The following is a 72,089-nucleotide window of genomic DNA, read 5'->3' as shown; positions in this document are numbered from 1 at the left end:
TGGGTTGCTCACTCAAGTATTTCTTTTTGTGTTTGCATGTGGTCCTCCTTTAACATTCGCAGATAGATAAATGTGAAAGGCACTATATAATAAATAGATGATAGACAGATGTGAAAGGTGCTATATGATAGATAGATAGAAATGAAAGGCACTATATAATAGATGATAGATAAATGTGAAAGGCACTATATAATAGAGGTGAAGGGCACTATATAATAGATGATAGATAAATGTGAAAGGCACTATATAATAGATAGATAGATAAATATGAAAGGCGCTATAGATAGATAAAGGTGAAAGGCACTATATAATAGATAGATAAATGTGAAAGGCGCTATAGATAGATAGATAGATATGAAAGGCACTATATAATAGATAGATGATAGATAGATGTGAAAGGTGCTATATGATAGATAGATAGATAGATAGATAGATAGATAGATAGAAATGAAAGGCACTATATAATAAATGATAGATAAATGTGAAAGGCACTATATAATAGATAGATGATAGACAGATGTGAAAGGCGCTATATGATAGATAGATAGAAATGAAAGGCACTATATAATAAATGATAGATAAATGTGAAAGGCACTATATAATAGATAGATGATAGACAGATGTGAAAGGCGCTATATGATAGATAGATAGATGTGAAAGTTGCTATATGATAGATTAATAGATAGATAGAAATGAAAGGCACTATATAATAGATAGATAGATAGATAAATGTGAAAGGCACTATATGATAGATAGATAAATGTGAAAGGCACTATATAGTAGATAGATAGATATGAAAGGCACTATATAACAGGTAGACTGACAGACAGATATGAAAGGCACTATATAATAGATAGAATGAAAGGATTGATAGATGTGAAAGGTGCTATATGATAGATAGATAGATAGATAGATAGATAAATGTGAAAGGCACTATATAATAGATAGATGATAGATAGATGTGAAAGTTGCTATATGATAGATTAATAGATAGATAGAAATGAAAGGCACTATATAATAGATAGATAGATAAATGTGAAAGGCACTATATGATAGATAGATAAATGTGAAAGGCACTATATAGTAGATAGATATGAAAGGCACTATATAACAGGTAGACTGACAGACAGATATGAAAGGCACTATATAATAGATAGAATGAAAGGATTGATAGATGTGAAAGGTGCTATATGATAGATAGATAGATAGATAGATAGATAGATAGATAGATAGATGTGAAAGGCACTATATGATAGATATAAAAGGTGCTATATGATAGATAGATAGATAGATAGATAGATAGATAGATAGATAGATAGATAGATAGATGTGAAAGGCACTATATGATAGACATAAAAGGTGCTATATGATAGATAGAGGTGAAAGGCAATATATAATAGATGGATATTTTATTTATTTGTTCAGGGTGAAATCTGGCTTTTTACTAAAGCTCTTTAAATAAACACATAAATAGACAGATTAATAACTATACATAAATTAACACACCAAAATGACTAAAAATGAAGGAACATTTTAAAAGAAATGTCATTGCCCGCCGCAGTGAGGCGCTATGCAGGTGTATCGCTGTTAGTATAACGGAGCCCCCCGTCGCGTTTCTGTTGATGACTCGCTGGCTGAAGGTCCTCGGTGTTTTGTCACGGAGAGGATGTGCAGTGTCGTTCTAAATGGCACTCAGTTTTGTCTTCATTCTCTCCTTTGCTACGACCTCCAGGGGTCCAGAGTGTGTCCCCTAACTGAGCCTGCTCTTTTAATTAGCCTGTTGAGTTGGTGGGCCTCTCCTGAAGTTGATGCTTGCAGCCCAGCACACCACACACTGGCCATCACAGAGTTGTAGAAGATGTGAAGGATGTCACTGGTCACATTAAAGGAGTTCTTTCTTCTTTTGCTCCTCTGTGTTTCAAGACCATTCCCACCTGTCATTAATGTGGACCCCCAAGTGACAGTGCACCACCTCCGTGTCCACCCTCAGAATTGTGCGGTGAAATTCAATAAGCAGTTCCTCGGCTTTGCTGATGTTGAGTCAGTTCAAACCCCACCGACTCCTCTCCTTTGGCTCACCCCCCTTATCAATGTGCCCCAGAAGTGCAGAATCAACAGAGAATTTCTGCAGGTGACCTGGCCTGCTGTTTTCTTTCTAATCAGTGGTGTGCAGAACGAAGAAAACGAGACGTCCTGATGATATCTAAAGAATTCAGAAGGGCAGGGCAGACGGGGCTCCCGTCGACGCCGAGGTGTGTTTGTTGCAGCACAGCCGCTCGCTCCTGCTGGGCCCGTTAAGTTAAACTTGTGCCGTCAGTCCCTGCTTGTTTTGGATCAGAGGACACCACTTCTCCTCCGTCTCTCCTGTTCAGTACGCTCATTGGCACCGGCGCTGCTTTATGACGGACTCGTTGGCCATTGTGCTTCTCTGTTTTTCTTCCTGTCCACCTCTTCTTCAGCCGTCCATCCACCATGTTGGATGGTATTGCCGTTTGCACGTCCCGTCAGCATTTTATCAATACTTTTCGACACATCAAACCACACAGCTCCGCTAATTTTCTTTTTTCTAGAACGCCACCAAATTTCAATCAAATCAGTCAAAGCATTTTTGAGACTTTGGGGTATTTAGGTTTCTGTTATTGTGGACGGGTTTAACGCTACAGATATAACTGACTGCCCCGTCTTGGCCAATACCTTCTGCCCGGCACGTGCCAGCCTGCCAAAGTTCAGCTTTTTGCCTGAACAGGAAATTATGTTTTTGTTGATGAGCAAGTCAACTTTATATTTGTTTATATGTATGGTATATATAAACACACACACGCACACCTGGGGGGTATTTTTCGTACGTCGCTTAAATCATCCGAGATCAGGGCGGTGAAACTCATCCAGGATAGGTCAGTTTTTCAAACGCAGTCGAGCTGGATCTAATCATCGAGATGACTGCGCGCGCCCGCGCTGAGTGAAAAGCCCATATATATCGAGTCTAGAAAACATGATCAGCAAGTCTTTGATAGGCTGCAACAAAATGACGAAAGAACGGGCGCATTTTTTTTTTCACACAAGCGGAGCAAGACCTTTTATTCGAAGGACATGAAGAATTTCAAGATTTAATATACACAAGGGGTAACACTGCAAAAGCAGCCCAGACCAGAAAAGACGGCTGGCAAAAAGTGGCCGACGAATTAAACGCTAAGTAGTGTGCATTGTACTTACTGAATGCAGCGTTTCATTTCCTATGTGTCAGATTAATTATTATTTAATATGTCATAATTCCAGGTCAAACGTGAGCACAAGGAGAACACGGGAACAGGTTAAAGTGAAGTACAAGAATATACTTCAAACTGGTAAATATTGGTATATAACTATATAAAGAATTGTTGACAAAGAAGCATATATAATATAAAAAAACATTAATTTTAAAGCTAATAAGAAGGCAGACAAGCAAAAAACAGGTGGAGGTCCACGCGGTGGACCCCTGCAGAAGAGTTGGCTCTCCAGCAAGATGCCCATCGCCCTGTTTCTGAGAGCATTCCAGGGGGGAGCTCCTCCTCAGAACCAGTGGCAGGATGCAGTGGTCACTTCATTTCAGGTAAAGGATGGTCATTGAATATATTTGTCCTCCATGTGTGCCATAGCCCTCTTTTTTTTGGGTCAGTTGCAGGGAATGTCATATCCCTTGAACCTGTGTCTGACCAACGAGATATTGACGAAGGTCAAATATTTGATGAAGACACTGTGTCTGATTATTCATCAGGAGGAGAGGTACATTTTCCAAATAATGTTTGATCAAACTCCACTCTGATCAGTCCCATGTGCCCCAATCACATTTGGAAACCCTGGGTAATGAGAATGTTAGGCTGATTGAGATTCTTTATGGAACTGTGGGTGTTTTAGCCTGTGTGTTACCTACCAGCAATGGCATGAAACGCCTCTTTTATTGTCTGCACACGCAGGTGTCCAGGAAACACTATGAAAACCTGAAGGAAATATTTCAGAGCCAAACAGACTTTACGAATTGCCTGGCAAACTGCACTTTTAGATAGATGTTCCGCATCGCCTACAGTATATAAAAAAGTGCCGCTTGCAAAAAACCTCAAAGCAATGAATACGGTCTGTGTGGTCGTGAGAGCCCGACTTCGAATATAAGGTGCTAATAAATCTTTGAGGTACAATATCCCCCCTCGGCTAAAGTGGTATCTTCCATCCATCCATTGGGGGCAGCAGCTTGAGCAGAGATGCCCAGACGTCCCTCTCCCCGGCCACTTCTTCTAGCTCTTCCGGGAGAATCCCAAGGCGTTCCCAGGCCAGTCGAGAGACATAGTCCCTCCAGCGTGTCCTGGGTTCTCCCCGGGGCCTCCTCCCGGTTGGACGTGCCTGGAACACCTCACCAGGGAGGCGTCCAGGAGGCATCCTGATCAGATGCCCGAGCCACCTCATCTGACTCCTCTCGATGCGGAGGAGCAGCGGCTCTACTCTGAGCCCCTCCCTGATGACTGAGCTTCTCACCCTATCTTTAAGGGAGAGCCCAGACACCCTGCGGAGGAAACTCATTTCAGCCTGCGGAGGAAACTCATTTCAGCCGCTTGTATTCGCGATCTCGTTCTTTCGGTCACTACCCATAGTTCATGACCATAGGTGAGGGTAGGAACATACATCGACTGGTAAATTGAGAGCTTCGCCTTGCGGCTCAGCTCTTTTTTCACCACGACAGACTGATGCAGAGCCCGCATTACTGCAGACGCCGCACCGATCCGCCTGTCGATCTCACGCTCCATTCTTCCCTCACTCGTGAACAAGACCCCGAGATACTTGAACTCCTCCACTTGAGGCAGGATCTCGCTACCAACCCTGAGAGGGCACTCCACCCTTTTCCGGCTGAGGACCATGGTCTCGGATTTGGAGGTGCTGATTCTCATCCCAGCCGCTTCACACTCGGCTGCGAACCGATCCAGAGAGCTGAAGATCACGGCCTGATGAAGCAAACAGGACAACATCATCTGCAAAAAGCAGTGACCCAATCCTGAGCCCACCAAACCGGACCCCCTCAACACCCTGGCTGCGCCTAGAAATTCTGTCCATAAAAGTTATGAACAGAATCGGTGACAAAGGGCAGCCCTGGCGGAGTCCAACTCTCACTGGAAACGGGTTCGACTTACTGCCGGCAATGCGGACCAAGCTCTGGCACCGATCGTACAGGGACTGAACAGCCCTTATCAGGGGGGCCAGTACCCCATACTCTCGGAGTACCCCCCACAGGATTCCCCGAGGGACACGGTCGAATGCCTTTTCCAAGTCCACAAAACACATGTAGACTGGTTGGGCAAACTCCCATGCACCCTCCAGGACCCTGCTAAGGGTATAGAGCTGGTCCACTGTTCCGCGACCAGGACGAAAACCACACTGTTCCTCCTGAATCCGAGGCTCGACTATCCGACGGACCCTCCTCTCCAGGACCCCTGAATAAACTTTTCCAGGGAGGCTGAGGAGTGTGATCCCTCTGTAGTTGGAACACACCCTCCGGTCCCCCTTCTTAAAGAGGGGGACCACCACCCCAGTCTGCCAATCCAGAGGCACTGTCCCTGATGTCCATGCGATGTTGCAGAGGCGTGTCAACCAAGACAGTCCTACAACATCCAGAGCCTTGAGGAACTCCGGGCGTATCTCATCCACCCCCGGGGCCCTGCCACCAAGGAGTTTTTTGACCACCTCGGTGACCTCAGTCCCAGAGATGGGGGAGCCCACCTCTGAGTCCCCAGGCTCTGCTTCCTCATTGGAAGGCATGTTAATGGGATTGAGGAGGTCTTCGAAGTACTCCCCCCACCGACCCACAACGTCCCGAGTCGAGGTCAGCAGCGCACCATCCCCACCATATACAGTGTTGACACTGCACTGCTTCCGCTTCCTGAGACGCCGGATGGTGGACCAGAATCTCCTCGAAGCCGTCCGAAAGTCGTTCTCCATGGCCTCCCCAAACTTCTCCCACGCCCGAGTTTTTGCCTCAGCAACCACCAAAGCCGCATTCCGCTTGGCCTGCCGGTACCTATCAGCTGCCTCCGGGGTCCCACAGGACAAAAGGGTAGGACTCCTTCTTCAGCTTGACGGCATCCTTCACCACCGGTGTCCACCAACGGGTTCGGGGATTGCCGCCACGACAGGCACCGACCACCTTACGGCCACAGCTAAAGTGGTATCTTTCGAAAAGAATTTCCTCCGGGAGCAATGAAGGATCTTGCCGATCGCGTAAACCCTCTCTATATGAAATTCTCTTCTTATAATTTGCGCACCGATATCAATTGGTCGCTCATTCATGAACGGCAAAGCCATGACTGGATGACTTCCACGCACCGTCACTGATCACGTGTGTAAACTAATCCTTGTTTACATAGCACGCAGGTTTGAGGATTAGGATGTGTTGCTATGACAACACATCAACACATCCAGCAAGAGTTTCGAAAAACCGACAGATCGAGGATCAAGGCCAAATCGGCAACAATTACATGCGGCTAAACGACTAATCCACGTCCAAAAAATACCCCCCAGTATTGTGGTATCCGTCAATAAGGGCGCGCACATAAAGGCGACCTTCAAAAGGGCGACCTCAATTGAGCGCCGAATAAATGCGCGCGCAAATAAAGGAGCGCTTCAAAAGGGTGACGTCAATTGAGCGCCGAATAAATGCGCACGCAAATAAAGGAGCGCTTCAAAAGGGTGACGTCAATTGGGCGCAGCGAATAAAGGCAAACGCAACAAATTACAGAAAATTTATTAGATAAAGGCAATGATTGAACGTATAAAAAGGTGAAAGCAAGAATATTAAAACATCCAATTAATTAATGCATGAACTTCTAACGAACTATTTCTAAAGCTCTCTATATTTCGTTGTTTTCAAAATTACAGAAAATTAGATTAAGGCAATGACTGAATGTATAAAAAGGTGAAAGCAAGTTACATTTGAAGCTGTAGATTATGTGCAATGCCACGTAGATATTTGAGATGCGGTCTATTAGCATAATCAAGGACAATTAATTTAATTTATTCGGCGCTCAATTGAGGTCCCCTTTTTGTGCGCGCCCTTATTGAACAGAACCCAGTATCGTGAATGTGATAAATGTGTTGGTCCCCTTCCAGCTCACTGAAAGTGCTGACATAAAATCCCAATGTCCCTGTGTAGCCGCATGCCTTTGGGTGTTGCTAATTCTACAAAGATCACGTTTGTTGGGGCTCCCTTAGAAAAGATCCCAAGTGATTGGTTTTGAGGGGTTTCTCAAGCGTGCGGTTTTCCTGAATTCTTATCACACAGGTCTCCAACCGTGCAGTCATTCATTCAGCGGAATTAAATGGAGAAAAGTCAACGTGTGTACCACACTGAACACGGACCAGAGAAGGAACAGGAGAGCGTTGTCTGAGGAGGTCAGAAAGGAAATGATAGACAAGCATGTTAAATAAAGGCAGAGAGGGGTGGACGATCATCTCAAAGCAGTCTTGATGTTCCTGTGACAACAGTTGCAAACATTATCAATAAGTTTAAGGTCCCATGCGACTGTAGCCAACCTCCCTGGACATGGCCACAAAAGGAAAACTGACCCCAGAATGGCCAGAAGAACACCGAGAATGGAAGACACAAGGCCAACAACAACTTCCAAAGAAAACCAAGCTAAACTCCAAGGTCCATCAGTGTGTGATTGCACCATCCATGGCTTTTTGAGTGACGGTGGGCTCAATGAAAGACCACCAAGGAGGACCCCACTGTTAGAAGAAAAACAAAAAGGTAGACTGGAATTTGCTAAAATGCACACATACTGACAAACCACAGTGCTTCAGCCAGAATGTCCTTTGGACAGATGAGACAAAACTGGAACTTTTTTGGCAAATCACATCAGCTCAATGTGCACAGATGAACAATAAAGCTCTCGAAGAAATGGCCACCATAGCTACCGTGAAACATGGAGGAGACACTTTGCTGCGTCTGCCTTGAGTCTGTGCAGGGAACATGAAATCTCAAGACCATCAAGATATTCTGGAGTGAAACGTCCTGCCCAGAGTCAAAATGGTCCATCTCAGTCACAGGTCATGGAGCCTCCAACAGGATAACGAGCCAAAACACACGGCGAAAAGCACCCAAGAATGGTGAAGAAGAAAACACTGGACTACTGTACTGTGAAGTGGCCTTCTCTGAGCTCCGATTTGAATCCCATCTATGGAATGAACTGAAACATGCAGCCTGGAGAAGACCCCTTCAAACCTGACACGCCTGGAGCAGATGTTTCATGGACAGCTCCAGGAATCGCCTGTTGGCAGTGATAACCTCTGAAGGTTGTGCAGCAAAATATTAGGTTTACAGATCTCTGACCATTTTCATGTTTTATTATTTGAAATATTCTGTGGAATCAAAACTCCTGCTAAACTTGGAACAAATAATGATGGCGGTCAAGGACTTCTGTCAGTTTCAAATTATTTCAGAGACAACTTTATGTGGAAGGGGTGACAACAAATTTGCCCAAATCTGTAAATAAATGTTTCATTAAATCTTTTTTGTTGCTCGTTTATTTATTTCAGTGACCCCCACCTGCAACGTGAAATATGTCTTGAAATGAAAACTCGTTTTCTGTCATCGCGAATCCGCAGTGGAGGGGACGCTCCCAGCTACAGCTGTGCAGACACTTCTGGGCCACGCAAAGCACAAGGAGATCAGTGTTGTGACTGCACATTTGGGGCAGAACCGCTGCACTGAGCCGGCGACTTGGATGGCAGACGCCCAGAACTCCTCATCAGAGTCCGACATCTAAAAGTGCCACTTGAGATCCGAGTTACCAATCCAAAAAAAGTACACACGAGAGCAGTGGCCGCAGGTTTTCATTCTAACCCTTTTCTTAAGTAGTGACCTGTTCTTGCTAATTTAACTTCTTGTGAATTCATTTTAATTGACTTGTTTTTTAAGATTTGTTCCCCTGATTTGCTTCATTTCTTTCCTTAATGGCACCCAAACAGGAATGAAATGTGAAGTGAGGGAGCCGACAAGAAGACCACCCGAGTCAGGGCCTCAAACTCCAACCAGTTGCTTAATGAGATGCTGATTCTTGCTGTTAATTAAACTTCTTTCATTCCTGGGCTTGTTGCTGTTCTCATTGTACAACAGCAGACATTTCTGAAATTGTTGATTTTCTAAAAGCACACTGTTAAAATGTCTTGGTGACCTGAGCAGATCAGCATTCCCGAGACCCTCATCTTTCTTTATTTTCAGATCTTGTAGGATGGACACAGTCTGCTGGTCACGTTTTGGTTCATTTTATACCTCAGTATTGTTTGGCAGCTAATTAAGGAAAAACAATGAAGGGGTCTGAGTCTTCAAGAGCAAGTCAATTAAAATTAATTCAAAAGACGTTAATTAGCAGCAAAAACAGGGCACTGATTAGGAGTTAGAATGAAAACCTGCGGCCCTCCAGGACTGGAGTTTGAGACCACTGCACTAGAGCAGACCATTGCAACTTTGATGGCGGATAAAGTTTGTGTGTGTGATTGCATGTTCACCAAAATAAAGAAATGTGCAACAAAAACATTTAACAACATAATTATACTCGCGTATCATGGGGTTTTTGTGACATTTCAAAATAAATGAGCATATTCTTCACTAGGTGCCTACTCCACGCGTGTTGTCCCCAGCATGAAAACAATCCAAGCCAGTGAGTGCTTCAGTCTACTGCAGCCACTCATACAGGGCCAGTTTAGTCGCCAATGAGATAAACCTACAGAGCTTTGGGGTAAGGGGGATTATGTGGAAAAATGACAAAACTCCCTCAGAGAAGGCGGGAGCACGTAACCTCCACCCAGGCAATGCACACAGAGTGGGGTTTAAACAGAGGACCACCACAGCTACGCAGCTGCTATGTTACCCATTACACCAGAGTGGTGCCCCGGCTGCTCTTTTAAATCTGAAGGATTTGGATAAAAGTCAACCCCACAAAATTAAAAAAATGGTTGGAGTTCAGCCATACAAAGCGACTTTGAATCTCGAATGAGAAAAAAAAAGGGCAAACCCTGCGGTTTAAAGTCCACTCTAACAGCTTCTTACATTTTTAGGTGGACACTAAGCCCCTTGAACTTTAGCAGGAACCTTTAGAAAGTGCTGGAAAGGACGAGAGCAAAACACAAAACACGGGGTATGGTCAACATCAGCCTCAGGTTTAAAAGACTAGTCAGGGGGAGAGATGAGGCACAGTGGGAGAGTCCACACGAGAAAACAAACAGTTCTTGTTTGAGGCTAAAGAATCACTGGGTTATCCAAAACCTCCCAAGGGTTTTACTTAAGATACACAATTGAAATGGAAAATTGAATTTTAGGATTTACAACGAGATGGATAAGTGAGGCTATTAAGAAAAAAAAAGTCAAGGAATGACGGATTAACGGACTGACTGTTGCACAAATGTAAATTCCACATACATACTGAAGCATTCCTTTAGCAAAGAATCACGTTGCCATGCAGCATAAAGTAACAAAAAAAAAAAAATCAACCTTTTAAATGTCTTGTTGGGGAAAACATCCAGTTAATAATGCTACAGTTGTGCTTGAAGGTTTGTGAACCCTTTAGAATTTTCTAGATTTCTGAATAAATATGACCTAAAACATCATCAGATTTTCACTCAAGTCCTAAAAGTAGATAGAGAAACCAGTTAAACCAATGAGACAAAAATATTATACTTGGTCATTTATGTATTAAGGAAAATGATCGAATACTACATATTTGTGAGTGGCACAAAAATATTATACTTGGTCATTTATGTATTAAGGAAAATGATCGAATACTACATATTTGTGAGTGGCAAAAGTATGTGAACCTTTGCTTTCAGTATCTGGTGTGACCCCCCTTTGCAGCAATAACTGGAACTAAAATATTTCCAGTAACTGTTGATCAGTCCTGCACACCGGCTTGGAGGAATTGGAGCCCATTCCTCCGTCCAGAACAGCTTCAACTCTGGGATGTTGATGGATTTCCTCACATTAACTGCTCGCTTCAGGTCCTTCCACAACATTTCGATTGGATTAAGGTCAGGACTTTGACTTGGCCATTCCAAAACATTAACTTTATTCTTCTTTAATCATTCTTTGTATAGAACGACTTCTGGTCATTGTCTTGCTGCATGACCCACCTTCTCTTGAGATTCAGTTCATGGACAGATGTCCTGACATTTTCCTTTAGAATTCTCTGATATATTTCGGAATTCATTGTTCCATCAACGAAGGCAAGCCGTCCTGGCCCAGAGGCAGCAAAACAGGCCCAAACCATGATACTACCACCACCACCACGTTTCACAGATGAGATAAGGTTCTTATGCTGGAATGCAGTGTTTTCCTTTCTCCAAACAGAACGCTTTTCATTTAAACCAAAAAAGTTCTATTTTGGTCTCATCCGTCCACAAAACATTCTTCCAATAGCCTTCTGGTTTGTCCACGTGATCTTTAGAAAACTGCAGACAAGCAGCGATGTTTTTTTTTTGGAGAGCAGTGGCTTTCTCCTTGCAACCCTGCCATGCACACCATTGTTGTTCAGTGTTCTCCTGATGGTGGACTCATGAACATGAACATTAGCCAATGTGAGAGAGGCCTTCAGTTGCTTAAAAGTTACCCTGGGGTCCTTTGTGACCTCGCCGACTATTACACGCCTTTGTTGGTCGACCACTCCTGGGGAGGGCAACGATGGTCTTGAATTTCCTCCATTTGCACACAATCTGTCTGACTGTGGATTGGTGGAGTCCAAACTCTTTAGAGATGGTTTTGTAACCTTTTCCAGCCTGATGAGCATCAACAACTCTTTTTCTGAGGTCCTCAGAAATCTCCTTTGTTTGTGCCATGATACACTTCCACAAACATGTGTTGTGAAGAGCAGACTTTGATAGATCCCGGTTCTTTAAATAACACAGGGTGCCCACTCACACCTGATTGTCATCCCATTGATTGAACACACCGGACTAATTTCACCTTCAAACGAACTGCTAATCCTAGAGGTTCACATACTTTTGCCACTCACAAATATGTAATATTCGATTATTTTCCTCAATAAATAAATGACCAAGTATAATATTTTTGTCTCATTTGTTTAACTGGTTTCTCTATCTACTTTTAGGACTTGAGTGAAAATCTGATCATGTTTTAGGTCATATTTATGCAGAAATATAGAAAATTCTAAAGGGTTCACAAACTTTCAAGCACAACTGTACATATTTTTACTTTTTGTTAAAATAGGCTGACGTTGTTTTCAATGTTATCCCTGGATGCGACTTAGTTAACATGTCTGTAAAAGAAACAAATCTGTTAATGCCCGTTGCTAAGAATTCTGGGAACATTCAGGATTAGGGGGGGGAGAAAGCAAGCTGCAGCATAGCATTTTCAGACATGAGAATATCCCCACCCCCCAAACTCTAAACATAAAAACGTCAGAATGACACAAAGTCAATAATGCGGGAGAGTGGGAGTCACTTTCATTATCCTAACAATGTGATCGATCTGCCAAGGTTAAGATTACACAGAAGGCAAAGCTTCAGGAGGCCGGAAACCAACTACATCCCCAGGCCTCTATGACTTATGAAGCAGCTCCAACTCCATTAAAAATTTAACATCACTGAATAATGACGCATCAAACTAAATAAAACAGACCTCAGTCTCAAAGCAGACTGCGCAAACATTAAAAACAAACACTCGAGACACGATAGAATCAAAAGTTAACTTTACAAAAAAAGAAATCCAACAGTATGAAGCAGGACATTTCAACCCTTACAAAGATCTTCACGTTATAATGACGTATGCAAAGAACGGATTGCAGCTGCTCAAAAGGGGAGACCCCTTGTACCATCTCATTCATTCAATTATATCAATCTAGACCCAATTTATTAAAAAAAAAAAAAAAAAAATAAAGCACAGCAATAGAAGTGGGATGCAAGCATTCACACAAAGGTCTGAGGAATACAGAAAAATTAAAAACACACAAAACCAGCTTTTAGAGTAGGTAGCGTCCACTCAAGCCACATTACTTCCATCAGCTTAAAATATTTACACTGTAACCTTGTAGAAAGATTAAGACGACAAATGTAGAAGATGATACCTATATCAAGACCATGTTCAGCAGACAGGGATCCTTTTATTTTAAATAAAGTCCTTTTAAAGGTGTTTTTTTTTTTTTTTTTGCTCCTTTCTTGGGAAGTAAACAAATGAGGTACAATTGGGATTGGAGCCTGGGTGAAGTGGCTAACCACCAATGCCTCTGTACCAACACCTCAGCTTAGAACAGCAGGTGTAAAAACATCTTTTAAAACAAGTACATAGTGTAGTTAGATCAGCGGTGCCCTTTCTTGTTCTTGAGCTTCTTTTCTCTTAACAGTTATAATTAAGTCATTGTAAAAAAAAAAAAAAACAGGGAACGTGTCCCAAGTAAATATGGTGCAAACCAGGTCCTCTAGCACCTGCGTGTACAACGCTTGTAAGCCACAGGAAAGCTGGTGTCCTGGTCAGTCTTCTGTGGGATCGGGAAATCCACGTTCCACAAGGCCCTGGAGAAAATGAAAAATGCAAGTCATAATGGTTCCCAATCTGTTCTCTCCCAGCTTATAGGAACACAAGAAATTTGACAAAACAATTGTTTTTAGGCCATTTAGCTTATTTGTTTAGCAACTAGTGAAGCTGTGCCAGTCCCTCTTCTAGATACTTCTTACAGGTTTGTCAATGTTTCTGCCTCAACTTCATATCTCAGTAGTTTATTCCAGATCCCTACAAACTTTATGTAAAGAGGTGCTTCCTGGCTTCAGTCTTAATTAAATGCACCTTAAACTGAAAGAACTCTGCTTACCTTGGTTATACTTCCTCCATATCTTCTGTCTCATCTCCATCCTCCTTTGCAATGTCCCCATCACAGGATGCCTCCTCCACGTGAGCCAGCATATCTGCCATGAGAGCTTCTTCCAGTTTTTTCCGTACATTATAAACAAGCTCCTCCTGTTTCCTGGGGAGGGCAGATAGTCATAAGCATTACTTGACTGTAATGAACAGAGAGTACTGAAGGTATAAAGATGGGTGACAGTAGTCCAGATCTGCTCAACTACCACAACCATCCACCCTCCCCCTAGTCACATCTGAAGTTTTTGTTGCATAACTCAGTAATCTCTACACAAAATAACCAAGTAAAATTAGGGGCAACATGTCAGCAATACAGCCTAAATATGATCTAACGGATTTAGACCACTGCAACATATGAATGCTGCTATGGTGGCAAGTGAGGCAGGCACAAGTCCAAGAATGAAGCTTGGAATGCTGGGAGTATGACAGAGACAAGGACAAAATGTGATGGAAATGCTGCACTAATGGTGTACACAGTTCATCACCACGTTCAGTTAAGCTTCGGCTTTAATCCTCAACTGTTTCCAAGTCAGATGATGTTGCTACCTACCACAGTGCATGCTAGGCCATGCTAAATCTTTTCATTAGACTCGGGTAGAAGCTTAAGCATACAGTGCCAACAGAACACAAATACTGGGATGCTATGAAAACGCTTTCACAACTTAAGGTTGCAAACAAAGCACCACCACAGTATTTTGTGTTGAAGATATGCTGCAATAAACCAGAACATTACTTATTATATAAATTTTTTATCTAGAGCAGGGGTCTTCAAATCCAGTTGATATCTTGGCTGTGTGCTTAGGGTCGTTGTCCTGCTGAAAGATGAACCGTTGCCCCAGTCTGAGGTCAAGAGCGCTCTGGAGCAGGTTTTCATCCAGGATGTCTCTGTACATTGCTGCAGTCATCTTTCCCTTTATCCTGACTAGTCTCCCAGTCCTGGAGAGCTACTGTGGCTGCAGGTTTTCATTCGAACTCTTAGTGACCAGTTTTTGCTGCTAATTAACTCTTTGCCTTTAATTGATGCACAATTTAAGACTCAGGTCTCTTAAATTTTGTTTTACTTAATTAGCAACCAAACATTATTAAGACACAAAATGTACCAACACATAAACAGCAGCCTGTGTCCATCACACAATAACTGAAAATAAAGAAAGTTGAAGGCCTCCTCAGTAATGTTGATCTGCTCAGGTCCACAAAACATTTTGACAGCCAGCACTCGTAAAAAAGAAAATCAACAGATTTGGAAATGTCTGCCATGGCAGAATGAGAGCCATGGAATTAAATAATGGGTTTAATTAGCAACGTGAACAGGCTTCAAATTAACTCTTTTAGGGCGGATGTCGACTTTTGTCGACAGGAGGGGTTGAGGGCGAATGTCAACAAAAGTCGACATCCAGGGATAGAGGGCGACAATCAGCTGTTAATGGCGACAAAACTCAGTCACGTCGCAGGCATTCCCTCTGTGCTTGGAGGAATGATAGACTCGTTGACTCGGCAACTAATCCCTGCGTGTGCGTGAGTTGCGAAATGTAAACAATGGCAAGATGGCATCGACATGTCACAAGGGAGCGAAGCGAGTGCAGAAAAGAAAACACTCGGCAGACAATGTTTTGCGCATTATTGCGGAGTCGGACTCTGATTATTCAGAATCGGATTTTATTGACAGTGATCAGGAGATCGAACAAGAGAGTGAGAAGCCGGCATCAGCTGATTGGACACCAGTCGATGCAGCGCCAGATGATCTGCTGCCAGATGAGTGCATTCGCGCAGCTGATGCATCTACGGCAAGGTTCGCATAGAAGGAATACACAGACATTGATCCGTAGGAGCCGAACTGGCTACCGTACTTCACAAGACGGCATGGCTTGCTGTTGGACATGACAGATCACCAACTGCTGAACTACTTCAGGCTGCTCTCTCCTAATGCTGCTTTTCAGCTACTGTCAGACGAGACAAACAGGTAGGCAGAGAAATTTTTTGAATCGCAGGCTGCGCTTGCATCGCATTCTCGTTTTTCAAAGTGGAAACCCACAACAAGAGACGAGATGAAGCGCGCTGTGGCATTACAAATAGAGATGGGACAGAACTGGTGATATAACTTCAGGGAGCATTGGTCCAAACATGCTTTGTCCCCTGGTGGCTTTGGACAGGTTATTCAGTGTGATGATAGGTACGTGATGCTGCAAAGTTTTATTCACTTCTGTAATAAACAGAGGCAAATCCCATGGGGTGAGCCAGGCTATAACGCCATGCATAAAGTTCAGCCCCTGCTTGACATTGTGGAACCAACATAGAAACAATTTTATCAGCCTGGCTGTGATTTGTCTATGCATGAATCTATGATAAAATAAAAGGGACACCTTTCTTTTCTGCAAATATATGCCAGACAAGCCCACAAAGTATGGCATAAAGGATTTTGTACTGGCAGAAGCAAACACTGGGTTCTGCCTGAAAGTAATCACATATACAGGAAAGTACTTCTTTCAAAGACAGAACTGTCCCTTGACAAGTCAGGTTGTGCTGGAGCTGCTTCAGGGCTTTGAACATTTGGGTCATGTTGTGTACATTTGGACAATTTTTATAGATGCCTAGAATTGTTCATGGAGCTACAGAGCAGAGGAATTTGAGCTTGTGGCACAGTGAGGGTGAACAGGATACACATGGCTTCACAGTTGAAGCCAGACAAGATGAAGATTGAAAGAGGTGACAATACGGTTTTCATGCGGGCAGAAAACTTGGTCGAAGTGGCATGGCACGATGGCAAACGGGTGACTTGTCTCTCTACAGTACACACTAACAATATATGTGAGAAAGTGCAGCAACAGACAATTGAAAAGTAGGCACCAAAGCAACACATATTGTAAGCAGTGCAATGTGGCAATGACTGAAATTGGCTGCTTTGAGCGAGATCAGACTTTGTAGGACTTCGCTGTGTAAAATGTAGGTGATATGTATGTGAAATCATAGAATATGCAGGCTCGTACAACATGCAAGACAGTAACATTTGTCAAAAGTAAATATCTTTTGTTGATTTCAATTGCTTTGTGTTCTTTTTTTAAAAAAAGTTAGTTTTTGGAAAAATATTCAGCCCTGGGAGAAAAGAAACAAACAAAAAAAAAATTAGCCCTAAAAGAGTTAAGAAACTGAATGAAGTGAAGTTGGAGTTTGAGGCCCCAACTTAGTTGGTCATCTGTTGGCTCACTTCACATCAAATTTATGTTTAGGTTCCATTTAAGGGAAAAATAATCAATTCAGCGGTCAGAGTCTCAAGAAAAAAGTCAATTAAAATAAAGGCAAAGTTAATTAGCAGCAAAAACTGGTCACTAATTAAGAAAAGAGTAAAAATGAAAACTTGCAGCCACAGTAGCTCTCCAGGGGCCTCATGTATAAAGCGTGTGTACGCACAGAAATGTTGCATAAGAACGTTTTCACGTTCACATCACTATGTATAAAACCTAAATTTGGTGTAAAGCCACGCACATTTCCACGGTACCTCATACCCCGTCATACACAAGTTCTCCGCTCGGTTTTGCAGACTGGTGGCACCCAGTGTCAAAGCAGTGCCACTGTTCCGGTGTGGTTTATCATTCTTTTTCAGATCCAAGTCCCAGACGCGGCTTTATACAGTGCATCCAGAAAGTATTCACAGCGCATCACTTTTTCCACATTTTGTTATGTTACAGCCTTATTCCAAAAACGGATTAAATTCATTTTTTTCCTCAGAATTCTACACACAACACCCCATAATGACAATGTGAAAAAAAGTTTACTTGAGGTTTTTGCAAATTTATTAAAAAATAAAAAAAACTGAGAAATCACATATACACAAGTATTCACAGCCTTTGCTCAATACTTTGGCAGCAATTACAGCCTCAAGTCTTTTTGAATATGATGTGTGGCAACTGGCTCGGACACAGACAGGCAGACACGCTCATGTCACCCAACACACGTTTATTTACAGTCCTTATTGTGCTCACAAACCCCAAAGACCCCAAAGTCCTGGCCTCTCAACAATGCCTTCTCTCTCTTCAGGCCGCCTCCTTGCCGTCCTCATCTTTCTTCCTCCCAACTCTTGTCCAGGTGCTCCCCAGCAATCTTCCACCGACACTCCCCAGTGTGGCGGAAGTGTCGGCTGTGTACCCGGAAGCACTCCGGGTGTCCCTTCTTCTCTTCCCCCCAGCACTTCCGGGTGTGGCGGAAGCGCTGGGGTGCAGGGTCCCCAAGGCATCAGGGCACCCCCTGGCGGTGGCCACGGGCCCCTACAGGGTAGAGCTTCCAAGCCCTGCACCCGTGGCCCCCAAAGGAACCAGGGCGGTCGCCCCCTCGCGTTCTGGAGGAGGAATGAGCCCTCCTCTTGTCCTCCTGGGCGTCCCAGCCGGGCGTGAGCCCCGTCTGGGTGCCACAGATGCCACAAGCTTGGCACACCTATCCTTGGCCAGTTTCGCCCATTCCTCTTTGCAGAACCTCTCAAGCGCCATCAGGTTGGATGGGAAGCGTCGGTGCACAGCCATTTTAAGATCTCTCCAGAGATGTTCAATCAGATTCAAGTCTGGGCCATTCAAGGACATTCAGAGTTGTCCTGAAGCCACTCCTTTGATATCTTGGCTGTGTGCTTAGGGTCGTTGTCCTGCTGAAAGATGAACCGTCGCCCCAGTCTGAGGTCAAGAGCGCTCTGGAGCAGGTTTTCATCCAGGATGTCTCTGTACATTGCTGCAGTCATCTTTCCCTTTATCCTGACTAGTCTCCCAGTCCCTGCTGCTGAAAAACATCCCCACAGCATGATGCTGCCACCACCATGCTTCACTGTAGGGATGGTATTGGCCTGGTGATGGGCGGTGCCTGGTTTCCTCCAAATGTGACGCCTGGCATTCACACCAAAGAGTTCAATCTTTGTCTCATCAGACCAGAGAATTTTCTTTCTCATGGTCTGAGAGTCCTTCAGGTGCCTTTTGGCAAACTCCAGGCAGGCTGCCATGTGCCTTTTACTAAGGAGTGGCTTCCGTCTGGCCACTCTACCATACAGGCCTGATTGGTAGATTGCTGCAGAGATGGTTGTCCTTCTGGAAGGTTCTCCTCTCTCCACAGAGGACCTCTGACAGAGTTCTTGGTCACCTCCCTGACTAATGCCCTTCTCCCTTGATCGCTCAGTTTAGATGGCCCGCCAGCTCTAGGAAGAGTCCTGGTGGTTTCGAACTTCTTCCACTTACGGATGATGGAGGCCACTGCGCTCATTGGGACCTTCAAAGGCAGCACAAAATTTTCTGTAGCCTTCCCCAGATTTGTGCCTCGAGACAATCCTGTCGGAGGTCTACAGACAATTCCTTTAACTTCATGCTTGGTTTGTGCTCTGACATGAACTGTCAACTGTGGGAACTTATATAGACAGGTGTGTGCCTTTCCAAATCATGTCCAACCAACTGAATTTACCACAGGTGGACTCCAATTAAGCTGCAGAAACATCTCAAGGATGATCAGGGGAAACAGGATGCACCTGAGCTCAATTTTGAGAATTGAGCAAAGGCTGTGAATACTTATGTACATGTGCTTTCTCAGTTTTTTTTTTTGTTTTTTTTTTAATTTGCAAAAATCACAGGTAAACTTTTTTCACATTGTCATTATGAGGTGTTGTGTGTAGAATTCTGAGGAAAAAAATGAATTTAATCCATTTTGGATTAAGGCTGTAACATAAAATGTGGAAAAAGCAATGCGCTGTGAATACACTGAAACAAACAGCATATTGTTTATTAGTTTAATGCATCCGATTGTAATTAATCAGTAACAATATAATGGTCCATGGAATAATCAAACTATTCCAAATACCATAACTGCTTTATTGTTGTTACTCTCACTGCACCACCTTCTTTCAGCTGCTCCCGTTAGGGGTTGCCACAGCAGATCATCTTTTTCCATATTACCCTCACTGCACCACTCGGAGCAGCTGATCGGAAAGAAAATGATCAGTATACAGCATCAAGCCCACGCTGCCTGAGCCATGCTTCCTATTTGAACTGCTTCTCACATGGCAAACGCTTCAAACCTTTCCTGTACGGACCTCGCGGTTCAGAAACAGTTTCATCCCAAGAGCTCTAAACGCAATCAGTCCATCAACTGCCCCTTGTAGAACTGTTTGGACTTATAATTACAATCACCTCACTGTAAACTTGCACTACAGTTATAATATTGCACAACCTGAGCCACTTTATAAAAGCGTGTATTTACATATGATGACAATATCATTTTTAAGATGAAATGCAGCAAAATATGTTTATTATACAGATAAAAGCACTGTATGCTTCACTGGGACAGGAGTGAACGATAGAATAATTAAACATGTACTACGAAGATATTTCAATGTTCCTTAAAAGTTTTGAAGAATCGGCATTATAAGCTTACAGATTGCTTAACGTCTATTACAGAGCTGATTGTGTGGCGACCGGTTACTTGGAGAAAGAAAAGGAAGGACAGGAACTGGAGGTTAGTACGTTTGAAAGAGACAGTACTGCAGGGGCGGCCTCAGACATGTGCAAACTGTGCACCTGCACAGGGCCGCCAAATCCCAGGGACTGCCACAATATATATTGAATATAAAACAAAGAAAATAACGACACAGCTAAAAACGCAGCGGCAAATTTCGGCAAAAGTTAATGCTTGTGTCATGAGCACTAGGCGGCTATACATCCGCCGTACATAAGATACCATATTGACATTGGCGGGCGAAGGGGCCACCGATTCTTTCTCTGCCCAGGGCCACCACGAGCCTAGAACCACTGCAATTAATTATTTCATTGAAGATCACGCACAATCACTGTGCCGTGTTCCCATGTTTAATAATGTGCTTTAACTCCTATCATCATGAAAATGATATCACGTATACATCGGTATTTTAGTTATTCAGAGAGCTGTAATATCACAAATGTAATGGATTCTGTGTCCTGTCAGAGGAAGAGAAAGCCGGTTTAAGAAGCACATAGTGATTCACACACAGAGCACATAAAAGAACACATACAAAACAAAGCATTTAACGTGCTACTTTAATTACGATGTAATTTGAGAAACTGGTTAAACGATTTTAAGATGAAGTTTATGATGTTCTATTTTAATGACAAAATAAACTACGTAATTAAAGTGGAAATTTCGAGATTGAAGTTGACATTTCGTGCTCCCCCCCCCACTGTGTGCCTTTTTTTTTTCTCTGTACCCTAATAAGTTTTCATATGACACTCAGATGGTGGGCTACGTCTCACCTTTTCGCGGCGACTTTGATATCTGAGAACTTTTTTTTATTTCAGGCACTGTGCGACTTTGTAAACTTGAGCTTTCGAGTTTCTCCGACACACTGTGTCAGTCGATTAGCTTCCTTTTGTTGTTTATACTGCTGTTTAAACCAACAAATAGTACGTTTTTGCTTGCCTCCACTTGGCATTTGCTGAAATTCTTCCATTTTCCCCTTTTGCTTTTCCCATTGTCTTTTCACAGAACACTGAGCTTAAGAATTGAGCTTAAGGGCTATTTATATTGCTTTGCATATTCAAAGAGGCGTAATTCTGGGAGGAGTTGGGGCGGGACAGCAGGCACATGCGTTACTTTTCACGCTGATCGGGATTTACGTAGCAAAAGAATGTGGAAGTTTGCGTACGCACAGATTCCTGCATCTGGATTTTTCTGTGCGTAAGCACATTTCAGCTTTTGTGCTTACGTCATGTTACAGTGCGAATCCTACGCAGAGCGTTATGCAAGAAGCCCCAGGACTGGAGTTAGAGACCCCTCATCTAGAGCATAATCAATAACAGAGTCTGTTATAACAGCTTTTAAAATAAGTAAACTAGTCAAATTTGGACTGACTAGCTACTTCCCATCAATAAAAGCAACTTTCTAGGAGTATTAAAGCCAGCCGAAACAAAACCCTTACTGGAAACTTACCTAATGTCCTCGTCCGTTACAATAAATGCTTTGCAAAGAGGTTGAGTTGTGTTTAGCCAGACTCCTGGGTTCTTCTCGACTGCAGCAGACATCTGTCCAGTGATGGGTGCTGTACTGGTATGTAGTGCACTGGCAATTGCAGACAAAAGCGTCTCATCTGTACAGCCTGGTCCAACTCCTGGAAAGCCAAAGGGAGACAAAATGGAGTCAAGTCAGCTCCCAAGTTGCAAAATAAAAGCACATCGATGATAATCAGCAAGACCTAAAGAGCTTTTCTGGGAAACTCACCCTGAAGTCCTTTGGGAAGTTCCATAGTCTTCACCAACTCTTCTGCAATGTCAAATGCATTGAGGCCACTTAATTTCTTCTCCCAGAATAGCTGTTTTTGAGGGGAGGGTGGTTTGGAGGTTTGAATTTAGAAACAGGGAGACATTCATGAGTATGTAGTTATTTAAGCATTAAAATGCAAACTGAAATGCTTGTGTGGAAATGGGATACAATTGCTCTTAACTCTTTGTTGACACACTACCCTTCCTATCACACTTACCTGCCGGGGCTGATCAATGGCCTTCTGTGGATCTGTCTTGACCTTATTGCTAGGATGATTTGTAACCTTTGTAACAGGCTGCTTGAAAATGGAGGCGGTTTGTCTGACTGGCAAGGAGGTGTTGAGATCAGGCTTTCCCTGCATAAAGTAAGAGAACAAATTGAATCCAGTACCATATTATCCAAGATGCACTTCCCAACCAGCATATTTACAAAATTAATAGTTTAAAAAACAAGTCTATTTACATCAACAGGATCAGGGTGCAAACCTATGTCTGATTAACATGGACTTAAGTGGAGGAACAATTCACACTAAAGGGTTTCTGTTCAAGAATACCCAGTATTCCATATACAGTGATTATCATCATGCATACCTACAACCACATAGTTCATTTCCAAGAGGATCCAAACACAATCAACTGCAACCTTAATCTCCACTGCTTTACTCATTAGATAGTTTATACAGTATTTAGTATCAGCCTTAAGTTACTAATAGACATTTTGAGCAAATGGCATTGCCTGTTGAGACGTTTTAGTGTTGCATTACTTTCTTACATATTTAGTCTGTAAATGTTACAAAAGATTACCAAAAAAGGATAGAAGTTCTACACCACAAAAAATACACTTGGAAGATTCATAAATAAAATTTTAAATATAACATCCAGACACAGCAAGAGACCGCCAAAGAAAAGAAATGACTCCTTTACCATAGTGGGCGTGAATACTTTTATCTCCTCATTTTGACCTTTGCCTGTATCTTTTTGACTATCTTCATCTCACCATCTTTTTTTTTTATTGAATTTATTAAAATCAAATAACATTCCATACACATAACTCAAGTTTTACAAAAAGGAGAAAAAAAAAATTGAAACGAATCAACTTCCACCCCTAATCTCAACTGCTTTAAGGGTCGCCATTCTATTGGACTCACTGGATTGCACAATATGCCTGCCATATGACCACAGACTAACTCCCAATGTCACAATTGTGTACAAGAGCTTCCTTACCTTGGCCTGGTTATTAGAATCGTATCTCATTCTCTGTCGATTTTTGTTCAGCTTGCTCATTAGCATCTTGCCAGTACGGAAGTCAAATGAGCTCAAGTCCACAGAGTTGCCAAGGTACCGGGCTAACTGTGGCTTACTCCGGAACTTCTTCCCACTTGGGCTGTAAGAGAAGAGAAATGGAGAGCTTCACAGATGTCAAAAGTAGTAAGGTTCCACTCTCTCTCTCACTGGGAGGGGGAGTAATCTTTGTTGTACTAACATAGTACTAACAAATCAGGCTTTTAATGTGATGTTCTAAGTATGTTGATTTATAACACACACATGCAATTTTGACAAGAACAGAACATTCAGCCAACATGCTACCCTATTCAACTATATTCTCCAGCACAATATTTGACTCAGAATTTGCAGGTCCCTAAAGTCTTAATCTCTACCACACTACTTTGGGTGGAAACTAAAGTGTCCAAAGAGAACACACACAGAAAGAACACCCAAACTCCAAATGGATAGGGACTGAGATTCGAACCCAGTCTTGACTTTGTGCTACTTCCTCAATGTTCCTGCCACTGTGGCACAAGAGATTTTGTATTTACTTTCCAGGTTCTACAGTTACATAAATTACACTAAAAAAGGGGGGGTGGGGGGGGGGGGGGTACAGGAGACTAGTATATCACAGTCTATCAGTAACTATACAAATAAAAGCCACCAGCTGGACTTAATACATTCGAGAAAGCAGAGAATGGAGTCCATCATATTGGGTCTAAGAAAAGCTTAACCTGTATTAGACAAGTAGGAAATGTTTCTCTCACAGCAAGGAACTATGCTAAATACCCACAACACTAGTTGATCAGGTTTAACACATTTTTTGCAGAAGCACTTGTACTTTGAGATTTTCCAGGTCAGGCAGTAAATGAAACTCAGCCTACATTAAGTAAACATCAATGTTTTTCAATTTTAGTTCAGAAGCAAATTCTTAGGGCTTTACAATTTTACAACAAACTGACTAGGTAACATACTGTATGTAACAGTTGTCTATGGCATTGTAAACTGATTTAAGATTGGCATTGATTTTAATGTAACAAACAAAATCATATTACTAATGTCAACTGTATGTTGCTCAGGCATCATAAGCCAAGATCACAGTTTCAACAATTTTTATTTGAGCAAACTCTATAACCGCTATAATGGATTCAAAGCATACTGTAGATATCTTACACTTTCTGTAAAATAAAACTGCTGGTCTCTGTGCAAGTCACCAGCTTTGCCGAATTATAAAATAAGAAAAAAAAAATGTCAGTCAACTATGAACAAGTTAATGTTTCACAATTAGGGTTTTGTTTATTATAATTTGTTATATAGAATACCAAAGATAAATTAAGCATTTAAAAAAATAAAAATAATAAAAAAAAACACCCCTGTATGAAGAGGAAACATTACAAAAAATACAAAAAAGTGGATTGTGTGCACAGGTCATGATAATGTGGATTGACCAAAGTCACACTGCCCATTACTCACTTTTCCGTCGAGAAAAGCAGGAAAAAAAACTTAACTTTGAGATGTCAAAATGAAGCTGAAAGGTGGTTGAAATTTGAGACAGCAACCTTCTCATGATGTATAAAGTTAATATAGTATATTTATAGATCAAGACTGTCAAGAACTATAGCAGCACAAACAGACATTTTCATATCATCGAGAAACACTGCTGTGAAGGGGACTGCCAATGTTCGGTTTTTGTATAAGACATGTAAAGGTGTTAAAAAATATAAATTTAAAAAAAAAATACTTGTCACTGAATGTTAAAATGGAAAAAAAAACAATGTTGGTTTTACTGCTTTATTATTTAACTAGTCATTTAGCCCGTTACAATAACGGGCGCTAGAACAGTAGTGCATAAACATTAGTAGGAACAGTCTATATTAAATGGCAAGGGACTTTGACCTCATTCTTTTTGTTGGTCGTATTTTTCTCTTTCAGCCTCTCTTTTGTTGTTGTTTACTTGCTGAGCTGACCGTTCTTTGTGGGCTGCCACCGTGTATTGTGTGCCTTTAATTGTCTGTGACCGTAATACGGTCTTGTACGTCCATAATATACCTTTAATTTTCTCTGGTGGTAATACAGGCGTGTGCGTCGGTAATATGCCTTTAATCTCCTAAGACAGTAATACTGGCTTGTATGTGGCTGTAATATGCGTCACTGTATTGTGTACCTTTAATTTCCTCTCTCAGTAATACTGGTTTGTATTTCCATAAAACGCCTCTAACTTCTCCGACAGTAATATCGCGCATCGCACCGTGCCCCGCGCATGCGCACTTCACCAGAAGCCACACACACACACGGACACCTGGACGCACAAAGGGATTTTATTAAAGAGGATATGGAACCAATGAACTGACTTTTACTGTACTCTCTTCCCTCCTAGTGAATCTTCTAATGAACTGCTCGAGATCATACCAAGAACTGTGCAATACAAACTGCTTTACATCTGTTAAACCGATAGAATTTATTTCTCATAATTTCAAAGCACCACCATATGCTGGAGTAGGCCTACATGTTCTTTGTGTTGCACTGTTACATCTACACTAGTTTTATGGTAAAAATAAAAATGCTACCAAAAATGTAGCAGAAACTACAAATGCTATAATATGCAACTTTTCAAAAACATGAGCAAATGATGCTTTTCTGGGTAATAGATATAATTTTATATCTGTCCCTCTCTCTCATATATATATATATATTATATATATATACACACACACACACACACACACACACATACATACATACATACATACAGTGGGTACGGAAAGTATGCATACCTCAGTGCAAGACACATGACAGCCCACATGGAGTTTGCTAAAAGACACCTGAAGGACTCTGAGATGGTGAGAAATAAGATTCTCTGGTCTGATAAGACCAAGATAGAACTTTTTGGCCTTAATTCTAAGCGGTATGTGTGGAGACAACCAGGCACTGCTCATCACTTGTCCAATACAGTCCCCACAGTGAAGCATGGCGGTGGCAGCATCATGCTGTGGGGGTGTTTTTCAGCTGCAGGGACAGGAGGACTGGTTGCAATCGAGGGAAAGATGAATGCGGCCAAGTACAGGGATATCCTGGACAAAAACCTTCTCCAGAGTGCCAAGGACCTCAGACTGGGTCGAAGGTTTACCTTCCAACAAGACAATGACCCTAAGCACACAGCTAAAATAACGAAGGAGTGGCTTCACAACAACTCTGTGACTGTTCTTGAATGGCCCAGCCAGAGCCCTGACTTAAACCCAATTGAGCATCTCTGGAGAGACCTAAAAATGGCTGTGCACCAACGTTTACCATCCAACCTGACAGAACTGGAGAGGATCTGCAAGGAGGAATGGCAGAGGATCCCCAAATCCAGGTGTGAAAAACTTGTTGCATCTTTCCCAAGAAGACTCATGGCTGTATTAGCTCAAAAGGGAGCTTCTACTAAATACTGAGCAAAGGGTCTGAATACTTAGGACCATGTGATATTTCAGTTTTTCTTTTTTAATAAATCTGCAACAATTTCAAAAATTCTTTTTTTTGTCTGTCAATATGGGGTGCTGTGTGCACATTTACGAGGGAAAAAATTAATTTAAATGATTTTAGGAAATGGCTGCAATATGACAAAGAGTGAAAAATTGAAGGGGGTCTGAATACTTTCCGTACCCACTGTAAATACATATACATACACATGCATATATATACATACACACACATATACACACATCATACACACACACACATATACACACATCATACACACACACACACACACACATATATATACACACACACATATATATATATATACACATCATACACAGAGTGGTGGCTCTGAGGCTAGAGATCTGCACTGGCAATCGGAAGGTTGCCGGTTCGAATCCCGTAAATGCCAATAGGGACTCTGCTCTGTTGGGCCCTTAAGCAAGGCCCTTAACCTGCAATTGCTGAGCGCTTTGAGTAGTGAGAAAAGCGCTATATAAATGCAAATTTTTTTTTTTTTTTTTTTTTTTAAATAATTACATATACATATACACACACACACACATATTTTATTTATATATATATATATATATATAGTATAATGATATTTGTGGTATAGCCCTATGGAAGCGCATTTGGGCCACTGTTAAAAAAAAAAATTTAAAAAAATGGACACGGAAGAAAAAAACAAACTATATGTCGGGAATAAAGTCGACATGTTGAGTTTATTCTCGACATTTCCACTTTAATGTTGACGCTTATGTCAAGATTAAAGTCGACATTTCCACTTTATTCTCGCAGTTTATGTCGAGATTAAAGTCGATATTTCCACTTTATTCTCATAGTTTATTTTATAATTAAAGTAGAATGTCGTAAACTAAACTTCATCCTAAAATCAATGTTTAATTTACTAGATTTTCTCAAACCCCGTCATAAGTTAACGCAGCACATCAAATACTTTGTGTTAAATGTTCCCAAACCCAGTTGGTAATCAATACGCTTCTTAAACTGACTTTCTCCGCACTAAGAGCAGGCGCCTGCAGCAATCACCGCACAGAATCCATTCACTTCATGATATTCCTGCTCTCTGAAAATTTATAATGCTAAGATAAATACTTGATATCATTTTCAGGATGAAATGCATTAAAGCAGGTATTAAACAAGCACGGCAGTGAGGCGGTAGTGCTGCTCCCTCGCAGTAAGGGGTCCCCAGGTGTATATTCAGTGTAGAGAACTTTATGGCAGGTGTGACGAGGCTCCAAAAAACTGGATGCATGAATGGGTATTGCACAGGTTTAACTTAAATATTGTGTAAATGTTGGGTTTGTGATCTGGTGGTCGGAGACACGAACACAGAATTCAAAGGATGTTCTTCTGAGTGGGCTTTCTTTATTGCACGCGTGCTGTCTGTCTGACGTACCAAAACCCCAGTTCCTATCTTTCCTTTTTCTTTCTCCACATAACCAATAACCAATCACCACACGATAAACGTCTTTGTGAAATTAAAACTAGTTATAAACTTAGCCGACGGAGTGTTCAGAACTTTAAAAATATCTTCGTTATACATGTTTAATTATGCCATCCATTCAGGGTTCCGCCCATCACAGCAAACATTGTGTGAAAGGCAGGAGAAAATCCTGAACGAGTCGCCAGCACATCGCAGGGTGAATACGAGCAAAACATACACTAGCAGGGTCAATATAGCATAACAAAACCCCACATCCTACATGACTTTGAAAGGAAACTGAAGCACGCCGAGTAAACCCACCAGAAAAACATGCAAATTCAAGGCAGGGTACACCCGAGACCCCCTTGCTGCCAGGCAGCAGTGCAACGTCCACGCCGCCGTGCCCCCACATGATTAATACATGAAAATGATATCAAGTATTTATCTTAGTATTCTAAATGTTCTGAGAGCAGGAATATCATGAAGTGAATGTGTTCTGTGCGGCGATCGCTGCGGGTGTCTCCTCAGTACAACAGAAAGTCAGTTTAAGAAGCACATACCAATTTGACATGGCTCGGGGAACACTTAACACAAAGCATTTAATGTGCTATATAACTTATGACGAGAATAAAGTCAACAGGTCGTCACACTATTACACAGTACCCAGGTACATTACACAATATTGAAAACAAATAAAACAAGTACAACATGGCTTGCAGTATTATCCAGTAGTATAGAAACAGTATTTACACATTTGAACATAATGGTCCACATCCGACCTTTTAAAACCAAAGTGTCTCCAGGCAACGGACGTGACTCCTTTTTTCGGCAAAAGTTCTTCTGTGTGATCATGTTCAACTTTATCGTCAGCTACAGCTTCAGTTTCGGAATGTTCTCTGTCCATTTACAGAGCGCAATACCTACACTACCTACAGTGCATCCGGAAAGTATTCACAACGCATCACTTTTTCCACATTTTGTTATGTTACAGCCTTATTCCAAAATGGATTAAATTCATTTTTTTCCTCAGAATTCTACACACAACACCCCATAATGGCAACGTGAAAAAAGTTTGAGATTTTTGCAAATTAAAAAAAAAAAAAAAACACAACTGAGAAAGCACATGTACGTTAGTATTCACAGCCTTTGCCATGAAGCTCAAAATTGAGCTCAGGTGCATCCTGTTTCCCCTGATCATCCTTGAGATGTTTCTGCAGCTTAATTGGAGTCCACCTGTGATAAATTCAGTTGGTTGGACATGATTTGGAAAGGCACACACCTGTCTATATAAGGTCCCACAGTTGACAGTTCACATCAGAGAACAAACCAAGCATGAAGTCAAAGGAATTGTCTGTAGACCTCCGAGACAGGATTGTCTCGAGGCACAAATCTGGGGAAGGTTACAGAAAAATTTCTGCTGCTTTGAAGGTCCCAATGAGCGCAGTGGCCTCCATCGTTTCTAAGTGGAAGAAGTTCAAAACCACCAGGACTCTTCCTAGAGCTGGCCGGCCATCTAAACTGAGCGATCAGGGGAGAAGGGCCTTAGTCAGGGAGGTGACCAAGAACCCGATGGTCACTCTGTCAGAGCTCCAGAGGTCCTCTGTGGAGAGAGAACCTTCCAGAAGGACAACCATCTCTGCAGCAATCCACCAATCAGGCCTGTATGGTCGAGTGGCCAGACGGAAGCTACTCCTTAGTAAAAGGCACATGGCAGCCCACCTAGAGTTTGCCAAAAGGCACCTGAAGGACTCTCAGACCATGAGAAAGAAAATTCTCTGGTCTGATCAGACAAAAATTGAACTCTTTGGTGTGAATGCCAGGCGTCACGTTTGGAGGAAACCTGGCACCATCCCTACAGTGAAGCATGGTGGTGGCAGCATCATGCTGTGGGGATGTTTTTCAGCGGCAGGAACTGGGAGACTAGTCAGGATAAAGGGAAAGATGACTGCAGCAATGTACAGACACATCCTGGATGAAAACCTGCTCCAGAGCGCTCTTGACCTCAGACTGGGGCAATGGTTCATCTTTCAGCAGGACAACAACCCTAAGCCAAGATATCAAAGGAGTGGCTTCAGGACAACTCTGAATGTCCTTGAGTGGCCCAGACTTGAATCTGATTGAACCTCTCTGGAGAGATCTTAAAATGGCTGTGCACCGACGCTTCCCATCCAACCTGATGGAGCTTGAGAGGTGCTGCAAAGAGGAATGGGCGAAACTGGCCAAGGATAGGTGTGCCAAGCTTGTGGCATCATATGCAAAAAGACTTGAGGCTGTAACTGCTGCCAAAGGTACATCGACAAAGTATTGAACAAAGGCTGTGAATACTTATGTACATGTGATTTCTCAGTTTTTTTTTTTTTATTTTTAATAAATTTGCAAAAATCCTCAAGTAAACTTTTTTCACGTTGTCATTATGGGGTGTTGTGTGTAGAATTCTGAGGAAAAAAATGAATTTAATCCATTTTGGAATAAGGCTGTAACATAACAAAATGTGGAAAAAGTGATGCGCTGTGAATACTTTCCGGATGCACTGTATTTAGCGGTGTAGCAGTGAAAAGGAGACCCCATGCAACAACTCATAATTAGCAGTGTAGCAGCGAAAAAGGTCCCACTTAAACAGTTTCCTGCTGCGCCACATTCCGAACGTCGTTTAGGCAATTTAAACCAGTGTTGCGGTATAAGAAAAATCCATATCATAACAAAAATAAAAAACGCTTTTCAGTATACCGCCCAGCACTAAATATGTTTTATATATATATATATATATATATATATATATATATATATATATATATATATATATATATATATATATATATATATATATATATATATGGGAAGTAACAGTATTTTCAATTGTTGCAGACAGCAGTCAGTGTGTACCATTGCAAATTCTGACTTATTGTTCCTAAAAGACTGATTATTGAATATAAAGTTTGGGACATATTACTGATACTACTCTTTATTTTAGTTTATTGCTCTGTCACTGCTACTACATTGTACAATGTTTCTGTCCTGGCAGGACTAGCAAGTTACATGGTTAGTGTCTTCAACGGTGCAGTAGAATGAACGTAAAATTTATTCAGTTATTGTCTATGCTTGCAATAAATGGTGTATTTTGCACATGCAGTCTCAATCTATTTGCATACATGAGTCTAGTATAAGGGCAGCTACATGCAAGTTGCATAATGGGAGATGACTGCTTAATGTCTACATCAATACACCGCTTTGCATATTTAAACATGGTATACTAGTCAATGTTTGTGGAATTTGCATGTTTGTTATGCACTCACAGTTTACGCTGTGAAAATAACAGCTAGTAAAAAACAGCAGAGTGTTTCCTTGCTGTTTACCCACTTGCTGAAGCAATTTTCCCCAGTAGTCCGGAAACACACCGAATCACCCACATTCAGAACAACATACACCATGGATTGATAAATATTCAAATAAAGGACGAGTATTTCCCATGACATTTTAAACCTGCTCCTCAAAAACCCACATTGCTGCTGGTTTTTGCTCAAACCAAGCTCATTTTTTAATGAACTGACCAAAGTCCTACTTTGGAGCAAGCAGTCTCTAACCAAGAAGTTGGGTTTTATTCTCATTTTGGAATCAGAAATATCAATACTCAATTTCATGAAAGATGCTCTTTGATAAAATGTAATGCATGTGGCCTATTTAAAAAACATTTGGTCTTGTACTAGTTTTCTTATTACTTTCTTTAGCTATTCTTATTTAATATGAAACAGCAACACAGGGACCAGACCCTATCCGAGCATCAAGGCGCACAAGGCAGAAAATAGTCCTCTGTTCATTTCTATTTTGATACTACTATGCAATGAAAATTTAAACCAAATTAAAATGTTTGTTTATACTAAGGAGCTTAACCCTTCAGCATGCATTTCTTACAGAATTAAAACACATACTTGCCCTGCAGTCCTGCACAACAACTGTAAAACTAGCACACTGACAAGTACAATTAATTGCATCTATGTTCCTAACTAACGGAGAAAAACACTGCATGTGAAGATAAGGACAAAGACTGAAATCTCCACGGTCTCTCTTACATGGCACCATCACACTTGTTTAGTTTTTGAAAGGCACTCTGAAAATGCATAAGGAAAGAACTCCTCTCAAATTTAGGAGATGTGTCCACATACACACATTCTACGTGTGTATGTACAGTGTGAATAAAAAACAATGGGCTGTTGTAAATTGGCAGTAAATACCGTAACTTACACCAGTAATGATTATAAACAACATGAAACTAGTGCTGCCTATTATAATTATTTCACTGCTAAACTTATTAAGAACAATCAGAAGTAATAGTCAAACTAGGTAGCTGGTCCATCATTCATCCTATACTGGCTGGACTTCTGATGGAATTATTAAAAATAACTGCAGCATTAATTTACACTTTTAATCTCATAACCCTTCTCCCATGCCTGTTATCTCCGAGTGAGCTTTTCTAACACTATTTTCTGTAGTCTGTAGGACACTTAAATTACCTTAGAAACGTTTAATGTAAGTTTTTTTTTTTAACCTCTCTGCTCCTCTTAGTCAAATTATTTGTATAGTGCTCTTCACAAACTCTCGCTGTAACAAGTTCACAGGTAAAAATACATTTACAAGTGCTACCAATTACAAAATGCACACATAAAAATGGATTAGTTTTAACAAAAAACTAATCAAAGCAACTAAAATCTGACTTAGACAAAAGTGGACCATTACAGTTTATGTATATTTATACTACTATTGGTATGTTCAGTGGACAACAGAGGAGAGGAAAACAAAAACTCTAGTTAGCAGCATCACAGGAATCAAAAACCTCTGGGCTCCATAGTTGGTAAAACAAAGCTGAACAGTCATGTTGCTGGAGACCTTGGGCAACTCGCCACACACCCCTCCTAGTCATTATAACAAATTGTGCCAGGCAAACTAATCAGAAGATAAAATTCTTTCATCCTTGGATTTTAAGACTCCCAGTTATCTCTGAAGAAAACAGCTTGGATGTAAAGCAGTGGCACTACGTACCACAGCAATAAGAGAAACAGACATGGTGATCATAACAGTTGTGTTTTTGTAGAAATGACTAATAGACAGATATGCAGTAAGAACAGCTAATCAGCAGCTCTAATCAGGATATGCCTACACTAAAGTAGCAAATCTACCACCTACACTTAAATACTGAGCCTGATGACGCCCCTCTCACACAAGCAGAGCCCCGTAGCTAAAGCCTCAACCTACTACTGCTTACTAATCCTTGGAATTCTTAGGGGAAAAAAAAAATGTTTTTCTACTGATACTGTATACTATTTAATACCATTTATTTAAAAGTTGTATGTAAAAGTTATTTCTTCACAATGAGGATATAAATGCATTTGCCACATGAAACTGTTTTCCAAAGTCCAGCATTTTCTATACATTTTAAACAATGCCTTCCTTGCACTGGCTGATCAGAACTTCAGCTTGCTGTCACATAAGGGCGTCATAACCTTGTCCACTCCACCGCCACAAACAATACATTGCATTATTTCACAGAGACATTGGATACTCCAATTGTAGCATTATGCATGCACATGTTGTTGTCCTTTTACTAAAAGAATATTATACTAATTCAAAATATGGAATCAGTGCTATCAACTGAGCCGATATTACATGTACTAAATTTAGTTTTAATCAGGTTACTTTGTACAAATTTTAATGTGGCCAGAGTGGTGACACCGAGGTAGTAGCATTCCTGCTACACAGCACCTGTAGCTCAAGTTTTTGTTGCCACCTGGGTCAGGGTCTGTATGTACAGTGCACGTTCTCCCCATGCGCATGTGAAAGGACTGATATGAAATGAATGTATAAGTGAAAAAGATTTCCAATATGCAGTGGCAAAACAATGTTTTATTAATAGATAGATAGATACTTTATTAATCCCAATGGGAAATTCACATTCTTCAGCAGCAGCATACTGATACAATAAATAATATTAAATTAAAGAATGATGATAATGCAGGTGAAAAACAGACAATAACTTTGTATAATGTTAAATGTTAACGTTTACCCCCCCCGGATGGAATTAAAGAGTCGCATAGTTTGGGGGAGGAACGATCTCCTCAATCTGTCAGTGGAGCAGGACAGTGACAGCAGTCTGTCACTGAAGCTGCTCTTCTGTCTGGATACTATTAAGTGGATGCAGTGGATTCTCCATAATTGATAGAAGCCTGCTGAGCGCCCTTCGCTCTGCCACAGATGTTAAACTGTCCAGCTCCATGCCAACAATAGAGCTTGCCTTCCTCACCAGTTTGTCCAGGCGTGAGGCGTCTTTCTTCTTAATGCTGCCTCCCCAGCACACCACTGCGTAAAAGAGGGCGCTCGCCACAACTGTCTGATAGAACATCTGCAGCATCTTATTGCAGATGTTGAAGGACGCCAGCCTTCTAAGGTAGTATAACCGGCTCTGTCCTTTCTTGCACAGCGCATCAGTATTGGCAGTCCAGTCTAATTTATCATCCAGCTGCACTCCCAGATATTTATAGGTCTGCACCATCTGCACACAGTCACCTTTGATGATCACTGGGTCTATGAGGGGTCTGGGCCTCCTAAAATCCACCACCAGCTCTTTGGTTTTGCTGGTGTTCAGGTGTAGGTGGTTTGAGTCGCAACATTTAACAAAGTCATTGATTAGGTCCCTATACTCCTCCTCCAGCCCATTCCTTCACTTACTAAAATGTTTACTCCTATATATGTTGTGGAGCAAAGTAATATCCACCCAGGTTAGGGTCACAGGAACAGGGCTCCAGTCATATACAGGGCACAATCATGGCTATACCCCAGCAAAGAATATTCAGCAAGGGTGCGGCAGGCAATCCAGCAAAGGAAACCCATTAAAGTAGCAGTTTACTTTTTAATCCAGTTACTATAGATAACATTATGGAGCATGCCAACCTAGAGGCACAGTGGCTTGTGCTCTTACCTCAGACATATAGTGGATCAAGTTTAATCCCTAGCCTTATCAGAGATGTGTTTGCATGGGTTGTTTGTTATGCTTGAATGTGTCAAGAGCAATAAAGGGGGTTCATTCCTTGGTCCATTCCTGCCATAGGCCCCACGGTACAGACATAGGCTCATCATGTTTTCAGAAAGATACACTTGTTTGAATACAACCAGTAGAATAAGCATGTGTACTACACTACGAGAACACATACAATAATTACATTTATGTAGTGCTTTTCTAACCACCTTCTTTCGGCTGCTCCTGTTAGGGGTTGCTGCAGCAGATCGCCTTTTTCCTTATCTTCTCTCATCTCTCATTACATCCATAAACCGCTTCGGCCTGCCTCTTTTCCTCTTGCCTGATAGCTCTATCCTTAGCATCCTTTTCTCAATATACCCAGCATCTCTCCTCTGCACATGTCCAAACCAACACAATCTCGCCTCTCTGACTTTTGCTGCCAAACCGTCCAACCTGAGCTGACCCTCCAATGTCCTCATTTCTAATCCTGTTCGTCCTCGTCACACCCAATGCAAATCTTAACATCTTTAACTCGTGCCACCTCCAGCTTGGTCTCTAACCCATATAACAAAGCTGGTCTCACTACTGCCCTGTAGACTTTCCCTTTCACTCTTGCCAATACCCGTCTGACACAAATTACTCCTGACAGTATTCTCCACCCATTCCCCTCAAAGCACTTTACACAGGCAGTAAGGAAACACTTCAACCACCACCAATGTGTATAATTCACCTGGATAATCCAATGGCTGCCAGTTTTGTACCACTATGTTCAGCATACTTCAGCTATTAGGTGTTGAAGGGGTGAGAGATTTAGTTAGCCAATAAGGGACAGGGCAGAATTAGGGGGCAAGAATGACCAGGATGAGGAGGGCAATTTAGCCCAGATCTCAGGAAACACCCAGGAATCTTACCACTGAGTCAGGACCTCACTCTTAGGTCTCATCTTAAGGACAGCAACAGTGTTCCCATCACTGCACTGGGGCATTGGTATCCACACACAGACCACAGGTTAAGCTCCCCCTGCTGGTCTCACCAACACCTCTTCCTGCAGCAATCAAAGCTTTTTCTAGATGGGTCTCTAACTTGAGTACTGGCACAGCTCAAATACGCTTAGCTTCAGGTTGATTACCTGTTCTGAAATGCAGATAGCAATACTTCCTGCATGTTAACAGTAAGGCACAGGTAATATAGTGAAATATGTTTGTTAAAATATTAAATCACATATTGTTCTTTGATCAAATGTGGGATGGTTCTATAGCAGATGTACAAAATCTCTCAGACTCTTGTAGTAATGCATTATACACATTGAACTGTCAAATTTGATATTTCAGGAGTTTAACAGTATCAAAACGTTTATAAATGGGTTGGCAATATTGATAGCATCAACAAAGAAGAAATGAGTATGTCACATGTAATGTTCAAGTCAATTTTATTATCACATTAACTGATTTATAATTACATAGCACGAGTTTTCATGGTAAATGCTGCTGCCCAGCAAATCTAGACTCCTGTATTTAAACTATAGTCCCATCTCCACCTGCATGGAATTTGCACTTTACTCACTATGTTAAGGCATTTTAACAATTCCCTCCCCAACATTTTAGACTCGCACAAGGTATACAGAGCACTGAATCTAAACTCACCATACAAGGAATATGGCTGTGGGCATGTTCCCTTGGTTACTTCCTCATGCGAAGAAGTGGTAGGACAGGCATTCCCTCTTACTAATCTGGAAGCAGAATTGCATAACTAGGAAACTTCTAGTGCTTTCAATTTTTTTCCCCCCCAATAAAATCAACATTTTTCAGTTAATTACACTTGTTAAAGCTTACTTCCAGTACAGTATCTTTATTACTGGATTTCAGCTTAACATGCAAAACATATTTAAGCGAATTTACAATAATAAAAAAATCTATAAAACAATGTTTGTGGTGAAATTGTAACTTATGATATACTAAACATTTCCAATGCATCTCAAGCAGTATACCTAACTGCAAAGTGAATGTAATTTACTTCACAACACAACTGAACACATTAGGTAATGGAGAATGATGCAACACCTTTCCAGTATTCATCGTAAAAAAGGTCATTTTTGTTAAACAATCCCATACCAAACAATTTATAAACGCATGGGGAGAATGTGTGAACTACTACTGTAATAACTAGACCCTGAGAAGGCAAGAAATCAAATCTTAGCCCCTAGTGCTTGGAGGCAGGAAAGCTAGCCCTATGAGCTACAATAGTGAAGCACCTGTTCTGCACAACCCGAATACAACTGAATGCTCAACACTTTGATCCTGTTCCTTTATTTTGAGCAGATATGCTGATTGTTGATTAGACCCACTTACATCAATGCCTTTATGTAAATAATAAAAAACAGCTTAAGTACATTTAGGTTGGGTGGAATGCCCACTGGGGTTTGGGTAGGTTTTGGTTTTCTTAAACATCGTGCCACAGAGTCCCCACTTGCCATTTGACCATTGCATTTGAGCTTATTACGAAAATAAAAACCAAACCTATATATAAGGATAATACGTTGCCTATTACCTATATCTCTCGTTATACAAGTACATACTGATTCCTGCTATTTTTGGTATGTGTTTTTATTCACTTATTTTATGTATTATTTTCTCTTTGTCATCTTGTACAGTACTTTGCGCTACATACTTTCTATGAAAATCTGCTGTAGAAATAAATGGTATTTGTTGCATACTATGTATTTGATATCGTTAGTCTGCTTGCCCCGCTGGTACAAGAGTGTGTGTACAATGCTACTGATGACAAGCAGGCAAATATCTTTATAATGCAATTCAGACAGTTAAGGGGATAGTAATAGGTTTCTGTAGAAGGCTGTATTTTAAAGACAGTATTTCAAAGTTTGAAATCGATACTTTTTGAAAATATTTTAGCATTTTTGAAAACAAGTTGACTGGCTTTAATGCTGGATGATTTTAGTATTTGCTTTGGCTAGTGCAGCTTTCTTTAATGAAAAGATGTATTTAAGTATTGAAAAATATTAACATTGATATAGTTTCAGTACATTTAAAGCTCAAATTAAAAAAAAAAAAAAAGAATTGAGCACAAGTATGCTGATAGTTTCTCATGTAAACCTCTGGATGCACATCCAAACAGTACTTTTGCATACCACTTTGGGCTAGTGTACCCACTTCTGAAAACTACCCTACTTTTAGCAGCCACGCCACAACACACAGGATGTAAAACAAAGTCAATAAAGCCATAATCCAGCATCTTTTCTGGAGAAAGTGCCCTTAGCACTGAACAAAGTTATAACATGAGTATTTATCCAAGCACAGTAGGCTGGATAAAATAAAAACCAACAGCCACACATTTCACTAAACGATTCATGTTTAAGAACCCTTAATAAAACTATAAATCAAAGAACTGACAATACAAACATGTACTGTCCAATACTTAACCTTTGCTCATTTCACCAACTGCTCCCTCACATTCTGCAAAAGCTGTGTTGCCATATAAAATACAGAACACAAGTGTCTAGGGCTCACAATGCAGTGTGGGTGAAACAATGCTTCATTTGATCAAAAATACAGGAAGTACACCTGTAATGGTCTAGTCATCCTACAAGGTCTAGTCATTTTCAGTGTACTTCCGTAAATAGGAAACTCATACTTTAATGTAGCATGATATTCTTTACGGCTGTGTATTTATTAAACAGCCAATATAAAATGGAACTGTGGCAGTGTAATGAAGAAATTGTGAAGCAAATTCGAAGACAATGCGTCGCACAATCCACCATTAAGTGCCCTAGTACTGTATACATTTCTAAGTCGATTCACGGCACTGTCGGGTGGTTTAAGTAGAACAAACCAGTACTGCTGCGGTCAGATCCAGCACTTGGCAGCTCTGGGATGCACCATCAAACAGAAGCCCTCCAGGCAAACGGCTTTGTAGACAACAGCCAAACAGTACAGTCACCATACGTGCCTCCATCATGTCAAGCACAGACACGCCGCCACCGGGCCTATAATACAAGGTAACAGCATGCACTACACCGGTGCTATCCCTAGCGATCGCCAGGTTATGGAGCAGACCAGACCCTCGCGAAATGTCTCCCGTGTCAGAAGGGCAACCCCTCCCCCAACATCACCATCAACGTTAACCGCCCCGCCTTCCCATTCCACCCACACCCGCACCCCTTCTCCCAACGGCCCGTTCCCTCCGCCCCCTCCCCAAAAGGGCTGCTGGGCCTTGGGACCCACAGGCCGCTTCCATGACGGGTGTGGCGCAATGCCCAGGTGCCCCTGCCCCCCTCCGTGACGGGGTAGCTTACAAAATGCCCCCTTTTGCTCAGTACCTATAGTAATAGACATCGCTCTTGCCAGCGGACAAACCCGACTTTCTGGTCACTTCTTCCCTTTTCCAGCCCTGGGGGAGAGCCGAGCACTCCCACCTTTTCCTCTCCATGTTGCCGGGGGGTGGTGCGCCCCGAAAGTGGAGTTCTTGTGCGGGACCGAGGAGCGCGTTTATTATTTTTTTACGGACTCTATGTTCATTGATTCGACGCCGCGCCGCCGCCGTCCCCGCAGCCTCCGTATCGCCTCCTCACCGCGCTTCGATGCTCCAATCCTTCCGCCAGCGGCCGCTGCGCACCGTTTCGAAATCGTGTCCGCCTGCGCAAACTAGTGCAGTCCACACATGCTGCACAAACAACGAGCAAATCCATAAATAATTAATGCAAAAATGCTGAAAGCGAAAAATGGAGAAGGGACACTGCACGCCGACCTACTCGGCGGCTGCCTGCCTCACTCAGGCCTCTTAAGCCGTCCGCTTAAATCCGTACAATGCAAGATCGAGAGCACCTCAAACTCCAACAAACGTACACAAAATAGCAACGTGACCGCCGACTCTGACAAATTAGAAGGAGGGCGAGGAAAACGACTCGTACGACCATCTAACTTCGCATAGTGCCCGGGCTGACCAGTCGAACGTCCCCACCCGAATCAAAAAAAAAAAAAAGAGGGAAACCCCCCCCCCCAAAGTAGTGTTTAATACATTAAAGTGAAATAAACTGAGAAGTCCAAAAATGTCCCCCCGAACTCCGGTACACCAACAGCAGCCCGACGGCTTTTTCCAAAGGTGATCGAACACCGAAAAAGCTGCGCTTCAAACCCATGCGTTTAGGACGCAGCGAGCAAACTTCCATGCTTGCAACAACTCTCCGTCCTCGAACAATGTGAGCGAGGGATTTAAAGAGCGAGACCCTGCCGCCAGGAAAGGGGGAGGGGGCGTGGGGGTGGCTCAGCTGCCCTTTCTTTGCATTTTCTTATAGTCCTCATGTCCACGCCTGTCATGACGAGGCACGAAATCGACCGAAGCAGAACAACAGGTCGCCAACCACTGAGCATAACAAGAGGGGTTGGCGACCATCCGTGCAAAGTTGCACGTGGACTCCCATAACAAGGCAGCTCGTACTCCCCCCTCTGTCACGGAAAGTTAAAAACAGCGAAAGCCATTCAAGGATGCATGGAGTGGAAACGAAATAAGAAAAGCATTCAAGTAAAAAGTTTCTCAAAGCAAGCATGCAAGCTTCATCAAGCAGTGCACATCCCCCCACTTCCACGGGGATAGCGGGGCTGAACGTCCGGTTTCCTGGCGTGAAAAGAGAATCCCACCGTCGCCGCCCCCCGCCAAAAAAAAAAAAGCCGCCCGCCCGCCCGAGCAGATTGCCTCGTGCACCGGACAACAACAAAGGATGGAACCGCAAAAGCAAAGACACTGAATAGCAGGCTCGTATTTACGAACTCCACGTGCAAACGCCGAATCGGGAGACTAGGAAAGGCGGCCGAAGTGAGAGTTGTGAGGGAGCAGGTGTTGACATCCTAGCTACAAACATAAAGAAGCCCCAAACTCCCCCGGTTCCTGCACCCCTCCGTGACCGCGCTCTCGGGAACCACCCGCTCGCGTGCGAGACACCGCCAAACCACCTGCCTTATCTCGGCTAGTGCTTTCATTATGCTTTGCTTAGCTTTTCCCGTCGCCGTGACTTCTTCTTATTCTTCTTTGCGACTTACTGTTTTTGCTCCATCTCGTATCCTTTCTCCACTCCCCCCCTTCGCGTATTTGAAGATCCCCTCCCCCTCGACCCATGAATGAATGAATGAAGGCCCGTCACTCATCTGCTAACAGCGGGATCCTTGCGCCGACAAATAGTCCCTCTGCACCCCCAATCGAATACACGCTGACTGAGCCTGTAGAGCACGGTGACTTGTGTAGCGCCTTACCGTGCATCCGAAGCGTGTTATGCAGGCGGCTGTCGTAAAGCGTTTACTTCCCGCAGCGTGTTGTACTGCAAGGACAGAAAGTTTTATTTACATAATTAAACTTTCAAATGAGTGGTTTCTGCAGCACGTTGTAGTTACCTTTACCACAATCCCTCTACCATATTACCAACTGTGTCAACAGCTGTCCACTATAAAAGTTTAAGTATTCGGTTAGCTGTACTAAATAGTCATTGTCAGTGTGTGAATAACCAACCGTCTGACGTGAAAGTCACCATGTCAGGTCCGTAACGTTAACTCCAGTGCATACCTAGCCGTCTGCCTTTAAAAGCCGCTATGGAGGGCTGTTTCCGAAGTCTTTGTAACTATCCACACAGCTATCCATCCATTATCCAAACCCACTTTTCCAGATCATGATTGCAGGGAAGATGGAGCCTGTCTCAGCCAGCCATGGGCACAAGGCAGGAACAATCCCTGGACAGGACTTCAGTCCATCACAGTCTGTGCAACTAATCGTCTATAAGATAAACCACCAGGACATGTCTTTGAAACAAAAAGGGTTGACAAATTCAAAAACGTACTTGGATGAAATACGGAAACAACACAGCTATTTGTCAACTAAAAAAAGCTTGATGGGATGAAAGGTTTACTCTCATCTATCTATTATATAGTGCCTTTCAGATCTATCTATCTATCATATAGCACCATTTATGTCAATTTATCTATTATATAGTGCCTTTCATATCTATCTATCTATCTATCATGTAGCACCATTTATGTCAATTTAGCTATTATATAGTGCCTTTCCTATCTATCTATCTATCTATCTATCTATCTATCTATCTATCTATCTATCTATCTATCTATCTATCTATCTATCTATCTATCTATTGTCTAACCCGCTGAATCCGAACACAGGGTCACGGGGGTCTGCTGGAGCCAATCCCAGCCAACACAGGGCACAAGGCGGGGAACCAATCCTGGGCAGGGTGCCAACCCACCGCAGATCTACCTATCTATCTACCTATCTATCTATCTATCTATCTATCTATCTATCTATCTATCTATCTATCTATCTATTATATAGCACCTTTTATGTCCATTTATCTATTATATAGTGCCTTTCATATCTATCTATCTATCTATCTATCTATCTATCTATCTATCTATCTATCATGTAGCACCATTTATGTCAATTTATCTATTATATAGTGTCTTTCATATCTATCTATCTATCTATCTATCTATCTATCTATCTATCTATCTATCTATCTATCTATCTATCTATCTATTATATAGCACCTTTTATGTCCATTTATCTATTATATAGTGCCTTTCATATCTATCTATCTATCTATCTATCTATCTATCTATCTATCTATCTATCTATCTATGGTGAGAGAAACATATAGTTATTTAGGGTTTTGTGCATGAAGTGTTTTGGTGTGCCATGTACATTAAAAGAAATACAAGCATTTGTTTGAAGGAGTAGCATGAAGAGACTGCAGAAATGATTAAGCAAACAAACACAATGTTCCAGGGGACGGTTCAAGAAATTGGCTGATGTCATGTTCTTTCATGCACTTAGTAAGACTCGACAGTTGTCACATATATAGAAAATTTCATGAAAGAAGGATAGAAGGGTGGAACTTACGAAATATGGAGAAGAACAAGAATATAATGGAATGAGACTTTTATTTTGGGGTATGTAAGCTGGTTATGCTCTTTTCTTAAAACATCCCATGCCTTTTGAACCATCCAGAGTAAATAAATGTCAGATGAAATGTTAGCATTAATTCAGAACTGTTATGTAAATTCAATTGTCTATAAATGTATGTCTCCGGCTTTATTCTGTGATCATTCCTTTGACACATCTGCTCTGAGTAGTATCCCTTAGTTGACTGTTGTAATAGGGTGTGTTCCCCCTTCATGATGATAAAGACGTATGTACATGATTCCTCCTGTCTGATTTCTGACTCAAAAAGGTCCTAGTTGAGGACAAACATTTCTTTCATTAATATATTTACAATTTAATTCTTCCTATCTATCTATTAGTGCCTTTTATATATTTATGTATATATAGTGCCTTTCATATCTATCTATCTATCTATCTATCTATCTATCTATCTATCTATCTATCTATCTATCTATCTATCTATTATATAGCACCTTTTATGTCCATTTATCTATTATATAGTGCCTTTCATATCTATCTATCTATCTATCTATCTATCTATCTATCTATCTATCTATCTATCTATCTATCTATCATATAGTGCCTTTCAAATCTATCGTTATCTACATATTATATAGTACCTTTCACATCTGTCTTTTTAGCTAGCTAGCTATCATCTAGTTTTCTTTTATCAAGTGTCTTCATATCTGTCTATCCATCTATCTATATTTACACTGTGTACAAAGTGAGGATCCAAACCTGGACAGAAAGCCAGCCCATCACACTGAGATAACTGAGAGTTACTATTTAAACTGACAAGCATTGCAGAACACAATTAAGGAAGGAGTCTGCTCACATTTTACACCTGTAGTGTTGGGATGCAGTTTTTGTCACCGTGGTACATGAGGTAGAGTTTCTTTTGACATTGAGCGTCATCAAATCCTAATTCACCTATCATCATCAGCAGCCCAAGACAGTGAGGTGTAGAGAAGGAGTCTGCACTGCATTGTGAGGTCTTGTTTGGGCCCCGCCCCCTTGCCGCTCCTTTTTCCTTTAATTTGCCTCTGGCCCCTCCTACTTCTGTCTGTTGCCATGCAGCTCTTATCAGACGGCAGTCATGTGACAGAAGGGGCAAAGGAAAAAAAAAAAAAGGGGGCCGCTGGACTGAGACATTGTGTATCCTGTCTTTGTGAAAGCCTTTTTTGTGGCACTTATGTGTTTCTTCAGTTCCAGGGTTTAATGCTTTATTACTCTTGCTTGTGTTTTTTCTGTTTATTATTATTTATTTATTTATTTGTTTGTATGTTTGTTTGGCAACTTTGCCTCTGTTTCCCTACCTGCTTGTAGTCTGGCATCTAACCTGTTTCCCAAATTACTATGTTAGGATTTCTTCTCTAAAATTAAGGCTATTGGCTTTTAAGTGGTGAACGATAAAGGAACGGCACTAAACTGTTCGGTGATATGAGACAATGATAGGCGTCGTTTGATGATGAAGTGGTGAACCGAATTTCCTAAATTTAAAGATGCAATGACTTTTTCACTCTGGGATATTGGATGTTAAAGGGCGTTCTTTGGCCCATAAAAAACGTGTATCAAAGTTTGGTTTTATTTCTTTACTTTATGCTTATTTCATTGACTAGGATTTGAAAGAATATCTCGTCATCTTCACAATCCAAAATATTTTAAGATACAGGAATACTGGTAAAGATGGAGTGCCTTTTCAGGTAACGCTGGCATCACATTACACAAGGGACATCCCTGATGACATCCCTTTGTGTCTTTTTCTGACAACCAATGACGTGCTGTCTGGCACAGCTGGCGCCCGTGTGAATGCTTTACAGGTACAGCGAGTTCAGCCGCAACTCGCACCTTTTTATTTTCCATTCTCTTGTGGTATGTAAAACACGAGACATCAGACAGACGAGCCCCTCTTGCACCCACAGTCCTTATTCCTTGTTGCTGCATTGCATGCATTGTACTTCCAGATAAGCATTCATTGGTTGTCAGCTGTCATGTGCACAGATCTTATCCCTGTGACTGCAGACAAAAATGAAAGTTGCACACTACTTCCTCTTCATCTTTTCCCATTTCCGTGTGGGGGTCGATGTGCTTCAACAATCTTTTTCCTAACGGCTTGGATGTGCACATTCTCGCCAGTCAAGCCCTTAAAAAAAGTGAAAGCAGCGGAACTGCCAGGATACTTTTGAAAGGCATCACCTTTCAAATGATGTGGACGTGGGTACCAATTGTCATTTTTTTCTGTGCTTTCTTTGTTTTGTACTTTTTATGAATTCTTAATTAATTTGCAATGCTTTCATTTTTGTGTCTCCATCCATCCATGCACCCTCTTTACCCTGAACAGGGTCCTAGGGAATTTGGAGCCTGACCAAGAAAACATAAGATAGAAAAAAAAAATTGCTGGACAGGGCGCCAGAACATCTCAGTCTGGGTCACTAATCCATGTTACTAAACGAGAATGGTAAACCGGATATGGACGCAGGGACCTGCCCGTGGACGCAAAAGACATAGTGCGCAAGTGCCACACAAAACCCCCCCCCCCAGAGTGAAATGGGAGAAACTACGCACGTGCACAGGTGCCACACAAAGCCCCCAAGCACCAGAGCAAAACGGGAGAGACTACGAACCGTCAGAGTAGGAAACAAAGTAAAACGTCATAAAGAGGTTAAAGAACAGGGACAAACACATGGAGAGCAGGTTACAGAACAAAGCCCCCCTGCTCAGAGTAAAACGAGAAAGACTACGAACCGTCTGACATGCCGCAAGCAGGATAAAGCGAAGTCAGAAATAAAACACAGAGTAGGAAACAAAGTAAAACTTTATAAAGGGATTCAAGAACGGGGACGAACACATGGAGAGCGGGTTACAGATGATGAAAACTGAAATGCAACAGCTTCAAAAAAAACCTAGGCATGAAACACATGCATACCGAGATACAGAATATAAAGGCAGAAACAACGACAGTTAAACGTCCACATCACACAGCGGAGGCGGACCCGGAAGGTGCAGGCGCCTACATCGTGCGTCGGAAGGCGCGGCAAAGTACAAAAGGCAAAGGCGCCTACACAGCATTGTAAAAACCAACATAATACGGAAGGCGCAGGCGTCGCCGCCATATTGTGAGTGGCACTAATGCGTGGTGAAAGCGCAGGAGGAGACATAGTAAAACAAGAGGAGTCAACGCCCCGCCCCAGAGTGAAACGGGACACACTACGGAGTCCACAAAGGTTCATACATCAAACCCGAGATGGTACGGACATGCGTCTGAAACTGCGGAAGCAAAACTGTCTTGGCTCCAAAACCAAACAGCTCAACAACTAGCACAGCTTCGACACCGAGCCCGCGTGGACAGATCTAATGAATGTGGACGCCTACAACGCGCGTCTCAAACTGCGTAGGCAAAGCAGGCACGGATTCAACACGACACAGCTCGAGTGACCGAGATACAAACACGCGCCTGCCTGGATATAATTAATGAACGCAGGCGCCTACAACGTGCGTCTGAAATGACGCAGACCAGGCAGGCACTGCTCCAAAAAGAAAGAGCTCGACTAAATGAGATACGAAGTGAAACGGGAAACACTACAGAGTCCGCAGTGCTCCACAATGCACCGCATAATAGTTCGGAAAGAGCTTCGTAGTAACAGTGGGGAGACCCAGAGTGACACGGGCGAACGCTCCGTATTAAACATACGTCATCCTCACACGTCCAAACTATACAGCGTAGCTGAATCATATTACAGTAATGCATTAACAACAGTACGACAAACATCACAGTATCGCAAACAAATGAAAATTATTACTCGAAAAAGGGAAAATATATTCACCACGCACCAGGTGTCATTGAAACAAAAGCAGAATAAAGCGAGATCAGAAATGAAAGACAGAGTAGAAAGCAAAGTAAAACGTCATAAACAGGTTAAACGAGGGGGCCAAACACATGGACAGCAGGTTACAGATAATGAAGACCGGAATTCAAAAGCTTCAAAAACAAAAAGCTCGACTGACCGAGATACAAACTGAAACGGGAAACACTACGGGGTCCGCAGTAGTCCACAATGCACCGCATAATAGTACGGACGGAGCTCCGTATTAACAGTGGGGGGCCCCAGAGTGACACGGGCGAACGCTCCGTATTAAATGTGCGTCATCCTCACACGTGGCTGCCCAGCGGGCACGGGTTCAAAACACCGGGGGTAGGCGAGCGAAGCGAGCAGGGGGCGGAGCCCCCTTGTCTTATATAAAACAAACTACCTGATAACAGGGCCGTCTGAACAACATCATAGGCCCCTGGGCAAAGCAGTGCACTGGGACCCCAACCTACACAACCACTCAGCAAGTCACAACATACATAGATTAGCATGGGGTCCCTATGCTCGTGGGACTCCCGGGCAACTGCCCAGTGTGCCCATGCGTTAAGGTGGCCCTGCCTGATAATGTATCCATCCATCCATCCATCCATTCAGCCATTTCCCAAAGCTGCTTCTCCTAAGCAGGGTCACAGGGAAGCTGGTGCTTATCCCAGACAACAGTGGGTGTAAGGAAAGAACAAATCCCTCGTCAGGATGCAAAACCCATCACAGGGTGTTGTCTCTATGCACTTTACATTTTCTCAATAAAAATTAGATAATAAAAAAAAATAAAAACAGCATTATCTGAAGTCTGAATTGTAAACTGGCACAAATGCGGTGTCAAAGGGCATCTTCACCAACAAAAGAGATTCTACTCTGCTGGGCCCTTGAGCGAGGCCCTTAACCTGAAACTGTTTCAGGGGCGCTGTACAATTCTTTTTCTTCTTCTTCTTCTTTCAGCTGCTCCCGTTAGGGGTTGCCACAGCAGATCATCTTCTTCCATATCTTTCTGTCCTCTACATCTTGTTCTGTTCCACCCATCACATGCATGTCCCCTCTCACCACATCCATAAACCTCCTCTTAAGCCTTCTTCTTTTCCTCTTCCCTGGCAGCTCTATCTTTAACATCTTCTTCTTCTTTTGGCTGCGCCCATTAGGGGTTGCATACGGCGGATCATCCTCTTCCATATCTTTCTGTCCTCTGTATCTTGTTCTGTTACCCCCATCACCTGCATGTCCTCTCTCACCACATCCATAAACCTCCTCTTAGGCCTTCCTCTTTTCCTCTTCCCTGGCAGCTCTATCCTTAACATCCTTCTCCCAGTATACCCAGCATCTCTCCTCTGCACATGTCCAAACCAACGCAATCTCGCCTCTCTGACTTTGTCTCCCAACCATCCAACTTGAGCTGACCCTCTAATGTCCTCATTTCTAATCCTGTCCATCCTCGTCACACCCAATGCAAATCTTAGCATCTTTAACTCTGCCACCTCCAGCTCTGTCTCCTCCTTTCTGGTCAGTGCCACCGTCTCCAACCCATATAACATAGCTGGTCTCACTACCGTCCTGTAGACCTTCCCTTTCACTCTTGCTGAACATCCTTGTCCCAATATACTCAGCATCTTTCCAGGGGGCGCCCGAAGGACTAAAGAGCCTTGGACCACAGCACTTCCGCCACACCAGGAAATGCTGCAGGGAGATCATCGGGGAGCACCTGCAGCACATCCGGGTGGAAGAGGATGGAGCTTGCGAGGAGACGAGTGGAGTGGAGAAGTGGTGTGGTTTGGACATCTGGAGTCCATGTCTGTCTGTGTCCGGGCTATCTTTTACAAAGGATACACTGAGTTCTACAGATGAAAAGCGGTGATTGTGTCCCACAGCAGGTGTTGTTTCGTTTTAAAACGTGGTGGCCAGTAGACACGCTAAAGTATTGAATTGAATTCTGGGCCAGTTGCTGTCAAGTTTGGAGTTTACAAATATTTAGGTGATTGGGTGGGATGGATGATCAGGTTGTCAGCAAATGTTCCAAGCCAAATCAGCTCTGCATTCGATGGTGGGAATAAAACTGACAATAAAGAAGAGGATGTCAGCAAATACTTAAGCTACGAGTCTACGAGTGTACCTTTTTGTACATAAAACAGGTCAATGACAAAATAACACCTGAAATGACGAAGGATAGACGGTGTGATGACTAAGCAGTTAAAATGCCTTCATGGTACTCAATGTTTTGGCCAAAGGAGAGGCCTGAGTGACTGTGATGAAGAAGTTGGCTGATAGGAGCTCCAGTGACGAAGGCGATTTAAATTGTGAGGTTTCACATGGAGCTGTGATGAAGGTCATATTGGCGTGGATGTTGGGGGACAAAAGACAGCATCAAGAAGGTGCTGTTGCAGATCATGCAGCCACTCGTCTATTTATGCCTGTATGTTGATCGGAGACACAAAGAATAAAAACAGGCTAAGGAGTTTTGACTATCGCACTGCACATGCAAATCTAAGAAGAGAAACGTGAAGTTTCATGAAGAACATTCTGTCAAGAACTGGCTAGGTGAGTCATCCTTTCTCTCATTCTCAGCAAACAGATGGGTACACGTGTGACATACAATAGAAGAAGTCTGGTTCGGGTGGTAGTGCTACAGAGAACGAACGGGGTGAGTGTTGCTGCCATTGTTTAAGCCCACTGATTCATTAGGAGGGTAAGGGAAATCCTGCAAGGAAATGAGCTGCAAGTATGATGGCGACTGGTTCTGTAGCCACAAGCAGATTTAAATAGACGGGTCAACTGATCAATCGAATGATAGATGGGTCAACTGATCAATCGAATGAACAAATGAACACATGAATGCATACGTAAGCAAACTTTATTTGTCCCCAAGTGGAAATCTGGCATTTTACAGAAGCTCAATAAATAAGTAAATAAATAGCATTATATTTTGAAAAATACACAGAAGAATCACTAAGGAGAAAGAACATGTCTGACTTTGGTAAAGATAAAAACTGCAGTCCCAGCCCCAGTGAGGCACTGTGTAGATGTATTGCTGTTGGTATAAAGGAGCCCCCCAGTCGTATTTCTTGACACACTTCTGCTGAATGATTTGTTGGCTGAACATTCTCAGTGCTGGTGTTTCAGAGAGAGAGGATGTGCAGTGTTGTTCATAATGGCACTCAGTTTTGATTCAATTCTCTCCTTTGCTACGACCTCCAGGGGTTCAGAGTGTGTCCCCTAACTGAGCCTGCTCTGTTAATTACCTTGTTGATTTGGTGGGCTTCTCCTGAAGTTGATCTTAACAGCCCAGCACAGAGTTGTAGAAGATGTGAAGGATGTCACTGCTCACATTAAAGGAGTGCAGTCTCCTAAGGCAAAAAAGCCCACTCTGCCCTTTCTTGTCTAGCTCCTCTGTGTTACAACACAAGTGTAACGTGTTACTAATGAGGACCCCCAAGTACTTGTAGGAGTGGACCACCTCCTCATCAACTCCCTGAATTGTGACTTGTCGCAGAAGCTGTTAGTGCAGTAAAAGTCAATAAGCAGTTCGTTGGTTTTGCTGATGCTGAGTTCTCCCCCTGACTCCTCTCGTCTGTCTCATCCCCCTTATCAATCCACCCCGGAAGTGAAGAATCATCAGAGAATTCCTGCAAGTGACCCGACTTGCGGTTATATTTGTAGTCGGAGGTGTGCAGAGTGAGTGGAAAAGCAGACAGGCCAGTGCCTGGTGGTGCCCACCCAATCCTCGAGTCTCACACACTGGGGTCTGCCCTACAGATAGTTCATTATCAGGACACCACGGGCTCACCCTCCTGCATATCTCTGTGCTGACTCCTTAACAGGGCTGCCTTACAGTACTGCCAGCTTTGTCCAGGTGAGACTGTGCCTTGTAGAGCAGACAGATCTTCGCATCCTGCACTCCAGTCTTTGTCAGACAGGCAAACTGCAGTGGGTCCAGGTGGTCTACCACAAGTGGACTCCTATAGTCCAAGACCAGCCTCTCAAAGATCTTCACGATGTGAAGAGGCACAGGAACAATGCAGGATATCTTCCAGAGCCAGTGCAGCAAAGCTCGCCAGGCCTATCCAGTTAATTCTTTTTTTGGTGTCTTTTGATATTTTAAGGGACAGTTTGTCTAATTACAAGAAAGCTGTGAAATCTGCTAGATTAAAGTATTTTTCAGATATTTCTTTATTATCAAAAAAAAATCTTCTTGGAAGGAGAGAGATGAGACTTTGTGCCAAGAGATTTAACCAGAAATAAAAGACAAAGAGTAGATGACAAAGTAGAACGTCAAAGAATTCAAAAACGTTGGTGTGATACACATGCAGAGCAGGTTAGAGATAATGGAGTACGAAAATTCGAAAGTTTCAAAAAAAGGATAGGAAAGATTGCATTAGTGCAAACTAACGGAAACAGATTGAATATATTGTTCGGATTTAAACTTCAAGTCAGAGACTTGTAGATCGTCTAATTCGTGTTGCCATCAGGGAAAAAAAAAGTAGTGTTTCTTCCCAATGAAGAGGCATATCCACGAGAATTAAAAGATTTGTTGTTTGGTGAAAGTGAAATCCCGCGAGAGAAAATTTCAAGCCCCGTGAGACAAGACTTTAAGCAAAGAGATTTGGACAAGTTCTGCCCACATAACCATACACACGGTTCAATCATTTCTCATTTGTGTGAATGCTATTGTCAGACACATTTCTTGTAGAGAGAAAGAAACGCTATTCACTCACGGGCTGTTATACGTTGCATTGTCATGATGTAATTCCAAACACGGAATCAAAATTCAACTGGATATTGATGAAAAGGTAAAAGTGTAAAGAGATCGAATATATGGACATAAGTGATATGACAGAAGTGCGCCGCTCAAGATGCAGATCATGCAGCACGGCAGCAGCAGCAATCCAGCAGCTGATCGAGCAAAGAGGAGGTAAAAAATCTATTTGTTTCCTATTGTATCATCGTTTAAGAGGGGGTTTTGGAGGAGCGACCGCATCTCCTTGGGATGCATTCATCCCCTCTCTTCACAATGCGAGCGGCAGAGACGCGAAATGGCTGGCACGTAGTGTAGGCCGGGGGGATTGGCGAATGAAGCGAGCAGGGGGTGAAGCCCCCTAGTTATTACAAATAACAGTCAATAGACCTTGTGAATTATTTAACACTATAAATGCTATTCTTCACCCGCCTGTTCTACACATCCGGACATCAACAACTTGCAAGGATTTTCTTTGATTTTTTTGTTCATAAAACTGCTGACACGAGATCCCTCATTATACCCTCTGTCGATGACCCTTCTGTCCCCCCTACATGCTCGTCTGTTTTTCATCGGTTTGTGCCTGTATCGCTCCCTTTTTTTTTTTAGTAGAAGTAATTAGTCACCTTAAACCCACAATTTGTCTGCTGGCTATCATTCCCTCTCGTCTTCTTAAAGATGTTTTTGAAGCGACTGGGCCGAGTGTTTTGGACGTTATAAATCATCGTGTAAAGGCCGCTTCAGTCCGGGCCTCTGTTAAACAAGCTGTGGTGTTAGTGTTGGTTTGAAAGTCTCTGAATGGTTTAGCCCCCTCTTAACATACTGATATCTTACACCCTTCCTCTCCCTCGTGATCACTTAGGTCTTCTGACCAGAAGTTACTGGTGGTGCCGAGGTCTTGACCTAAGCTCAGAGGGGACCCTGCCTTTGCCGCCGCTGCCCCTAAGCTTTGGGATAGCCTGCCCTTTTACATTCGTTCAGTGCCAACTTTGGTCACATTGAATGCCAGTCTGAAAACCTCTTTGCCTAAGCTTTTTAAACATGCATGACAGTACTATTTTTTAATTTATTTATATATTTTGGTGTATTTATATATTTATTGGTTTATTTACGGAAACTGTAAAGCACTTTGGTCAACTACTCTTATTTTAAAAGTGCTCTATAAATAAAATTGACTTCACTTGATTCTTTCAAAATAACATCAAGTTGAGTTTTGAAGGTCTTACTGTCTACCATGCGACTTGGTCACTTACTCTGCGCTTTGCTGCACCCACTACACGGCGAACCACCTCAGGATCCCAAATGAAGACTCGAGTGCAGCCATGTGGGGACAAAAAAAAACTTCCTAATGTTTGTGTGAAATTTCCCCTTCACAAGTTTCCAACTGTGTCCCCGTGTTCTTGATGAACTCATTTTAAAGTCACCGTCTTGATCCACTGTACTAATTCCCTTTATAATTGTAAACACTTCAATCATGTCAGCTCTTAATCTTCTTTTGTTTAAACGGTAAAGGCTCAGCTCTTTTAATCTTTCTTCATAACTCATCCCCTGTAGCCCTGGACTCAGCCCTATCACTCTTCTCTGGACCTTTTCTTGTGCTGCTATGTCCTTTTTGTAGCCTGGAGACCCAAACTGCACACAGGACTCCAGATGAGGCCTCACCACTGTGTTATAAAGCTTGAGCAGAACCTCCTGTGACTTGTACTCCACACACATCAGGGCACAAAATAACCCAACATTCTGTTAGCTTTCTTAATGGCTTTTGAACACTGTCTGGCAGTTGATAGCATCAAATCCACTATGAGTCCTAAACAATAACGGGCGCTAGAATAGTAGTGCATAAACATTAGTAGGTACAGTCTATATTAAATGGCAAAGGACCGTCTATTTTCTGTTACAGTAATCCTGGCTTGTATGTGGCTGTAATATGCGTCACTGTATTGTGTGCCTTTAATTTTGTCTCACAGTAATATGTCTCTCCAGCAAGTATTTTAATCTGTGCTGGCGTGCAGCTGATTATTGTATGTATGGCGTCTCCCCAGCAATGGATTTTATGCGTGTGAAAATAAATCTACTTTTAAAAGTCATCCTATTGTAATATCATGAAAATTCGTATATTTAGGAAAACACTTTACCGGGCCAAGTTTGTTAATCACAAATCTGACATCCTCAGAGTGAACACTTGCACAACACTAATCCCATCTCTTTGGGGAAGCTGGTCTCCGCGTCTCAGTACCCGATTGGATTTTTCGTGCATTATGTTTTAGGTCTTACCTCATTTACCGAAATGCGATTGGATCGGCTGAGCGATATTTTATAGGTCCCGCCCTCTCTGTCTTGTGTGACGCGTCAGGCGGCCTTTGAAGCATCGCACCGTGCCCCGCGCATGCGCACTTCACCAGAAGACACACACACACACGAACACTGGACGCACACAGGGATTTTATTATATATAAATTATTTATATATAAATACGTTTTCTTAAGTCTTCACGATTCACAGTGAAAGTTTGGGGGGGCTCATGTGTACCCCTAGGCTCATCATCAAGTCCTTCCATGAAAACCCTGAATACCATGAGGACTGATTGATGTCATTTATGTTAGGTAGAATGCCCAGAGGGGCTGGGTGGTCTCATGGCCTGGAACCCCTGCAGATTTTTTTTTTTTTCTCCAGCCATCTGGAGTTTTTTTCTGTCCTCCCTGGCCATCGGACCTTACTTTTATTCTATGTTAGTGTTCTCTTATTTTAATTCTTACTTTATCACGTAAAGCACTTTGAGCTACATTACTTGTATGAAAATGTGCTACAGAAATAAAAGTTGTTGTTGTAGGCTGAGGACTTCAAACGTCCCATCACAGCAACACTCCCATACGCCCGATGCAGCAAAAACCACTAAAGATGGAGGATGATGGGTGAGAACATCCATTTTCAGAACTCACTTACATAAGACAGACAGGCAGTCCCATCAGTCCCTCAAAAGACAAATCACTTTCACGGTCATTTTATGAGACCACAAGCCACCCTGCTGCCCGCCAGAGAATTCATTCATCCATTTTGTAACACACTGTTTAGGCCCACGAAGAGCCACTTTTAATTAAATCCATTTTTCTTTCAACACACCCTGCATTGTAACAAGCTGAAGGACTTGTTGTCATAGACAAGTCGGTCTTTATTAACATACAGTAAAGTCCACAGCTGATTAAATTTATTTCTCTAAACAATAGCCACAATCAGACGTGGATGGAACCTTGTGCTGAATTCTTCTTCCAAATGGAAAGCAAGCAATCATCCCATTCACAGCAGCAACAAGTTCATGGTCTTCTTCCCTGTAGAAGCAACATAAAATAGACAAGTTAGAAGACCAAAGACCTTCAGATCTCAAAGCTTCAAGTCCAAGACAGTCATTGGGAGCAGCAAGCTGACCAGTGCAGCTCACCATAACAAAAGCCAGCTGCTCTGTAGTCGGGCTGACACGTCTGGCCAAGGCTTCCCACCATCATCCATGCAAGGTCCAAGCTCAGCACAAAGCCTTCTAGAGGGGCAAGCGGAAATTTCATCTACAGTGGGTGATCACAGGAATTGTCTCACTTAGTGACAGATTTTAGGAGTATTACTTAATGAATGAAACCATTTGGATTTCCTGTAACGGGACATCCCTGTCGACAGCACCAAGCGTCTGCAGATCTTTCCTGAGCTACTGTTCATGTAAAGATAATATTTACCCTCAAGTTCTTAAGGAGGCTAGCGAGTACAGATATAAACCATTGCCACATTTTTATTGAGTCACTGCACACTGGGGAGATTCCAAAGGACAGGAAAGTGGCAAACATCATCCCATTATATAAAAAAAGGACGACAGGTCAGATCCAAGCAAGTACAGGCTACATACATACATACATACATGATTTGCAGTTATGTAGAACTATGGAAGCATACAGGAGATTAAAGATCACAGTATTGAGGAATAATTTACACTGAAAGCCTGACACTTACAATGCTGCCTCTTGAAAGGAGTCGTGTGCCTCTTGTTACAATATTCTCCTCAACAATGGGGACATAAATGCTCAAATTCCAAGTCCGCAGCAGACTAGAAAGCTTTGGTGGCAGCAGTTTGGAACAATGGGTTTCCATTTCGATATTTCCCCAGCTTGCCATTTATTAAAGCTACTTATATTGTTGACATACCTGTAGAATACAATATTTAGGCCGTGTTTTCTTTTAAAGGAGAAGATTGGGACTTTTTGAAAAAAAAAAAAAAAAAAAAAAACTTTTTTTTTTTTTTTAACAAACATGCTATATACAGTAATCCCTCCTCCATCGCGGGGGTTGCGTTCCAGAGCCACCCGCGAAATAAGAAAATCCGCGAAGTAGAAACCATATGTTTATATGGTTATTTTTATATTGTCATGCTTGGGTCACAGATTTGCACAGAAACACAGGAGGTTGTAGAGAGACAGGAACGTTATTCAAACACTGCAAACAAACATTTGTCTCTTTTTCAAAAGTTTAAACTGTGCTCCATGACAAGACAGAGATGACAGTTCTGTCTCACAATTAAAAGAATGCAAACATATCTTCCTCTTCAAAGGAGTGTGTGTCAGGAGCACAGAATGTCACATAGATAGAGAAAACAATCTCTAGCAAACAAATCAATAGGGCTGTTTGGCTTTTAAGTATGCGAAGCACCGCGGCACAAAGCTGTTGAAGGCGGCAGCTCACACCCCCTCCGTCAGGAGCAGGGGGACAGAGAGAGAGATAGAGAGAGACAGTTTGTTTTTCAGTCAAAAATCAATACGTGCCCTTCGAGCTTTTAAGTATGCGAAGCACTGTGCAGCATGTCGTTTCAGGAAGCAGCTGCACTAAAGATAGCAAAGTGAAGATAATCTTTCAGCATTTTTAGACGAGCGTCCGTATCGTCTAGGTGTGCGAACAGCCCCCCTGCTCAATCCCCATACGTCAGGATCACAGATAGTCAGCGCAACAGAGAGAGAGAAAAGTAAGCAATCTAGCTTCTCAGCCATCTGCCAATAGCGTCCCTTGTATGAAATCAACTGGGCAAACCAACTGAGGAAGCATGTACCAGAAATTAAAAGACCCATTGTCCGCAGAAATCCGCAAACCAGCAAAAAATCCGCGATATATATTTAAATATGCTTACATATAAAATCCGCGATGGAGTGAAGCCGTGAAAGGCGAAGCGCGATATAGCGAGGGATCACTGTATTCAATTTTTGTCATGTGAAATTCTGTTCTAAAAAATTAAGCAAATTCTATAAAATAAAAAAAAAAAAATCCTGCCCACACTGGCATTTTACAATGGATGCTATGGGGCACAAACAAAAATCATAAAAAACCTACTAAAGACATCCAGTTTTCAAGCCAAAGCAGTTGTCGAGTGTTGACCTGGGTCTTGTCCACACTGAAATAGTTTCTGAAATTAAAAATAAATAAATAAAAATGCACACACACCAATATTATGAGATTCCGCCATTTTAAGATGATCTGCTGTGGCGACAGCTCAGCACTTAGTCTTCCTGTACGACAGCCTTTCACACCTTGGTGGGTGGTTTCCTCTCAAAAGACCAAATCACAGTAAACTTTTCGTGCTACATGGTTTGTTCCAATTTACTTCCAAATGTATATGAGAACTCGCACAAGCAAACAGAAAATGTATCCTTACCACGAGAAATAAATGAGTGATAAAATGATTACTTCCAGATCTCTTCTGCTGTCATAAACGTGTCATAAACACAAAAGGCATTGATGGATTTGTAATGTATTTGTTAAGTTTTTACGCTTTCCCTTTGTGCCTCTTAGCCTCCATTGTAATGCGACAGTGCGGGCAAACATATAGCATGTTTGTGAAGAAAAATACCAAAATTCTTCCTTAACACCTTATTCAATACAAAATTATTAAAACGCTCAATTTTTAATCTTCCAACTAATACACAACTGCCCAATTTCACATTAACAATTTTTAGGTGGTTCCCTGCAGTAGGAAGGCTGTGTGTGTATACTGGAGGCAGTATGTGTGGTTTGTAAGACTAAGTACTTACACGACTGTACTGATCTTAATGATCACTGCCTTTGATATTTGTAATAAATCGCATACCCCAAGTACTTGTGTCAATTTTAAACCCAAAGGCACCTCCTAGTGGCCGCAGCTCAAATTCTCCAGTTTGTGGATAACAGAAGGCTCGGGCTCTCAAATCTTATTATTCAATTTCTACACCCAGCTTTTATTTAGGCCTCAATGTGGCATTAGCATTTTGGGGGTGGGGGGTACGAGAATGTGCCGGACAGACCCATAAAGTATCATAGCTTTTACCCTGCACACTTGCTTTATGCCATTTTTCAGTTTGGTCTCATTTTCACAAGTCTTTTTTTGTTAACCGTTTTCTCCTGTAATTACAGGGCAATTTAAACAGCAGGTGGCAGTGACAATGTGTCTTAAGTAGGCACAGCTAATTCAGCTCCATTGCGCACTTGAGCTCACTGAGGAGCCACCTTAATAACAGACATTAGGAAAGAAGTCAAAGCCCAAATAAGGTGAATTAAGACCACTTGGGGAGGAAAAAGCCAGCAGCCACAAAAGATCTCTAGAGCCAAGCTTTGGGTCACCACTTTCTCTTGATGGGGGTGCTACACTTCTGCGTGTTCCGGCTTTGCCCTTCAGCTTATTTGTGTGACCCTTGTGTTGTTTAGTGCTCCTCTAAAATGCAGTGCAACTGCCCATGTGCATACATTTTACTTTAAATATCCACTTTTTCAAGGTGGTACCAAAACATAACCGGTTTCTATTTAGTACACGCTGCTCTTATATAACAGAGCATCTACACGGCTGTGTTAAAGCAGCATGAAAGCACAGTAGGAAAACAACACGGACCTCCGCTGTTTCACACAGAGAAAGCCAAACCTTCCCTTACCCACATATTCTTTTTCTTTTAATATGAAAAGACAAGGGGGCATCGCTCGCCTACCCCCGGCGTTTTGAACCCGTGCCCGCTGGGCAGCCGTAGTTTCAGACGCGCGTTGTAGGAGCTTGCGTTGTTTTGAACCCGTGCTTGCCCTGCTTCTGTGGTTTGAGACGCGCGTTGTAGGCGTATATCCGTCACTTGAGCTCGTTTGGTTTGAACCCGTGCCTGCTTTGCCTCCGCAGTTTCAGACGGTGGGTCGCGTGTGGCGTTTTGTACGATCCCAAGCAGCACATTATTCCTAACTTCACTCCGCAGTAGTGCCACGCACAATATGGCGGTGACGCCTGCGCCTTCACTATGCAGTAGTGCCTCTCACAATATGGCGGCAACGCCTGCGCCTTCCGTATTATGTCGGGTTTTACCATGCTGTGTAGGCACCTTTGCCTTTCATACTTTCCCGCGCCTTCCGACGCGCGATGTAGGCGCCTGCACCTTCCGGGTCTGCCTCCGCTGTGTGGTGTGGACGTTTAACTGTCGTTTATTCTGCCTTTATATTCTGTATCTCGCTGTGCATGTGTTTCGTGCCTAGGTTTTTTTTGAAGCTGTTGCATTCCAGTTTTCATCATCTGTAACCAGCTCTCCATGTGTTTGGCCCCGTTCTTTAACCTCTTTATGACGTTTTACTTTGTTTCCTACTCTGTCTTTTATTTCTGACTTTGCTTTATCCTGCTTGCGGCATGTCAGACAGTTCGTAATCTCTCCCGTTTCACTCTGGGGAGGGGGGCTTTGTGTGGCGCCTGCGCACTATGTCTCCTGCGTCCACGGGCAGGTCCCTGCGTCCATATCCGGTTTACCATTCTCGGTTAGTAATATGGATACCATGGAACAGTGAGCACATTGCTCTAACTTTCATAGTGTATGCTGCTCACCCAAACACTGATGAAAGAATGTGAAAGCAAAGCTTACATACGTGTGAATGTTTTTTGAGAATCACTTCATCGTTGTCATTCTTGCATTATGAAGAATAGAGTATGTGTTTCATGTTAATTACCAAATAGTATGAGCCAGAAATTCAATGGCTTTATGAAGTGCACCCCGCGTTTGGCTTGACACTCTGGACATGTCATGGCTGGCGGTTTTTTTTGTGCCACTAAGGCATCTAGCAAGGTGTGCCCATTTCCTATACTGGACTCTTTTTCTGTAAGTGGCATTGGCAATGCTCTACCTGCTCAGCAAATGTCCCCACTGTTATTGTTCTTCTTTCCCAGGAAATGTCACTGCTGGTCTTTTCCTTTCTGCCATGTCGCCCTTTTGAGAAGTTTGTCACACGAAACACATGGACTCTGAAAGAACAGAGAGATTGCCACTACCCAAATTTTTTTTATTCACTTGAGTATAACACATCATAAGCTTTCAATTACGACCAAGATCGAGGTTCCAGCCTCAGTGCTTCACCAATAAAACACCTGACAGGATACAATGCAGAAGTTTTCTACAATGTCATTCTGCACACACAAAATCCTAAGTTGTTAAGATGGCGTTTGCTTAATTACTACACAGTGGACACAATGTACCATCAAGCTAAACGTACTTAATGTTTTGGGTTGTTAGAAAATCAGAGAGGCCATTTCTCAAATCACTAGCAGTCTGAGCTGCCTTTCTGCGTAGGATGGGCTCTCTTCAGTTTTCCCCCCTTATTTCTGTATTTCTCCGGTACTCCAACAGTGTAATTAGGGCCCTGTCTTGGACAGAACATCACTATTCAGCCATTTCTCAAATCCTCCCACCACCTCCTCAGAGGCTTTTACAGTTATAATCCCAGTGCTGCAGCCCTCTGACATGTGACTATGAGTGTGCAACATCAAGCACAACCTAATTTACTGAACCAAGATCATTTAAATAGCAACAGAACTGCTAATTTCTGTTCATCTGCTCTTTTTTCCTCCTTAAACGTCAAATGTACCTAGAAACGAACATTTAAAAAGGACCGATCAATGGGAAGCACTGCTGCCTCATTTCTTCTGACCACCGTGATAAGGTTCATAGACAGACTTCCAGGCCCATACCATGACCTCTCTATGACAGGCGAGTCCAAACTGACACCTGTGAGCACACAACTGTGCACTATGACAGACTAGTGTCTTGTTACAGGACAATCCTTGAGCTGTGCATGTAGGAAAGGAGGATCCAGTTCCCCATGTCCTTCAAGCACCTCTTCACAACTACTGAGCGTCATTTCAAATGCTACAGCAGGGGTGTCGAACTCCAGGCCTGGAGGGCCGCAGGTTTTCATTCTCACCCTTTTCCTAATCAGTGATCAGTTTTCACTGCTGATTAACTCCTTTTCCCTTCATTTTAATAGCCCTGTTTTTTTAGGTCCTCTGAATGTATTCCTTTCTTCATTAAATGACAGACGAACAGAAATGAGATGTGAAACAAGCCAACAGATGACCAGCTAAGCTGGGATTTCAAACTCCAATCACTTTCTTAATGAGAAGCCGATTCTTGCTGTTAATTAAACTCATTATTTAATTCCATGGCTTGTTGCTGCTCTCATTCTTTGTTGATTTTTCGTTTTTTTCTAAGAACACCGTCACCATGTTTTGGTGACCTGAGAGATCAACCTTACTGAGACCTTCACCTTTCTTTAATTTTCAGATACTGTGTGATGGGCACAGGGGAGCTGGTCATGTAGCGCCTCGTTTTGGGTCTCATTGTTTGGCTGCTAATTAAGGAAAAAGAGACTACTAAGGAGCCTGAGTCACGTTAATTAAAACTAAATCAAAGAAGTTAATTAGCAGAAAAAAAAAAACAGGTCACTAATGAAGAAGAAAGGTAGAATGAAAACCTGCAGCCACTGCGGTCCTCCAGGACTGGAGTTCGACACCCGTGTGCTACAGCATTCCTGGGCATGGTTGCTGACCATGTGCCCTTAGTAATGGCTGCTGGCTACTCTTCCAAATTGATAATATACCATGTTACAAAGCAGACACCCATTCAAGCTGGTTCCATGATCATGTGAGCAACTTCAACGTACTCCAACTGTCTGCACAGTGTACCTTTAGGAAGAGGTAGAACTGGAGAGATGAAGCATGAATGCATACCCAATTTAATAAAAGTGCTGGAAATGTATGATGCTTTCGAGTCACCTTTTTACAGAATCGACCAGGAATGTTTCCAGCACTTTACCAGAGTTCAGGCCTCAAATAATTTAGGATATTACTAGACACGACTGCCTAATTAAACGTCCACAGGCAGAATGTTGCACAACTGTCTGAAGATCACTTTTACATTTAGAGCATGGATAGAATTTAAACCAGCTACTTTTTCATTTGGAGTCTTGTTGCTTATTCAGCATCTCAGAAAATAAAACAGAAATAAATTAGGATATAGTGGGATGGAAAATGACTGACTGACTAAATGTATTACATTATGGGCGTCTTGTTATAAGTACCAGCCTCTTTAGAAGGACGCAGAAGTGGTCTTCTATGCTTATGGTTTAGTTGCTGTTCTGAGCAAGTGCTGTAACTAGGTAGTCCACTACTATTGCCGCAACAGGTTTCGACCATATGGTTACGAGTGCCAATCTGCAATAATCAACAGTCGCTTCATACTCCTGCAAAATGTAAAACGCAAACAAATTCAGAAAAAATACATTCCAAATAGCCATCCCAACTCCACGCAAATCATTTTCAACAGAATCAATGCTTCAGTGGCCAAAGACAGCTTCATCTGAAATGGAGCTTGGGGAAAAAAAAAAGGAAAGAAGAAAATTCTAGATTGTTAAAGGAGAAAATTCAGAACAGACAGTAAGCAACACCTGGAGATGTAGGTGAAGAGCTGCTTCTGATGGACAAGGAAACAAACAAGCAATCTTTTATACAGCACCTAGAGGTAATTTACATGTGAGGAACCCAAGTGCAATTACTAACACACAAGCCCTCCAAACTACTTGACTTAACACATAGGGAGTCATTTGCTCAAGCAGTGGATTGGTAGCTGTGTCTACCATTAAGTCACACAGCTTGCTGAAACTTAAAAAAAATATTTTATATTATATATATATATATATATATATATATAAGCAATGAATATGGGCTTTGATTTGCCCAACACACATAAAGGTGTCCATGAATAACAACAGGTCTGTCATGAAAGTGTATAGTGGAAAAAGAGGTAGGGAACTGGAGAGTAACCAGCCAATGGCTACTAAACTTGTAAAAGCAGAGCACATGTACAGACATGGCGGTACAGTGGCACAGTGGGTAGCGCTGCTGCCTCGCAGTTGGGAGACCTGGGGACCTGGGATCGCTTCCCAGATCCTCCCTGCGTGCAGTTTGCATGTTCTCCCCGTGTCTGCGTGGGTTTCCTCCCACAGTCCAAAGACATGCTGGTTAGGTGGATTGGCGATTCTAAATTGGCCCTAGTGTGGGTGTGTTTGTGTGTGTCCTGCGGTGGGTTGGCACCCTGCCCAGGATTGTTTCCTGCCTTGTGCCCTGTGTTGGCTGGGATTGGCTCCAGCAGACCCCCGTGACCCTGTGTTCGGATTCAGCGGGTTGGAAAATGGATGGATGGATGGATGTACAGACATAAGCAACTGAGGCCAGCTTGTTGACTGACCCTGAATAACCAGGACTAAAACTCTCTCTGAAGGTGCCAGTCAGCACTGTAGGAGTTAACTAAGCTGCAATATGCATTTTAACACATTCTTACTAATCGAGCCAGTAGTAATAATAATAAATTACATTTATATAGCGCTTTTCTCAGTACTCAAAGCGCTATCCACACAGGGATGAACCGGGAAGCGAACCCACAATCTTCCACAGTCTCCTTACTGCAAAGGAGCAGCACTACCACTGCGCCACCTGTGAGGTGTAGCATGTATAAAGTGTGCCAGTTTTAGAGTCATTTCTTGCAGTGCTGTCAGCTAACTCCATTGAATTACCAAGGGCAGGGGACATGAATGTGAAGTAGTGGAGGGGTTATTTTGAAAAAGCTATTTCTTCTAGCACAGAAAAGCCAAGCAAAATGACACCTTTTATTATTTCTTCTAGCAGAAATTGTCATGGTGAAATTACTTCTGACCGACTGTTGTGAGCTGCAGTCAAGTTGATTTAATGCAAATTAATTTTTCCATGCCAATGTTCACTTCATTCCACGTACTTGTATATAGGCTGAGCTCTGTGTGCTTTATAAATCTGTCACTGTCCTGCTCCACTGACAGACTGAGGAGATTGTTCCTCCCCCACACTATGCGACTCTTCAATTCCAACCGGGGGTGGGGGGGGGTAAACGTTAATATTATACAAAGTTATTGTCTGTTTTACCTGCATTTTTTATCACTTTAATTTAATATTGTTTCCTTATCAGTATGCTGCTGCTAAAGTATGTGAATTTCCCCTTGGGATTAATAAAGTATCTGTCTATACAAATACATATTGATTGATGCAGGATTGATTTAAAATGCAATGTGAACAACGCACACCAAGTTGTAGTAAGCTAGGATGTATAATATGTATGTCGTATCTAACCGATACAGAGATAATGGACATACTTACTGACCCAGTGAAACTCTCACAGAAAGAAAACACTTTCCTCTTTGGCGCAGTTTTCCTCATAGGCAATATGGCTAAATAGCACCCTCTAGTGACCAAAACTGATGTGCATAACTCCAAAGTGACATGGGGGTTCAGGACATACATACTTAGAGTATAAAAAAAAAACTCAAAGAAAAAACTGGCATGTTGCTCAGAAGTACTAGTAAGAATTTCTTGTACTTTGTACCTGTGATAATATTACTACTAAAACACCATGCCCCCCCAAAAAAAAAAAAAAAAAAAAAAAGTCAGAAAAAAATTGTTTTTTCACTAATAAACACAAAAAATGGCTGAACAGAGTTTCACAAAATTCTGCATGTGCCTTGCTGTTGGCACAACTTGAAATATACAGTAGGATGTGTGCGATATTAGGAAGAGGGGTTAAAATGGGGGTTTGGTGGCAACTTACAAAACAGCACCAATGCAGGGACTGCAAAAAAGTCCTAAACTTAATTTGGCAGTTGAGGAAGGCAAGTCTGCCTAACCTCCTCCCATCCAGCCCAGTTGCATCAGCATCGGATTTGGGAACTGCAGTGAGTGCACACAGCACAAAAATTCATTGAGGCCATTCTACCCTCCATTAAAGACATCTGTATCAAGCGTCGCATCCCTAAAGCCTACGAGCATGGTGGCAGACGGCACCCACCCTTCACATGGTGTATTTGTCCCACTTCGGTCCTGCAGAAAGCGCTTTAGTATCCAAAACAGTTCTGCCAGGTTCAGCCACCAGGTACTCTGGCTAGCATAATTTTGAATTATAAAATAAGATTTGTAAATCATTGGTGTACAATAACTTTAAAACTTGACAAAAAAGTTAATAAAAAGTGCAAGATAGGAAACATTAAAAAAGTGTGTGGGGAAAAAAAAAAAAAGTTAAAAATTAGAAACACACCCATAAGGATGGCCCACCAATCAGGTTCTTGGCCTACTCATCTTTCTTGAATTTGCCATTGATGTAGGGCACATAGTCCAGAATTAGCCTCCAGTCAGTGGCATACACCAATCCAACAGCACCCACTGTACCCCAGGCACCCAAAGTGGGAAACCTGTGAAGGGGAAGAGAAGAAGAGGGGAGGGAAAAAATAAAAAAAAGTTAGAAAACCAGAAATGTCTAGCAGATGAAACATGATAATATGGAATTGAAGACTAGATCCTTCTGTAAAACCCACCAGAACCTTGACAGTGTGCTCAGGTAAGATTTCAGCTGAAAAACTAATAAGGTCCTCACAGGTGGCGCAGTGGTAGTGCTGCTGCTTTTCACTAAGGAGACTGTGGAAGATTGTGGGTTCGCTTCCCGGTTCCTCCCTGTGTGGATAGCGCTTTGAGTACTGAGAAAAGCGCTATATAAATGTAATGAATTATTATTATTATTTATTATTAAGGTGCAACACGGTAGCGCAGTGGTAGCGCTGCTGCCATGTACCTAGGAGACCCGGGTTCACTTCCCTGCGTGGAGTTTGCATGTTCTCCCGGTGTCTGCATGGGTTTCCTCCAGGTGCTCCAGTTTCCTCCCACAGTCCAAAGACATGCAGGTTAGGTAGATTGGCGATCCTAAATTGTCCCTAGCGTGTGGTGGGTGTGTGTGCCCTGTGGTGGGCCAGCACCCTGCCTGGGGTTTGTTTACTGCCATGCGCCCTGTGTTGGCTGGGATTGGCTTTAGCAGACACCCCAACCCCCCCCCCATGACCCTGTAGTTGGATGGTTGGATAATGGATGGATGGAAAACTAAAAAGGCTCTCACACAAAAACTAGAAGTGCCATTTCACTATTACATATGAGGGGAACTATAAAAGATAGTTTTGGGAAGGGGGGGGGGTTGTATTGAAAGAAGCACAGTCATGGGCCCATGCTTATTTTCCAAACAACTTGAAATTTACTGAGGAGACTGTTGTACAACTCAGACTACCACCAAGTTCTGTTATGTCATAATACACATAATTTATTCCACACAAGCCATCACAGGACATCTGGAGCACACACTCACATGCACAATGATAGGAGCCAGGCAATATCTTTTGAGATATGAGCTATAGAGAATAGAGGACTTAAGATTTGAAAAAATAAATAAATAAAAAGACAGAATAACTAAAAATTAAAGGGCAACAACAAGCTGGAGAAGGTAACCTCTGGAGAGAATGGCTAAAAAGGGTGGAAAAGTTCAAATATCTTGAATCAACAATAACGGAAGATGGAGAGATACATCTAAAAATAAACCGCAGAATGAAATTAGATTGGAAAAAAGGCATCAGGGGTGTTATGTGATTAAAGAATTGGTACAAAAGTGAAAGGTAAAAGTAATCAGAACAGAGTTGTTGCATAGATCTGAAAACCTGGGCAGTTAAAAAGATGCACCAGGATGTGTGCAGAAAGAAGGCTTGATAGAAGATCAGGAATGAGAGACGATTAATGGAAGAATTAAAGGTTTAAGTGGTGCAAGCATAAAATGAGATGAGAGGCAAACAAAACGGCTAGAACCGCCATGGATATGAAGGCGTCAGTGTAGCCTCCGAGTTGTGACTCAGGTGAAGACAAGGGACACAAAAAGGTTTTGTCCAACATGTCGGTTTATTCTGCTGTAATACAAAGCATATGCCGAGTCTCATCACCCGCATGCCCTGTAATACAAACTGTTTATATTTAGCAGTTAAATAATATTTATTATTAACAAACGGAGGTTACATGAATCCAAACAACACCATACACAACTGAGCTCGTCCACACTCAACAACCCTTCTTCAGGGTTAGCAGACGTGCGATTTTCACCCAAATGGGGCTATTATTGAAAGCGACGTAAGGACTTTTGTGCCGTTTTTAAATGTAGCGTGCGGCCGACCGAATTGTAAAGCTCCAAGGGGAATGGACGCTCATAGCGGCAAAGCTCCAAGGGGGGCTCCATATCCCCCTAATACCACCCCCCAAACCCTTCGACGATAGCGGTCAAAACTTCAAGGAGAGCACTGCCTGACTGTCTACAGCCCCCAGTCACTGGGCTGGAAATATTTCCAGGGCCTGACAACCCTGCATTGCTGGGGTGTCGGTGTTAACTGCCCCTCAGTTCTGCAATGGTCTCGTTTCCTACCGAAATGAAACTTAACACAACATCCCTGGGCTTTTAACCCTCACAATGTAATTTCAAACAAAGTATTGGGTGGCTGTAGATGGAAGACTAATTATTAACCCCTGATAGTTGAGGACGAAGGAGAAGAGGACGACCAAGGAGAAAATGGATGGACTATGTGTAGGGGCATCAAAGGGGAGTCAGGCGATGAAGAGTACAACACAGGAGAGTGGATGAGGCTGGTCTAATACAACAACTGAACATACAAGTGGGACAAGCTTTACAAGAAGAACTTTCTAAACTGCTTATCCAGGTAAGGGTCGCGGGGAACTACGGTCTATCCTGACACCATCAGCCCTAACACCAGGCTTGGAGGGAACCCACCAGCACCATTTGCGGACCACCCTCGCGGACATATGTGTCTACACTCACGCCGGTTCAACTCAAGTAACTTAACCAGCTCATTTTTTGAGATGTGACATTAAAGTCTGAGTACGGAGAAAACCCCATTCATGGACTGGTAGATCATGTCAGTTCCAAGTGACGTACCAGGATTTAAAGACTCGCCGTACCTCTAAAATCCAGACCTCCATTTCAGGGGTCGTAGCGCCAATGTCCAGCACCAGGTTCACTTACTGCTTCTGCTCAAATTCCACGCCAGCACAAACTCTTCTTCGGCTAACGACCCCTATAATAATAGTATTTTATGGTCAATCATACACACATGCACAAAAAACTCACCACAATCGGAGCAACTGAGCGTATCGCGGACCAATCGCTTTACTAAGCATCTTGCCGTCCTTAAGCCGACCGACCTCTCGTTAGCTTTTAATGGCGTTCGAGGGCCTCTAGGGCGCCCGTCTAGGCTCCGATCTGAACTGTACGAGTATGACTATCTTAAAGGAAAATGGCTGGTTTAAATAGCTAAGAAAATGTTTAACTACACATTACAATATAAACAGATGTATAACCACAAGACCACGAGGACAAAAGAAAGGGAAAAACAAAAGTAAACAGGCAAATAACGATACCTTCCCGCTTTGGGTCCTTCAATCCTTTGAAACAACTTTATTGAGGCACGCAAATGCCTGTATTAATACGCATGCGTAGATGTTTGTCACTAGTCTATTGAACGGTGTCAAAGTAATGGATTTTAGGCGTACTGTCATCTTTGGGAATAACGTATACAGTATTCATATTAAATAATAAATGATTATGTCATGTCATTCTAAACTCGGACTTTAAAGTAACACTTAAAAGTTTGTGAAACAGAGTGGATATTATTGCAGGTATTATAGTTATGCAATTAACCTGAACTCTTCACAAATAACAATAAAATAAAGACTACCCACAAACGGAAAGCTATTTGAACTCCTAGATGATTACACTGTGATATTTAACAAATCACCAGATTTTCTGTACAAAATAAATGGATGATCTTCCTTCGGCACATCATGGCACCTTAGCTACAGTAACTTCACATGGTTGCCTTCTACCCTTTCATAATCATTCTGGGATGTCTTACTAAATTAATTTTCCCTGCTCCCTCTCAGTGAGAGTTTAGGGGTGGCTTTGTATCCAGCAGATGGATCAACTTCAATACTGAGAATCACACTGTGGGAAGGTCACCTCAAAGCAACAATGACGACCGAATGACCATCATAACACCACCAATCAGCCAGTTACACTTGGCTTATGTTAAAGAATTGTTTCAGCATACAAATCCACAAAGAGAAGGAGGAGAGAGAGAGAGAGAGGAGAGATTGGAAGCATGAACTGGTACAGCGTGTTGCTGCACCCACCACATGATGAACCACCTTAGGATCGCAAATTAGGACCTGACTGCAGCAGTGCAACGGGTGAGACCTCAGCGCCACACTAATGTTTGAATGGAGTGGAATAGTGTGAGGTTTTTTTTTTTCTTTCTTCCAGTAGCTGGAGTGCCAATTCTCCCACCAACCCCCAAGTTTCCCCTGCAAGTTGGAGGACCTGCTTCCAGGGCTGGGTGCAAGTTGAGACACAAGAAAAAAAGTCGTCCGAGATGAAGGCAGCAACTGGGGCCTCAGCTGTTGGAGAAGTTTAAAGTGTGAAAGGTGATGGAAAGCCACAAATTCAAAGGCCCAGGGTTAGGCAGATCAGCAGCTGTGTGGTGCTCTAGTGGTTTTGGAGGTCCAGCAGTGGTAGAATCTGAACACACCAGTGTGTGTGGGAACACTGCATGTAACTTTAGGATATTATGTTTTGGTATGGTGAACCAATCAGAGTAGGATTAGGAGGTTTGGCCCAACTTTTCTTGAAGCCTCTGTAAAACAAAGAACTGCCTTGGCCTTTCACCCAGATGATCCCATGAATTGCTTTCTCATGGATTTATTTTACAGCACAAGTAGACAAGCAATCCAGCCCAGAAGAGCAAGTGCTGTCATGTTGTGATTGTAAGAAGAAACATATTGCATACTGTATACAGTGGCGTGCAAAAGTATTCCATCCCCTTGAAAGTCATCCTAATTTTCTGCATGACAAAAGATTTGTACATATATTTATCCATTCAGTATTTTAATGTGAACTTTTATGTTGTAACAGTACATTTCCAAAGTCAAAATAAACCACTTTCTGTAGATATTTAACTAAAGAAGAAAAACTCAAAAGTTAGTGTTTGCCTAAGTATTTAAACCTCTGTGCTTTGGAAGCTCCAGGTTTACACAAATTAATCACAAACAGCACAAAGGTGACAGTCATTTGAGCATAATTAAACATAATTAGGTACTTCTCGTGAGACCTTTATATCTCTCTGGATATAAAAAGCACCCTTTGTAAGGGTCATAAGTCCTTGTTGGACAATCACTGCAAAAATGAAGACAAAGGAGCTTTCTGTTGATGTGAGAAAGAAACAAAGTCATTGAAACGCACAAGGCCGGAGATGGCTACAAAAATATTGAAGATTCTGAATATCATGTTAAGCGCTAGTGGATCCGTCATCAGCAAGTGGAAGGTTCATCACAACACCCAGATTCTCACTAGAACAGGCCGTCCCTCAAAACTAAACATCAGAGCAAGGCGTTGACTAAAATTCCAGCCGTCACTCTCAGAGGTTTGCAATGCTCTTTGGCTGAAACTGGAGTGAAGGCGCAGGGGTCCACATTTTCAAGAGCTCTCTATAAAACAGGCCTCTACAGGAGGGCAGCAAGAAAGAAGCCATTCCTTAAGAAGGTCCATATAAAAAAAGCTTGTATAGCATTTGTATAAGAAAGACCCAGTTAAGATGTGGGAGAAGGCTTTATGGTCAGATGAGACCAAAATATGACTTTCTGGCCAAACCTCAAATAGTGTGGTGTGAAACTAACACTGTCCATGCCTTAAGAAACAGCATAGCTACAGTGAAATATGGTGGTGGCAGCATCATGCTATAGGGATGCCTTTCAAGTGATGGGACTGGGAATCTTGTCAGAGTTGAAGGGACATTGGATGGACACAAATAGCGCACAAAATTACAGGAGAATTTGTTCCAGTCTGCTATGAACATACAACAGGGCAGGACTTATCTGTCAACATGACAATGACCTTAAGCATAAGGCCAATGAGACACTGGAATGGATCAAAAGCAGAATGGTGTATGGTTTGGAATTGCAAAGTCAAAGTCCTGAATTTAACCCTACTAAGAATCTGTGGCACTATTTGAAAACTGCTGTTCAGAGGCGCCATCCCACCAGTCTAGAGGATCTCAGTAAATTCTGCCAAGAACATTTGTGAAGAATCGCTCATGAATAATGTGCAGAACTGGGCCATACCTACATACCCAAAAAGAATTAAGGCCGCTATCAATGTGTAGGGCAGGGGTGTCCAACTCTGGTCCTGGTAGGCCGCAGTGGCTGCAGGTTTTCATTCTAACCCTTTTCCTAATCAGTGAGCAGTTTTCACTGCTAATTAACTTCTTTTCCCTTCATTTTAATAGCCCTGTTTTTATGGATTCAGTCCTGTGAATTGATTTGTTTCTTCATTATATGGCAGCCAAACAGAAATGAGGCGTGAAATGAGCCAACAGAAGACCAGCTAAACTAGAACATCAAACTCCAGCCAATTTCACTCCAACCAGTTTCTTAATGAGAAGCCAATTCTTGCTGTTTATTAAAGCTGTTATTGAATATCACGACTTGTTGCTGCTCTCGTTCTGCCACAGCAGACTGTTGATTTTCTGTTTTTTCTAAGGCCACCGTCGAGATGTTTGGGTGACCTGAGCAGACCAACATGACCGAGACCTTCACCTTTCTTTATTTTCAGGTTAGCTGGTCATGTGGCTCATTGTTTGGATCATTAAGGAAAAAGAAACTAAAACTAAGGCAAAACAAGTTAATCGGCAACAAATACAACTTACTAATTAAGAAGATGGTTAGAATGAAAAGCTGCAGCCACTGCGGCCCACCAGGACCAGAGTTGGACACCCCTGGTGTAGGGCTGGAATACTTATACAAAGACTTTGGAGTTTTTCTTCTTCAGTTAAATATCTACAGTAAGAGGTTTGTTTTTGACTTCAGAAATGTATTGTTACAGCATATTCACATTAAAAATACCAAATTAATAAATATATTTACAAATCCTTTGTCAAGCAGAAAAATATAAGATGACTTTCAAGGGGACTGAATACTTGTGCATGCCAGTGCAGCTGTCCACA

General features: G+C 42.3%; 2 protein-coding genes across 6 annotated transcripts; both read right to left on the bottom strand.

The window, feature by feature from the left end:
- Positions 1-13,088: 13,088 nt before the first annotated feature.
- mbd3a (methyl-CpG binding domain protein 3a) lies at positions 13,089-41,423 on the bottom strand. 4 transcript variants are annotated; one of them, XM_028816466.2, is made up of 7 exons: positions 41,360-41,423; positions 23,356-23,515; positions 22,350-22,487; positions 22,091-22,181; positions 21,803-21,980; positions 13,836-13,988; positions 13,089-13,539 (listed from the first exon to the last, which is right to left on the bottom strand). In XM_028816466.2, the coding sequence occupies exons 1-6, from the start codon at positions 41,371-41,373 to the stop codon at positions 13,841-13,843; spliced, it is 729 nt and encodes a 242-aa protein (XP_028672299.1). In that variant the 5' UTR covers positions 41,374-41,423; the 3' UTR covers positions 13,089-13,539; positions 13,836-13,840. The 4 variants fall into 4 exon arrangements, with proteins under 4 accessions (XP_028672299.1, XP_028672298.1, XP_028672297.1 ...); XM_028816465.2 differs by having other exon boundaries at positions 41,277-41,373; XM_028816464.2 differs by lacking the exon at positions 41,360-41,423 and adding an exon at positions 39,643-39,992.
- Positions 41,424-54,913: 13,490 nt separating this feature from the next.
- LOC114662794 (cytochrome b-c1 complex subunit 10) lies at positions 54,914-68,453 on the bottom strand. 2 transcript variants are annotated; one of them, XM_028816462.2, is made up of 3 exons: positions 68,165-68,453; positions 65,258-65,411; positions 54,914-55,177 (listed from the first exon to the last, which is right to left on the bottom strand). In XM_028816462.2, the coding sequence occupies exons 1-2, from the start codon at positions 68,212-68,214 to the stop codon at positions 65,291-65,293; spliced, it is 171 nt and encodes a 56-aa protein (XP_028672295.1). In that variant the 5' UTR covers positions 68,215-68,453; the 3' UTR covers positions 54,914-55,177; positions 65,258-65,290. The 2 variants fall into 2 exon arrangements, with proteins under 2 accessions (XP_028672295.1, XP_028672296.1); XM_028816463.2 differs by having other exon boundaries at positions 54,914-55,172; positions 65,254-65,411; positions 68,165-68,448.
- Between the last annotated feature and the right edge of the window lie 3,636 nt (positions 68,454-72,089).

Source organism: Erpetoichthys calabaricus, chromosome 12, assembly GCF_900747795.2.
Source record: "Erpetoichthys calabaricus chromosome 12, fErpCal1.3, whole genome shotgun sequence".
NCBI classification, from domain to species: domain Eukaryota; kingdom Metazoa; phylum Chordata; class Cladistia; order Polypteriformes; family Polypteridae; genus Erpetoichthys; species Erpetoichthys calabaricus.
This window is presented reverse-complemented; position numbering and strand designations above follow the sequence as displayed.

Bases quoted from the DNA above. Each gene is read 5' to 3' on its own strand.
- mbd3a (XM_028816464.2), bottom strand. From the start codon at position 39,752: ATGGAGAGGAAAAGGTGGGAGTGCTCGGCTCTCCCCCAGGGCTGGAAA. The intron at 23,516-39,642 runs GTACTGAGCAAA...CTTCTCTTACAG, and splicing joins AGCGATGTCTATTACTATAG to CCCAAGTGGGAAGAAGTTCC. The intron at 21,981-22,090 runs GTGAGTTTCCCA...TTGGCTTTCCAG, and splicing joins ACTTCCCAAAGGACTTCAGG to GAGTTGGACCAGGCTGTACA.
- LOC114662794 (XM_028816462.2), bottom strand. From the start codon at position 68,214: ATGCTTAGTAAAGCGATTGGTCCGCGATACGCTCAGTTGCTCCGATTG. The intron at 65,412-68,164 runs GTGAGTTTTTTG...TCCCCTTCACAG, and splicing joins GCTCAGTTGCTCCGATTGTG to GTTTCCCACTTTGGGTGCCT.